Raw genomic sequence first — 72,089 nt, forward strand, 5'->3', positions numbered from 1 at the left:
CAGTAAGATTAAAAGTTAACACAAAGGGATCAGGGACCAAAGATCCTGAAATAGTAGAAGGATCAGTTCTGATAGGACATGACTCAAATTTATGTCTGTTGATTAAAGCACATAAAACAGATATAATAGCTTCGCAACCTACTGTCTTCCCAAGGAAATAAGGTGTACTTTCCTCCTGTGTGATACAAATATCTGGATTTTTAATCGGATTTCTAATACCTCGAATTCTATAAAGAGTTCCTGTAGACGCACACGTTAAATTAGTCTCACTAGAAAATCTACTAACATTTATTGCTTTGCCTTACAATATAATTCCTCACCCAAGGAAAAATGACCTCCACCAGCTGGTTATGTTGCCTATCTGGAAAGAAAGTAGTATTAATAAGAACAGGTACTAAAAATGGTTGATCATTAATAAGACGTGAAATCAAACAACAAACATAGCAACTGTCATTTCTTATCTTCCTCACAGTTTGATGCATCAGTTGCCACAAACATTATCAGCATGATCATAGTAGTCAGAAAAGTGATGAATCTCTCTTCGAATCCGCTGATGAGTATTATTAGACAGATTAACCACACATTGTCTTTACTGTACCTTTCCCAAAATGAACACAAGAGTTATAAAAATACTTGCAATACCAATCATTAGCATCAGAACAGACCATCTTCCATTTAACTGCATCATGACCTTGAAGTGGAATGTCCTTTCTTCTGGTATTGAAAGCAAACAGCTTTTTCCAAAGAAAACAAATTATAAACACAACTTAAAAAACAAAAAATCCTGCTGTCTCTCCTGAGTGGCTTCAAGCTGCCCTGTTACCAGTCTGGTACAGGTGGGCGGTCGTAGGAAGCTCCTCCTCACTGTCCAGGCAAAGGAGCCCCTAGCAGCCACCAAATATTAAGAAATTAAGGAGAATAAGCATCATGGCGCATGTTTGACTGTCTCTCTGTTGCAGACGTCGCCAGTCCATCATCCAGAGAAAGGTTATGTGCAATGTGTAGAGGTCTTCCCTGTATGTTTCCTATGTGTCTCTCATTGTGGTGTGTGTGCAGTGAGGCAAATGACCTTATGATTTCTAACTTTCAGGCAATGCGATGACCTTAAGTAGATTCTGAAATAACGTACTGCCCAAGAGATTATTGTGCCCTTGTAAGAACAGTGTTCTTCAACCACCTCTTCAATCACTCGCCAGTGATCAGCTTACAGTTCTTTGTCTTGTGGCGGTCCGCTGTCCTCACACCTTTCAAGCTGTGGATGATCCAGTTGGAAGATGACTTGTCCTGGAAGGCAGATGAAGCTGGAGGAGCTAGAGCTTTCCTGCAGCTTTCCTGGGTGTCTAGTAGGATCTGATATGGGCCATTCCAGCCCTGGACTTCCTGTGTTTTCTTCTAAATTCTCTGACCAGAATCCAGTCGCCAGGAATAAAGGACTGGAGGGTGGAAGTGGCTGTTTCTGGTAATGCAGCCTTCACCATCTGTGAAACTTGAGAAAACACAGTGGACAGGTTTTGACAGTAAAACAACATCCTATCTTCACACAAAGATGTGGAAGAAAATGATCTTGGCAATATCCCCATATCCAAATTAGGAGACCTGCCACACAGCACTTCAAAAGGACTGAGATTTGCCTATGTCCTTTGTCTCAATCTCATATAAGTGAGAACAATAGGTAGAGCCTTCACAACACTTGGCTAACTTTCAATTCAAAGTCCCATTCTCAAACCTAAGTGCTTAACTACATGAACTTCATCAAAACATCCAACAAAATCCAAAGAATTGATCTTCAGACTTGACCTGATATACTAGCAGTGACCATCAGCTAAATATTCTGAATATCAAAAATGTGACCTGATGTTTGAGGAAGGTCTGATTACAGGTCATTATTTCATAGTTTCAGAAAACCCAAAAATTATTTTAAAAATGGTCTAATCTGTAGAGATGTAAAATTTCACAAAAGAATCAACACCATAATTTCAGAGAGGTTTTCAGAATGTGGTCTTAGGGAGCTATGCACCATTTATATAAACAAAGTACAACGTCTCTCTCGCATTGTCACTAAGTCCTCACTGGAGGTATGAGCTACCCTTTTTCCCATGAGTGCTAAAACGTTTGGAACCCCATGTTACTTTATTCTGACATTCCCCTCTTCTGGCGCAGGGTCCAACCCATGCGACAATTCAGCAAAAAGTTTGTACCAAAATGTTCTAGTAACCAAGATCACATAACCTAGAACCAAAGAGATGAATTCTGACATAACTATGTGTCACTATGAATTTAACGAAAGCAACATAAAGAAAATCCAGATGTTTTTAACTGCAATTCAGTTCCATTAACAACTAAACACAAACTTTAATTATTCAGTTCATCAATGTCTCACTTAGAAATTAGTCATATATCATCCTGATTTGTCTTGTATGAAGATGAGTATTAGATTAATGGACATCTAATGTAATTCAGATGCATAAACCCTACAAATTGAATCTAATAAATAATTCCCACCAAGTATAAAGTCATGACTCAGATTCTTTATCAAAAATATATTCCTTACTCTTGCATATCTTGAACTGTCAGCTAGTTTAATGGTACCAGGGAAACTTTCAATCTAATAAATTACCAATGATTCTGTATGCAAAACTAATTCTTCAAACTAGTTTAAACTATTTCATTAACCTTTTAGTGATAAAACACATAAATCTAAAAGTCATGCTACATCCTTAATTATTATACCAAAAAAATATGTTTTTAAGGCAACAATCACTACAAGCATTTTGATTCTATTGTCTCTTAAACAGTGTTAAAACTCAGGAAGGGAGGTGCTGAGCGTTACCATGACAGCAAAGGCATGAACCAACCTGGTAGGTGGGCGGAGTCAAGCAGAACTAACCTCTGATTGACAGCCTATGGGCGGACCCACAGTTTCTTCATCCCATCCCATCTTAATGAACCTTAAACTGCAAAACTGTTAACATGCACCTACCTCAGAAACAAGCTGCTTCTTAACTCTCCTGAAAACTCAAAGTTTTAATCAATCTAGGATTTAGAAACATTATTCTAAACATGGATTATTGTTTCATGCAACATATAATCAAACATTCAGTCCAACAAAACAAAGACAAAACATCAAAGACAGACAAATGGCCAAATTTGAAGCTTCAAGAATTAAAATAAATTTTTAACAATCTCTTTTCAGAATATGTTTTCTCAGCCATATCTTTTAATGCTATAATTGATCAATTTTGTTATGACAATCTTCAGGATCCTTTTTTTAAAAATGAGTGCACATAGTCCAAAGAGATCTCAAAGTATTTAGAAGCACAGCAACAGTTTTCTCTTAAATGCATCCACATTTACTGATGCTGAAACCTTTTGCTAATTCTTTGTACTGTAACTCTATAATAATAACTACAATCCTGAGAGTTATTGTTATAGTTCTCTTTTTGTTTGGCTCAATTTGATCGCAGCTGTATTGCAGAATTTCAAGTTAAGAAGTATTTTTAATTTAATTCAATTCAAATTCAAAGATACTTTATTGATCCCCGAGGGGAAATTAGAAAAGTCAGCATTGACATTTTTATGTTATACCCAAACTAAACAAAACTGCAGTGTTTGACTTAATCAGAAATTAAGATAAGAAGCTTGACTCCAAACTGGATTTTTCCCACATAGTGTTTTAAAAAAGAACAAACATAATTTTCTTTAATTTGGGCTATTTAAATTTTGAGAGTTGGGGAAAACTTATTATTAGAACACCTCTTTAATAATCCAAATGCTGATAAATGTTCCAATATTTTATCTCTTAGTAATCTGAAATCACCTTGTGTACCTTTGTACTCATATGTATTCCTTTAATCTTTAAACCATAAGAAATCAAACAAGGAGACTGGAGTTTAAGCCGACCATCGGAGAGCCTTTATTTCTTTTCTTTTCCTAAAATAAAGGATTTTACTTGTCTTGATTCTGTTATAAAAATCCTAACCTTGGTTCCAAAACTAAACTCTTCAACCCCAATCTGTGTTCCCCAGAGTAGAAATTTTGAGTATTATTGCATTTCAAAGCCACCAAATGACTGGAACTCATCATTGGCTTAGATCTATTTTAATAGGTAATCGGTCTACCTTTAATTAAATATTATAATTTTATGGACCCAAAATCTATGGCTCATGGGCTTCAGGAGTCCAGGAACCACAAGTTGAGTACTACTGCATTGAACAATGGTGTTAACTTTCTGCAGAGATTGAAGGATTGGCTAAATATATTATTTCTGCTTGGACAATAATCAGATTTAAAATTATTAGTTCACAGCTCCTAATTTACCTCAGATCATATTTGCTCCTATCCCAGTTCATAAGAAGCTTCAGACAAACATTATGCTAAAAAGCCAAAAACAAAACAAAGCAAAAACCAGATCTGTTTTAAAATAAAGGAAAAGCATGCTTAAAAAAACTTGGTACTGTGGTGGAAAATAACTCCATGGTTCTGAAGGCTTTTTCTATGCAGAGTCTTTTAGGAAACATGAGATTAGTTTAATTTTTGTGTGGTACCACTGTCCAATCAGATTCTTTCTAAATAACCCCATTTTTCATTCTCATTTTAAAGGTTTGTTTTACCAAGGGAAATGTGTTTAACAAAACCAATTATTCTCAAAGTTTTAAAAGTTTTTAGCTGGTGATATCTTAGAAAACAACAAGTGTTTTAAGATTCCTATGCAACACAGAACTGATTAAGTTTCTCTTTCCTTCCCCAAAGGGAGAAAAAAGGAAACTGCAGAACCAAACCTTTCATAGTTTTTGTCAGGACCTGATATAAGGTACAGTGTAAATCAACACGCTGCATGAATCAGAAGAGGGAAGAAAAACCTAATATAACCTCTTCCCAGCAGCTGCTGTGAAAAACAATGAATTTGTACTTTCCATAAGCGTCAGTTAGAACTTGTGGACAAAAACTGCACCAAACTGTAAATACTGTGTCAGAAACTGTATGAAGACCATCTGCAGTAAAACTAAGCCTGTTTTAATGAGGTCTCTACCCATTAGATTTATGGGATACAAACTCTGACAACAGAAAATAATACCTGAAGGAGAAACCCATCAGGTTTTACGCATGCGCTGGGTTTTAAAAATACTCCTTTATGAGATCTGTCCTGAGAATAACATAGAAACACATGGTTACTACTGAGTTTTGGAGATGTTGTAACTTCCTCTGCTTTTAATAACTTTTAATAACTAGAATAATTGACCCTGAATATTCCATGACGAAAGAGAACTTGTTTCTCTAAAAGAATTAACTGGAAAGTATCAAATGAGCTAAGTTATCACCCTTTTAAAGATACTTTTCTAACCCTAAAATAATATTTTAACCCGCTATATCTGTCAACATCGAGCCAGCGTCACATGAGCAGCGGTTAATGAGCGTTCTTCGTTGCAGAAAATAGGAAAAGATTTATGCAAATGTGTGTGTGTTTGTACGTTACCCCCATCAGTTTCTAAATCGCTCCAGAGTCAGACTGTCATGGCACACAGTCCTCTATCAGTCCAAAAAACAACCAGGCCCTTCCCAGGTCTGTTGGTGAGACATTCAATCATTCTTTGTCCACTTTAACTTCTCCAGGAGGGAGAAAGAAGAAACTTTGCTCCGGTTTCTCTTCTGCCCGCATAAGATGCTTTCAATATAAATCCATTGTATCGCTCTTCTGGCTCTTGCAAACAGCATGGATCGTTGTCCATCTCAGCGGGTTCGGGCCAGACTTCTTCTGAGTTTCGTTTTTGGTGGAAACTCACATTGCGATTTATAACAAGCAGGCAGACAGGAAGGCAGATCTCTCTCTTTCGGGCCGTGCTGGAGAAGCGTCTCTGGTGGAGTAGACATGGAGAAGGGCAGGTTTCTAAAATCCAGACTCAAAAACGCAGATGTTGAACTCAAATCCCATATATGTGTGTATTTGTGTGTGAGAGAGGCAGAAGAAAAGTTTAGTATAGGTTCAGATTTTGCACAAAGAAATATTATCAGTCAGTCAGTCAGTTGTCCCCCTGCCTGTCACTTCCTTCCACAACATGAACTATAATCCTTTCTAAAACAACTTTCTTTTCGCATCTCTAATGTCCCTTTCACTTTTACCTTCTTTTCCGACTGATTGCAATATTTAAGACAAACAAAACTTCCTTCAGGAAAGTTTTAACTCTTTAACCCCTTAATTGATGCACTTTGTGCTTTTTAATCTTTTCCTTATGTTTTTTTATTTTTCCATCAACTGTTTTACTTGAAACTATTTAAACTATTTAACTTATTTACACTCAAACTTCCTTGCTGTGAAAAACCAAACTTATCTTCCAAATTAAAGCACATTTCACACAATCATCCCCACTTTTTCCTTTCATTATTTTATAAATCAGAGTATGAAGAAGGAGGCACCCCTGATGCCTCAAGGTTCCGGAACCATTTTGTTTTACCTGTTCAGCGGCACGTCTGCCGACTGGCTTTTCTCCTTTATGAGGTGTAGAAAATTGCTAAAAACCACCCGCAAAACCCTGTGTTCTGGTTTATCCCATTGTTACCAATGAGAACCTCCCTGCCATTCCTTTGCAGGGTAACCGGGCCCTCAGCTGATGTCCTCCCTCTTGCAACTCTGGAACCTAATTAATTAGTTAGGAGATGATGGTTAATGTGTAATGAAAATAATAATATACATTATATCATACAGAGCAACTTCTCACCCAGATATATTTGAAGACAAATAGTTTGCATCCAATCGGCCAGAAGCCGCAGGCGGGCACCAGAACTCCCCTCCGTAAAATGGAAGTGGACTGAGAACAACTCTCAGGCTGGCCAGGCGTCCGTGTCCCCTCCTGCGGTCTCCTCTGGCACGTTAGATCCTGTTCGTGACGCTAAATTTGTTGTGGAATTTTCTTATCAAAGTGGAGAGAAGTTGACTCATGACAAGAGAAAATCCGGACTTTGTCTTTTTTCAAAGTTTTATTCAAAGGCATTCAGCGTTTGAATGACTCTGTCACTGAGGTTAGTCAGTGAAACAGAGCCCCGATCAACATTTACACACAGTATTTATACCAGAACATGACAGTGTTATTTCAACTTCAAAGAGTCTGTGTTTTACAACCCCAGACCCTTCTCGGGTTCAGAGGTGACTAGGTTACCTAGGAACAACCATCTACTCTCCCCGAGGCATCACCCTAACAAATGGCCTTAACCATTAAACTTCTGATAATGGCTTTTACAGCTTACTCCCTAACACAGATGTTCACAGAAGTGAGGTAACCCAAAGGTCACACACTTTGGAACACTTAATAAAAGAATTTCCATCACAGTGTAAAAACTGGACTCTATAATACTAGAGGCTACTGTTATGTTTTTTCTAACTATCATAACTAAAAATTCCTAATAATAATAAATCTATAAGCAGCAAAGTCCCAAATATATCTTAGTCTTAGCTACTAATAATAATGCATTTATATTTCCACACTACTAATAATAAGGCATTTATATTTCCACACTACACAGAACAGAGTTTTGGCCAGCATGCTGCAATTATAAAATACTATGTTTGTTTCCATTTCCAACACTTTATTGTGAGAGTTACTAGACATTCAGAAATATGGTTGTGGCCATGCTTTTCCTTTCATTCTTCAGACTTTAACATCAAAATAATTAAAGGAAATTGTCTAATTTGTCTGTTTGGTTGTATATCTCTTTCTCTTTTCATTAAACCTGACAAACATCAGTCAACAGCTGGACAAGGCTTTGAAATTATGGATTTTATGAATACAAAATGTGTAGGCAATGCGATATGCAGTCATGCATAGATGCTCATTGGGCAGAAAATGCAAGCGTTTTTCAACAGGTCTTAGTCGCGTGTACTTGACTGCGCGGACATGTCCGTACAAAGCTCAATTTTTATGAACGCGTAAACAAACGCAGTGTCACATAAACTGCCCGGCAGAAAGAAGTCTTGACATCGAACTATTTTATGTGACACACTGCTCCGAGCAGCCGGTTGCAAGTATGTGCAGCGTGATGGCCACTCTCTGCCTCGCATTGACAAGTCTATTCCTCTTATTCGTCCCTAGTCTGGTTTGATGGCCTTTAAGACCACCTTTTTTTTTTTTGCGTTTTTCCAAAGCTACATGGTGAATTAGTTCTGCCTCCCTGTATAATGACGCCGTGGCAGAAAGTGTCTCACATCCTGGAGACAAACTGTTCAGACATTTCCCTTCAGGCTACATAGCATTAGTGACAAAGATGAGCCGACAGTTTTTTGTCCCAGGCTGTCTCTCTGTCGAACACAGTGAACATCTCACATCCAGGGTAGTTGGCTACTCTGCTGTGAAACAAATAAGCATTTTGCACTGCCACAACCTGCAATGTGTATGGGTTTTATTTTATGTCTATACATGTATAAACTCAAGGTCAACAAAGTCAAATTCCTTGTTTGCTCTCACAAACCTGGCCTTTAAAGTGGATTCTGAATCTAATTTTGGATCGATCCGCCCAACTGTACCATGTAGGCCCTGCTGGTTATTATTTACTCAGAGTTCCTACGACCATAATATTGAATGCAGCTTTCTCTCAATTATCTTACTTTTCTTGTAAAGCATTTTGAATTATTTTGACTTGCCATCTTTTACTACATGTAGGAAAAAGACTGCATTGACTATAGTACATTTTTAAACGCTACACATTACCAGTTCCTTTACCTATGACCAAAGAGCGAGAAGGTAACAATCTGTATATTTCACACCTTATTAACAAGAATGTAGGCAAAATGGAGCTGCCATTGGGAAAACATCACCTGCCTAAATTCTAGCAATTAAAATGGGGGACAAGGTCAGATTGGTGAGCGGACAATTGGTTGATCTAAACCAGAACAATTGCTAAAAGATTATGTAAAAACAGAGCTGATCAATCCCTGTACTTACATGATGTCAATTTCCTGGCTTCTTTGATGTGGACAGTAGAATAAAGTATTAGGCATCTAGTGTTGATGACTTTGAAAGCTTTTCACTGATATATCATTGAACATGAAGGCTATTGTGTATATAAGATTTTTCTTACTGCACACGATTTTTTTTTTTATAATAGTGAAACTTTTCAGACAGAAAAAAATGCAGACAGTAACAGGCTGAAAAGCCACACATTGGAGTCAACGTCATAAACTTGCAGAAATAAACAAAAAGTACTTTAAGAAAAGGAGAGAATAACTGAAGAGAATTCAACGCAAATAGAAACTATGTAACAGGCTGTAGATGAATCAGTGTTTGAAAGCAATGAAGATCTAACTGGTTAAAACAAAAAACAATCTTAAATTGATAACATTGGAGAAATGAGGCAGATTAGGATTTTAAATCAGTTTATTGGATTGGGAAGGAATTTTATTGAGCTAACAGACGTTGGTGGAATGCTTTCAATGAGTACATGATGTGTCAAGTACATCAAGTCTGTAGTATCTGTAAGAGTATTAACATTTGCATCATTCTTGCTCTAAAGGAACACAGGAAGTGCATGAGATAGATTTAAGGTCTTATAATGATTCTGCAGCTTTTCTTGATGTCTCTGAAAGAGGCACAGTCAAAGTCGACCAAAAAAGTCCTCTCTCCACTCCTATAGGGAACGAAATCAAACTTGACACGAACTCTGTTGTTTGGCAGCAGATCTGGAAGTCTGTAAGCAGCACAAAAGAACATTTAAAAAATATATATTATTTTAGTAGATTATAAATTGCTCCCTGGTTCCTGTATTTTCTTTGTGTCCTGTAAGTTCATTATTTTATTAAAATATTTCCATTTACTGTATGCCTGCGATGTCCTGTTGCCACTTGGGTCCTTTGCCACTACAAACCATGACGGTGTGACCCGACCCCCAGAAGGGCCCAAGCAGCAACAGGCCATCACAGGTGTACAGTGGATGTATATATTTTAATAAAAGGATGAACTTACAGGACATGAAGGAAATACAGGAGCCAGGGAGTGAGGACAGCAGCGATTGCAACCGAGGACAAAGAGTTAAATACAACAGATATTCACAGAACATGGAAAACAGGTGGGTGCAATTAAGAGAAACTCAAAGAGGTGCAGATCATGATAAACTTTACAGAGTCTATCTCCTTTATTTGCCAAATTATGGCTCCTTTTTTAAATTTCGTGGAAACCTTCAGCCTAAATGTAACTCAGTGGTGAAGTGACTTGCAGACGTACCTGCAGAAATTTTTTTTTTTTTTTAAGAAACCTCTTAAATGTCTTGTTTACACACACACACACATATACACACACACACACACAAACACACACATTAAAAACTTTTCAACATTCCCAAGTATTTACATAAAAAAAAAAAAACACTTGCCTGGTAATTATCTCACTATTAAAGAGACCACTTCCAGACAGAGTCAGACTGCAGTCTTTCAGTATCTCCTTGACAGGATTCATGAACAGCACTTCAGCAGTCATTTCCTTGTTCAATCTGCCCTCACCAGGGACCTAGAATCCAAAGACAAAATACATTTATACAACCAGTTAGTGAAAGAAACTGAAACACTAATTGTGAAAAGATTTTGCAACCTGCAGGAAAAAAAAGAATGTGAATTGATACAAGACTGTCATAATTTGGTGCTTTTTCTTTTCAGATGTGCTTCATGCATAAATAATTAAAAGCTTGGCCACTGCAAAAAAATAAATGATAAATAGGCAAATTAATAAAAATAAATAAATGAATAAAGTGTCCTTGTCACGTTCTGAGTTTGGGTCGGACCAAAGCGAAGACAAGAGCTTGGCAGCAGCATGTTGAATAAGTCTTCAGCTTTATTCAAATGTTTTCAAAAAAACGAAGCAAAAGCACTGCAGGTACAAAACATAGACGAAATCCAAAAAACTTACATAAGTTGACACTGCAGGAAACATGGTAATACTTAGACAAGGGTAGAGAACGGAGTGTGAACGAAGGAATCAGCAATGAACACATAAACCAGACTAACTAATATACTAAGGGAATGCAAAGAACAGGTAATAAAAGGAACAGGTGTGACAAGGAGGCAGGGAGGCTGAAGGAACAGGTGAAACTAATGCATAGACTAAAACATGGGCGAAGGGACTAATTAACAATAACCCCCCCAAACCTCAAAATTGTGAACTTCAGACTGACTGGATATGGCCTTTTATTTCACAGGTTACAAGGAGGCAGGGAGGCTGAAGGAACAGGTGAAACTAATGCATAGACTAAAACATGGGCGAAGGGACTAATTAACAATAACCCCCCCAAACCTCAAAATTGTGAACTTCAGACTGACTGGATATGGCCTTTTATTTCACAGGTTGATGGGCAACAGCAACTGCTCTCAATACCAAAGCTCAAAACCTCCCCCTCTTCCGCTTTGTGAAGAACACACATCCACATGCTCCAAAGCAGTAGACTACCAAAACTGAGAGCTACTTTCCTTCTTAAATCCAATGGAAGAATCAAATATGAACTTTCCTGATCTTTCCATCAGTGTACATTAAAGCATCCAAGTTATTAAATCCCATTAAGAGTGATGGGAACATTGTTACACAAGAAAAAAGAACAGAAGTGTGAGGAATATGTGTGTTTATAGTCACTGATATTGCAATATTCAACAATTAGAATATCACAATTTCTTGAATTAATGATTATTTTGGCCATTATAAACAACATACATACCCTTCTTAATAAAGTACTTTGTACTTACGGTAATGGATATTGGGGGGTTCATCAGCACAATGCGGTTCTCTGCCAGGAACACATGATCACTCTTCTGTTGGTCGGTAATCATAGCTGATATGTTTATGCTTTCACATTCAGTCATGAGTTTGTTGTAAGTTAAGAACGGGATCAGGATAGGGATGGTGAGATCTGAAGGGAACAAAAGGAAGTAAGTGTCTACACAAAATCTGAGATGTCAGGTACGGCAATAACAGTTTTATCCAATGAAAAGTCTCCAGAGAAAGACTCACCTTTCCCAGGCAGCAGCTTCGTCTTCATTGGCTTAGTGAAGATGTTTCCAGCTGGTTGTCCAGTGTACTTCATGGCCTGTGCATTGATGTTGATGGACAGCTCCCTGGTAACACTGCTCGTGCTGCTTAGAATCATATTCAGATTCACGTCCTCACCGTTCACTGGCTTAGACACCTTCAGTATGACCAAATTAGAAGAATGGGATCATTTGGAATCTGTTACTCAATGTGTCTTTAATTTATTGAAATCCAACAAGTTTGTTTCTCCAAAACCTGTTTGAACATTTCTAGCTTCTAGCTAACATTTCTAGTTTTGTTTTTGTTTTTTTTCAGAAAGTCACCCCAAATGTTGTCCCAGTACTAAATTGCCACAGTTCAGATGAGAAACAATGTAATTTGGTAAAAACTATGATCAGCAGACCCACCAACAGAGGGGTGCTTATGGATTTGTTGTCCCAGGCCCTGAATAGGGGAGGGGGGTGCAGTTGCAGTGTAAAAGCTGTCAGTGGGCCTGATGGTCAGTTACACATCAATTATGAGTATGAAGCAAATTAATCTTAATTTGTACCCGAATGTGTTCATAAAACTCTTGGAGTTTAAGCTTTACTAAAAAAACAACAATAAAGAAGGAAATTAAAGACTGATTGATGGTAAATGGCAAATATCTAATTTATAAGGCCTACCAGCTCCTTACTCAACACTAGTAAACGCTTTCTGTGGAGAGCCGTTTAATTCAAAATGAAATACATCAATAAATCTTGAAGTAAATAATTAAATCAATTACTAAAGCACAATTTTTGTTTTAAAGATTTATTTTGTTTTATTTCATGGGAACATTTACTTATTTGATGGAATATTTAATAATAAATTATTAACAGTATTAACAGTATGAAATAATTTTTTTAATTTTGAATGAAACAGCTCTCCATACCTTGCAGGCTAGACATTTTACAGGAGCAAAAATGGACAGCTGGGTATTTCTCGAGGATCTACATTACTTTGCAGTGTAGCGTTAATGATAAAAAACGTAACCATTTAGTACAGGATATGTTTAGCAGCTCCCACTACTTAAAGATAGGTCAGGCATAAAGCAACTAAGCCTTATTGTGAACCTCTAATTCTGATCAGTCCTGCACTGTGAACGTAAACATTAGATATGCATACCATGTGAGCAAAATGCCACCATCTAATGTGAGTAAATATTTTATAGTCTGAGCTTGGCTGTCAGAGAAGAAGGTACATTTTCCTGCAGACACTACTCAAGGCCACAAAAACATTTCCTTTAACCATCTTCTCAGTACGGTGTATAATGGAATATAATTTTTATTGCATTGCTATTCTTTGGTTTTCTGGTTTTAGAGAATAATTCTAAATAAACAGTTTTAACACCAGGTAAGGCCACTTTTAGGTGTTTGAGAACCCAGACACAAAACCAAAACTCCATATACCTTCCGACAATGGAGGGAGCTGAAGGGACCTTGCTGGGAAAATGGATCTTGTTTCTAAATTTAACATGTAAAACCAAAACTATGAAAAACAGTTTTGGCATCATATGCAAATAGCAGCACCTAAAGGTCTAAACTTAGATTACTGTGTTAAAAAAGCATATAGGAAATACTTAAAGCTGTATGCAGACCATCATCCAGATGAAGATGTTTGGTGGCCAACAACAATCAAAGATGGTCAGAGGCCTTTTTAGTTACATTTTGGAAATGTTACTCAAAATTTCAACTTAATCTTAAGAACAGAGAGAGAAAACTTTAACTCTGTGTCAAAACAGGCTAAAGAGCCCCCAGCTGTTGACCTACCTCTTCAAATCGAATGAGCAGCTGAGGTGGTGGTGTTGGACTGCATATCTGATCAGCTGTTTGTGTAGTGGTTTCTGGAGAACCGTTGTTCATGCCTGTTGTCTGATTTCCAACTTTATCACCACTAAGACTTGTTCCTCCCTCACCTGCTTTTTCAGTTTCCAATCTGGCAAAGGCTAATTGGAAGATAATTCTTTCCAGTTTTGTTCCTGTGAAAATGGTAGTTCATGTAATCAGTAAAACTGAATAAAACAACGGGCTTCCTTGTAGAATTGCAGTAGAGTTTCCAGTAAATATCCACAATAAAAAGTGGGAGGTGAGCGAAGCAGAAAACAGTGACAGGACAAAAGGGTTGTTGTATTTATTGTCTGAACAGAGCAAAGAGCTGAGGCTTGTATATCAGTTTGGTCAGGGGATCCCACCTTCTGTATGCTTATAGCTGTCTGAGATGTTCATCCTCTTGGTGCTGCCGACAGACTTGGTGGAGATGTTCTGCCCAATTCTGCTTGTGCTTGAATGAATGTTCACCATAGACCCATCACGTTTCACCTGAAAGAACATGCAATAGAAACATTAAAAGGTAAGTGAGACATGAATAAATTTAAGGATTCTTCAAATCTTTTTTAAATGTCTCAGTGCCCTCCAGAAATAATTCAGATAAAAGTATGGCTCTGCTCACTGACCAACCAGGATATGCAGTCAGCATTGACCGCAGCAAAGACAAATGGAACATCGTATTTGAGGTTAGTGTCTCCATTCAGGATGGCTGAGACTGGGGCTGGACCGCAGCAGAATATACCTGTAGGAGTAAAGTAAAATTAAAGAAATACTTATTTTCCTCTTCAGTCCTGCAAGTTTTGATTTTTGATGCAAATCAAGTTAGATCCATCACACATAATTATAAATAGTGAAATAGTGCAACTTGAGTAATTTTTTTCACTAAAACAAAAGGCTCCATCATGAAAGTTAACCTGTGATCCTAAATAAACCAATATAAGAACTTTTAAGGAGAGGGTTGAGGGTTCATATAAGACACATACTCAAACATGACTGTAATTTCTTTGCATTATTTAAGATCAGAAATAACAATTTGGGCAAGAAACAATGTGATCAGAGTAGGGTCAAAAGAGACATTTGGGTCAGGATTGACTGTACCTTCACTCTTTTCCTGTGGAGTTGGATCCAAAGCCTGCCAGCCATCATATCTACGATCTTGCGCCAGGTCGGGTCGCCTCATCCACCCTTCGACCCAGACGTGATAGTTCCTTTAAAACACCATTAACAGAATTAATTAACTCAGCTTCCTGAAAAAAAAAAAAAAAACACTCAAAGGCTAAAATGCAAAGACTAAAGCAAACTGTAGCACTTGGCGCCTTCGTCACATTTTGTTTCTCTGTCATTGTGAAACAAATGTTGGGCATTTCATATTAGACTGTTTGTTTTACTGTTTCACAAAACCCTGCACGTTTAGAACTTCTCACCAGATGCTGTCTTTGGACTCTTTCTCTTTAACTCCGTAGTCAGCATAGTAGGTGTCAATGGTCAGATTGCTGTTGGTGTCATGAGCCGACTGGTAGTTGGTGACAACACGGCACGGAATGCCCAGCAGACGCATTACTGAAACCAAACATACAAAACAGTATTTGTTAGTTAGTTGCATGATTATGATGTTTCGATAGTTACATTTTGTCTTTATTTGTAGAAGTTGAATTGGAGTCCAATAGAGGAAAATAGAGCATCATTTAGTTTGTTGTATTAAGCAGCACTACTGTTACAATGATTATAGTTTTGTATATAGATACAAACACTCATCATGGGCACAAACTATTCAACTATTGTGTTTTTTTCATTTGAAAAGATTTTATAACATATAACTGCAGAACGTTTTGAGAGGGGATTTCTGGTGTTTTTTCTCCAAACTACGCAAGGTCACAATTATAAAGACAGGCTCAACTCCATGCATATACAGTATAATTAGTCAATACACGTCTCTTAGTAAGTTGCATTTCAACCATTCTATTTTTTGTTGCTATAAACTTCCTAGAATCATTCTGGCTGGATATGTAATAACTGTTGGCAGGATTTGGTCAATTTGACTTAGTCCAACATTTAAACCATGAGTATAAAATGTCTGCAGAGTTGGCTAGTTTTTAAGCTCAACAAAAAATGTTCTGCTGCCTACACCGGATTTATGGTCATACCTTAAATGACTACCAATTTTCCCAAGAAGAATGGTCAAAGATCCAGCTAGAATTGAGCTTGATGATGGTAAGAAAAAGAAAGTGGTACAGACCAAAGTTTGGACACACCTTCTCATTCAAAGAGTTTTCTTTATTTTCATGACTATAAATATTGTAGCTTCACACTGAAGGCATCAAAACTATGAATTAACACATGTGGAATTAAATATTGAACAAAAAAGTGTGAAACAACTGAAAATATGTCTTGTATTCTAGGTTCTTGAAAGTAACCACCTTTTGCTTTGATTACTGCTCCGCACACTCTTGGCATTCTGTTGATGAGCTTCAAGAAATAGTCACCTGAAATGGTTTTCACTTCACATGTGTGCCCTGTCAGGTTTAATAAGTGGGATTTCAAGCCTTATAAATGGGGTTGGGACCATCAGTTGTGTTGTGCAGGAGGTGGATACAGTACACAGGTGATAGTCCTACTGAATAGACTGTTAGAATTTGTACTATGGCAAGAAAAAAGCAGCTAAGTAAATTAAAACGAATGGCCATCATTACTTTAAGAAATGAAGGCAGAGTGAAGGCAAAAGGGCCAACAAGTGCTAAGCATCTCTGGGAACTCCTTCAAGACTGTTGGAAAACCATTTCAGGTGACTACCTCTTGAAGCTCATCAACAGAATGCCAAGAGTGTGCGGAGCAGTAATCAAAGCAAAAAGTGGCTACTTTCAAAAACCTAGAATATAAGACATATTTTCAGTTGTTTCACACTTTTTTGTTCAGTATATAATTCCACATGTGTTAATTCATAGTTTTGATGGCTTCAGCGTCAAGCTACAATATTCATAGTCATGAAAATAAAGACAACTCTTTGAATGAGAAGGTGTGTCCAAACCTTTGGTCTGTACTGTACATCCTGCTAATGGACATGTAACCATATATTAGTGGTTGTATGTATATATTTGTGTCTGTATATGTGTAATTTTGACCATGTACAGATAGGTAGAAAATCAACCACAAATTCAAAACTGTGCATCCAGTTCTTGTCTTCTGATTCATTTAAGTTGTGTGTAGTATTAGCTCAACAAACATTTCTCAACCCAGAAATATTATTTAAAACGCCTAGAAGTGTAATGATGTTCATCCCCATGATGATTGCATGTAAACTTCTCACCGGCATTGTAACATTCAAGAGATATTTGTTACTAATGCTGAAGTGAAGTTGTAATGTGAGAATACTTTGTATTTTAGGTCTGGTTGAATAACTGTAAATATCTGGCTCATCTTGATCAGAGGCCTATGTTATTCTAATATTGATCAAATATGTCTTTCTCGCTAAGTTTCAGCTGTTCTTAAAAAATAAAGGACTTTTGCCTAAAGAGCTAAAGCCCTATCAAGTTTTAAGTATCTATTAAAATACAGCTGCTAAATAGGACTTAAAGAACTAAATATTACCTGAACACATGACGCCAGCAAACACCCAACACTGTCCAAATTTCACTGAGGAGAAACAGGAGTTATACCAATTTTTTAGAATGGCATAGCTGCTGCTCCAGTGAGTGGGTGGGAGCCCACCTCTAAAATTATTTCCCCAGTTTCCCTGCAGGATGCCACCAGAGTTTGCAGTGTTAATCTGGAAGAAACAATGAAAAGCAAAGTTTTAAGTTTTTAATCATACAAATACATTGAAAAAGGTATTTTGGACATAACATAATGGCTTCTGTGGAGACAGCTAAAATAAGGAAGATGGCAAGGTGGTATTTTATGTCAAAGACTTGCAAAAGATAAATGTGCAAAAATCCCAGTGGACACATCCAAAAAGACCCCCCCAAATGATATGTCTTGCCGTACTATAACAGTTCTCCATTAAATCAAGATAATTTGAAAACTAAATTTGCTGAAGATATGAATTATCTTGGGCTTTACTGTAAATACAAATGCAGTTCATAGCAGTTTATAACAAAACAATATATGCAGTCGAAAAAGTTATTATGCATAAGTATTGGGTCTGAAACGGTTTAAATGTATATGAATGATTCATGCAAAGTGTAAAACACATTTACGTTTGTACAGTTTGTGGATTATTTAATATTTCATTCTGGGGATAATTAAATTAACAGTACTTTTGCACATGAAAAATGCATAAACTGAAAACCTGCTTTCACAGAAATAATCAGTTAATTAACCTGGGTTTACTTGGAAAGAAAATTAATGGTATTTGGCAATAAAATAAAAATTCAATCTAACATTCAAACAGGTAAAGATATTATTGAAAATATTGACAAAAGAACTAAAAGCAATGTTGTGTGTATATTGCACCGTCTGTTCAAAGGCCCTAGATAAAATTATTCTGAAATGCAACATGACAGCATTGTGCAAGTTTACAAAATAAAAATTTTTTATATATAACGTAAAGAGTTACCTACCATGGATGTGATGACGCGGCTGACATAGATGGGATTACAACGAGCAGAAACGTCATCAGCTGGGTCACGCTTGTGTTTAAAGTTGAGGTCGAGTATCTTCATGCAAATTTTCACCATATCCTCTTCAAACTGGACAGGTAGTGAGAGACAGACTCCTATTAAACTAGTATACAAGAAAAAATCTATTTTACACTAGCTGTTCCGATTAAGTGTTATATTAAATTTACAAGACGTAGTCATTAATATCACGAACTCTGTAATTGAATGATATACGTTCTTATATGAAATTTACAAGACGTAGTCATTAATATCACGAACTCTGTAATTGAATGATATACGTTCTTATATGAAATTTACAAGACGTAGTCATTAATATCACGAACTCTGTAATTGAATGATATACGTTCTTAGTAACATAAAGGTAGGATTCTACCTGTCCGTAGTCCCAGGTAATTGGAAATATGTAATTATCAGCTCCTTTATAGATTATCCCATGTTCATTCATCACATACTCATTTCTCTCTTCCTCATCAGACAGAAACACCCAGTCCCCTGTAGAAAAATGAACAATTGTGGAATTACACAAACAGCATAAATAAACAGCAGGAAAACTTACCAGAACAACAACAGATTCGAGGTTCAGCCTTTTCTGTTGTGGGGTTCTTGTTAACAGTCAACATCTATACTTTAGTACAGCGCAGTTATAACAATCTCAGTTTGGAAAATTTCAGACCAGGGAGCACATAAAAGTAAATTTCCGCATTTTGACCAACTTGATCTAAAAAATGATGCGGTCATTTCAGCAAACTCTACATTAAATATTTTCAGACCCTTCCACTTTTCTATAAGACACATTTTTTATTTTTTTCACTAGTTTTTCAACTAAACCACATCTACTGTATGTTTGCATTTAGCCGTAAAATATCTTGACCCGTTTTCCAGCTGAAAGAAGATGGTCCATCTTTCTCATCATGAGTTTTTCTCTACTGTTTGCTTCACATAAATAGCTTTTTTATCTTACTAGATAAAGTCATGTTGTCTTCACTTTGGTAATTTTCAGTATTCGATATCTTTTATTTGGGATAAGAACTTGAAAAATGTCATGGCAGACTTGCAGTGGGATTATTAAAGTAGTCTGAGTCCAACCACCTATACATACAACACTGATATTAGCTGCTGCAACGATTTATCTAGAAGTAATAAAACAAAAACATAGTGTTCACCTTCAATGGATACAAAATGGAATATAATGTCATGCTTATTAAAAGAGTTAGAGTTTTGTTCTTTAGTTTCTTGTTATTACCAGAATCATTTTCACCTGAATAAACACCGGAAGCCTCTCAAATTACTACCTGATGAGACCTCACCTTATGTTACTCTGCACAAATCTGTCATGGCTTGTGTAGCTGAGGACCCCGGAATGCAGACGGACAGGCAGCATGACGTTAAGTACAATTTAATCATAAGAAAAACACAAACTCACTCGTAAGAGGAGGCAGGAACAAAACAATAAACAGGCAGGTAAGACAGGCATAGCATGATCCGTAACTACCAGCTGAAAACAGGGTGATATGATCCGAAATGTGTCCACGAGGAATGAACAGAACAGAGGTGTATATATAGAGCAAGAACCAGGTGAAACAAGGAGACTCAATGCTAGGTGCAGGTGAACTGAATAAAGTTAATTGACAGACAGGTGAGAACAAAACCTGGCTGGAGCAAAACAGAGACTCTTGAATACAAACTTAAAACACAACTAGTAAACCATGAAACTAAAGCATAACCAGATCCAACAAACCTAAGTTGACAAAACATGAACTAGAAGACAAAAACTAAAGCATGACCAGGAAAATAACAGAAGCATGATTCAAAATCTATCAAGAATAATAATAAGAACCCAAAAACACCCACAAATCATGACAAAACCCTTATTTAAAAAAATTAAAACCCAACTGAAAACGACTGAGTCTATTCTCCCTTTTTGATTACCCACTAGTTCAAACCTACAGGGGTTGGACAATGAAACTGAAACACCTGTCATTTTAGTGTGGGAGGTTTCATGGCTAAATTGGACCAGCCTGGTAACCAGTCTTCATTGATTGCATATTGCACCAGTAAGAGCAGAGTGTGAAGGTTCAATTAGCAGGGTAAGAGTACAGTTTTGCTCAAAATATTGAAATGCACACAACATTATGGGTGACATACCAGAGTTCAAAAGAGGACACAATGTTGGTGCACGTCTTGCTGGCGCACCTCAACTCTCCTGTTTCCACCAGAACTGTCCGTCGGGAGCTCCACAGGGTCAATATACACGGCCGGGCTACTATAGCCAAACCTTTGGTCAATCATGCCAATGCCAAACGTCGGTTTCAATGGTGCAAGGAGCGCAAATCTTGGGCTGTGGACAATGTGAAACATGTATTGTTCTCTGATGAGTCCACCTTTACTGTTTTCCCCACATCCGGGAGAGTTACGTTGTGGAGAAGCCCCAAAGAAGCGTACCACCTAGACTGTTGCATGCCCAGAATGAAACATGGGGCTGGATCAGTGATGGTTTGGGCTGCCATATCATGGCATTCCCTTGGCCCAATACTTGTGCTAGATGAGCGCGTCACTGCCAAGGACTACCGAACCATTCTTGAGGACCATGTGCATCCAATGGTTCAAACATTGTATCTTGAAGGCGGTGCCGTGTATCAGGATGACAATGCAACAATAAACACAGCAAGACTGGTGAAAGATTGGTTTGATGAACTTGTATATGTCATTCCCAAGACGAATTGACGCTGTATTGGCCGCAAAAGGAGGCCCTACACCATACTAATAAATTATTGTGGTCTAAAACCAGGTGTTTCAGTTTCATTGTCCAACCCCTGTATGTTCCCTGCTACTTCCATTTTTGGCCTAGGAACAAGCTTGGCTTCTTAACCATTGGTATGAGTTTATCTCTCTTTTTAGTTGGGTGTTTTTAATGAGTTTTGGAGGTAAATAATCATAAAGGTTTATAATATAATTAAATTAAACTATATTACAAGACTTTTTAGTGCATTTTTATTAATTCTGATCCTGTTTGGACCAGTTGACCATATTAGGTTATGACCCTAGGTTAAGTGAAAATAACTTTATCTTTACCTTATGGTAAACTATGAGCAGATTATAGAAAATATAAAAAAATATCTTTTATCAAAAGGGGTGCAAAATGTCTGCCAGGCAGATACCTACTGACTAATGGTCAGTAGGAAATCTCCAGTAAAAGATAGGTTTTTAGTTTTTTTACCTGAGAAAGTTGGGTATGAAAGGATCAAAATCTCAAAAGTACAAAATGGCAAAGGGGTGAAATGACCAGGACTCACAAAACATAATAAAAAAAAGCTTTATCAACAAAGCTGTAACTTGGATTGACGTATAGATGTTGTTGGATGGAGACCACAAACCTACCTGGACACCAGGGGTTGAAAAGCACCGAAAGGTTTGCCAATTCCCTTTCCTCCTCCCTGAGTGTTGCAGACATCTTGTATTCCCCTACTGGAGAGTCAGCTGGGGGTGTAATGGTCAGAGTCAAGATTCCAGTTTCAGGAGAAGAGCTTTGCTGGAGTTCAGCTCTCCATACCGCCTTAGCAGAAGCTGAACGCCGCACTTTGTCTGGGACACCAAAGCGCGACATTGTCCCTCGCTCTTCAGAAGGAAAGTCTCCTACAAAGAGGATCCGTCAAAGGAGTCAGGCAATAACACTCTTCATGTTAGATCTGTTTCTAAGAATTATGCAGCTACACATTGCAGCTGTAAAGTCACACATTTCACTTTTGTAAATGTATTTTTTTTGGTTTGAACAGCAGCAGGTATGGTAATTTAAAAATATATATTTTCACATAATCAAATTAAAAACCAACCGGTCGCAACAGTCATGGTGAGCTGATCAAAGGCGGGCTTGAAAGGTTGTGCCAGTTTGAGGGTTAATTTGAAAGGCTGGCCTCGTCTCACAATCAACTTCTTCACTGATACTTTGCTGGTGCGGTGATCATTGTTGTTGGTGTCACTGTGCAGGTCTACTCCAGTAAAAACTGAAATGAAAATGAAGAGACACAAAAAATGTTAGAATTGCACTGCAATTGTAAGCTATTTGTTTAGGCCATAGCTTCCAGGACCACATCCTTAAGGTGGGAGATCTTAGTCAGGAATATACAGTTTACATACAGTTTCGTCAGAAGATATCTTGATGATCCCCAAGACTTTTGGGAAAATACTCTCTGGACTGACGAAACAAAAGCTTAACTTTTTGGAAGGTGTGTGTCTCATTCCATGTTGCATAAAAGTTACACAACATTTTAGAAAAGGAACATCAAAAAACCTTTACAGTGCTGTAAAAGACTGATTGGGTGGCCCAACCAGTTATCGGTTTTTCCCACAGGACCATGCAGGTTTGAATTTTTTTTACCTTCATAATAAACACATTCATTTAAACTTTGCATTTTGTGTTTACTTGTGTTATCTAATATTTAAGTTTGTTTGATGTTCTGAAACATTTCTGTGTGACAAACATACAAACAAGAAATCACAAAGGGGCCAAACATCTTTTTCTCACCTTGGTATGTGAGCCTGTTTATTCATATATAGATGCTGATAATGTGGTGGTTACATGATACTTTTTAAAACTTGAACTTCCCAACATGATAGTAACCGATCCTCTTATCCAGGGTCAGGCTGGGGGGGGCAGCAGCCTAAGTAGAGAGACCCAGACTTCCCTCTTCCCAGCCACTTGGGCCAGCTCGTCCGGGGGACTTCCAAGGCGTTGTGGTTGGGAGGGCCATTCCTCCCAACCACAACCCTCCAGGTCTCACTGTCATTGCCAACGTGAGCGTTGAAGTCCCCCAGCAGAACAAGGGAGTCCCCCAGAGGGGCGCTCTCCAACATCCCCTCCAAGGACTCCAAAAAGGGTGGGTTGTCTAAACTGCTGTTTGGTGCATAAGCACAAACAACAGTCAGAACCCGTCCCTCCAGCCGTAGGCAGAGGGAGGCTACCCTCTCGTTCACCGGGATGAATCCCAACATACAGGCGCCGAGATGGGGGGCAACAAGTATGCCCACCCCAGCTTGGCGCCTCTCACAAAGGGCAACTCCAGAGTGAAAGTGTCCAACCCCTCTCAAGGAGACTGGTTCTAGAGTCAGAGCCGTGCGTCGAGGCGAGTCTGACTATTTCTCTCTACCTCGCACACCAACTCAGGCTCCTTTTTTGTATTAACTGTCCTTATTCTCTTCATTTTTGCTTGGTAGTTTTAGTTCAGTGTTACTAGCCTAGATAAAGAGTTTGTTGACTGACATATTTTAACTTGGAGTTGGATTTTTTGTAAATAAAGTCTTATATTTGTGTTTATTCTGTATACACTATACTGTCAAAAGTATTGAGTCCCACCATGAAATCAATGAAATCCGGTGTTCCAATCACTTCCATGGCTGCAGGTGTATAAAGTTTGGTGTGGAGAAACTTAACTGGCCTGCAGAGAGTCCTGACCTCACCTTCTTGAACACCTTTGGTATGAATTAGAGCAGAGGCTTCAGTTCTGGTTTTCTTATCTAACTATGAACAGAATAGTTAATGTTGCTATTGCTGGGTCCATCAACAAATTGGAGCTTATAGAATGTCATCAAAGTTCATGTAAAAGTTGACAGACACATACACTATATTGCCAAAGTATTTGTCTGTCTACATTTACATAAACTTTTATGAGATCCTATTCTGATTTTTTAGGATTTGGGTTGCAGCGCTAGTGGACTTTATTTTGTCTGTTTTTGAAAGTAGGCTGACAGGTAGCACAGGTCACCGGGGCTGGGACCTGAACCAGGGAAGAGCTACGTTGAAAGCTGAAGAGTCTATGGTCACGCTACCACTGCACCAGCGCTGCACCCAGATGACATCCTATTATTAACCTGGCTGTTTGTGACTGATCTCTGGGTGTGTTCTTGGCATCTGTATGTGGGATAGGCAAAAACAACATCTTTGTGCTGTAGTTATATGTCATCTGTGTTTATCTGTAAATGGAATTTGCACAATTAAAGACATACAGTCTTAAAATAACTTTTTTACAAACTATAGAAAACAAGTTGGGACGGTTTATGTCTTTAAAATAAGAGCTACATTGGAGTTTTATAAGATAAGTTTATAAGATTAAGACAAAAACATGTTCAGGTACTTTATCAACCTCTGTAATTTAGCTACAATCAATATCTGTATTCTGACCTTAATTATGTCTGTTATATCAGTTATTACTGCCACTTGCCTGTATTTATTGATTTATATATTGATTCAGACCTTTCCAGGGTTTCCAATTATTCAAAAATAAAATAAAGTATTGCTGTAGTTTCTAAACTTGTGGCCAGGATCCTAACTCTTGAAAAATAGAGGTCAAATTTAGGTTAGAAATATATCTTTAAAACATACAGGTCCTTCTCAAAATATTAGCATATTGTGATAAAGTTCATTATTTGCCATAATGTCATGATGAAAATTTAACATTCATATATTTTAGATTCATTGCACACTAACTGAAATATTTCAGGTCTTTTATTGTCTTAATATGGATGATTTTGGCATACAGCTCATGAAAACCCAAAATTCCTATCTCACAAAATTAGCATATTTCATCCCACCAATAAAAGAAAAGTGTTTTTAATACAAAAAACGTCAACCTTCAAATAATCATGTACAGTTATGCACTCAATACTAGGTCGGGAATCCTTTTGCAGAAATGACTGCTTCAATGCGGCGTGGCATGGAGGCAATCAGCCTGTGGCACTGCTGAGGTCTTATGGAGGCCCAGGATGCTTCGATAGCGGCCTTTAGCTCATCCAGAGTGTTGGGTCTTGAGTCTCTCAACGTTCTCTTCACAATATCCCACAGATTCTCTATGGGGTTCAGGTCAGGAGAGTTGGCAGGCCAATTGAGCACAGTGATACCATGGTCAGTAAACCATTTACCAGTGGTTTTGGCACTGTGAGCAGGTGCCAGGTCGTGCTGAAAAATGAAATCTTCATCTCCATAAAGCTTTTCAGCAGATAGAAGCATGAAGTGCTCCAAAATCTCCTGATAGCTAGCTGCATTGACCCTGCCCTTGATAAAACACAGTGGACCAACACCAGCAGCTGACACGGCACCCCAGACCATCACTGACTGTGGGTACTTGACACTGGACTTCTGGCATTTTGGCATTTCCTTCTCCCCAGTCTTCCTCCGGACTCTGGCACCTTGATTTCTGAATGACATGCAGAATTTGCTTTCATCCGAAAAAAGTACTTTGGACCACTGAGCAACAGTCCAGTGCTGCTTCTCTGTAGCCCAGGTCAGGCGCTTCTGCTGCTGTTTCTGGTTCAAAAGTGGCTTGACCTGGGGAATGCGGCACCTGTAGCCCATTTCCTGCACAAGCCTGTGCACGGTGGCTCTGGATGTTTCTACTCCAGACTCAGTCCACTGCTTCCGCAGGTCCCCCAAGGTCTGGAATCGGCCCTTCTCCACAATCTTCCTCAGGGTCCGGTCACCTCTTCTCGTTGTGCAGCGTTTTCTGCCACACTTTTTCCTTCCCACAGACTTCCCACTGAGGTGCCTTGATACAGCACTCTGGGAACATCCTGTTCGTTCAGAAATTTCTTTCTGTGTCTTACCCTCTTGCTTGAGGGTGTCAATAGTGGCCTTCTGGACAGCAGTCAGGTCGGCAGTCTTACCCATGATTGGGGTTTTGAGTGATGAACCAGGCTGGGAGTTTTAAAGGCCTCAGGAATCTTTTGCAGGTGTTTAGAGTTAACTCGTTGATTCAGATGATTAGGTTCATAGTTTGTTTAGAGACCCTTTTAATGATATGCTAATTTTGTGAGATAGGAATTTGGGGTTTTCATGAGCTGTATGCCAAAATCATCCGTATTAAGACAATAAAAGACCTGAAATATTTCAGTTAGTGTGCAATGAATCTAAAATATATGAATGTTAAATTTTCATCATGACATTATGGAAAATAATGAACTTTATCACAATATGCTAATATTTTGAGAAGGACCTGTATGTAGAGCATAGAGAGAGAAATAAAAATAGTAGTGGTAAGTGGTTAAAAACAGTACTACAGACCTGTTTGGTTGTCTTGTCAGCACATACTTTCGAAAGCATTGCGTTTAACAGATCCTGACACAAATAATAAAGGTTTTTGGTGTTTATTATATGTAAATTCTTAAACATTTTAAGCATATCATCTCTGGGGTTTGTCCTTTAAGTTTACAGTCTCACAGAAAAAAGATAAACAATAAGGTTTTAACACAATACCTTTGTTCTGATTGCTGTAGTCTTTAGACCCGTCAAGCTTCATTGTTCTTTCTCTGCAGGACTTTTCCTCTTACAAAAAGAAACACTAGAATTCCCTCTAGCAGGCACACAACCACAAACTGAGAGATGCACAAGTGGATTTTTAAACCCTTGCTACACCCAACCACATGTCAAGTTCCCAAAGGATTGCATGTCACAACCTGATTACAAATTTCCTGAAAGCATGCCAAGCAAACTATAATTGTGACGTTGGTTTTGAGGTTTACTCTGCTTCTGAGTCAGAACCTTTTTGTTTTTAACACTCATGCACCTGTAGTGTCACTACAGCAATCTTCATAAAAAGCCATCACTTAACAATATACATTTGAAGATATGAAGCAGATTTCTGTTAATACTTATTTTTTGGACTTTCATGAATACACAGATAGCTCAAATATAGAAAATACAAGTAAAGATGGATGATAATGTTTCTTCTGACAGTATCTTTCATGGTTAGGAATGTTAAATTATTAATTATGATTGTTACATATACGTTTTAATAAATATTCATAATTAAATAAACATAATTGCACAACAGGGACATGCAGGTTTGGATTTCTTTCTCCTTCATAATAAACACCTTGATTACTGCATTTTGTGTTTAATGGTGTCATATTTGTCTGATTTAAGCTTTTCTGATGTTCTGAAACATTTCTACATGACAAACATACAAACAAGAAATCACGAAGGGGGCAAGCACTTTTTCCCATCAGTGCACAGATGTACATGTCAATAATGTGTTGGTTACATGTTACCTTTATGAACTTGAGAATTATTTCTACTTTTTAAAGCCTAGCCTTATATCTTTTGATTACTTTAACTTTTACTTGATAACTTAAAAGAGGGATTCACATGTTATGCAATCAGTGATGTATAATTTATCACAGGTGTGTGTTGATTTAGACAGACAACGGAAAGTTCTGGATTTATTTCAATGAGCCGCATGTCAAAAGCCAACTCACATGTTGCAGTATTCTGCCAGAAACCAGGGTGTGTTGGTTAATTATCATCATGGTTGCATGCAAATAAGGTATGGCCAAGCAGGAAAGAATACGTCGAAAGACACCAACACACCTTGTGTTTAAGCGCTTGAGTAATAGCATGGAGAGGTTTGCAGATCCTTAAATGCATGTGTGCAAGCTGCACACAACTCTCATGCAAGGAGAGTTTGTGTGAAAACTGCGGTTGGGACTTTAACATATGATTTTGGTTGATTTATTACAGTAAAAAAATAATGTGTTTAAATAAGTTAACCCATTTAACCGCACTGTGGATTCTAAACACAAATAGCATCTGAACTAGTGTGGCAGGGAGCGAATCCTAACCCATGTTAAGAAAATTACATTTTATTTACAGGATTTAAAGTCACATTTGCACTAAAATACTGTAATGACTAAGTGCTTAGTTTAATGGATTTTTATGTAATTGTTGTAATTTAAATTAGGAACTTGAAGGATTTCTTCCTTGACACGAACACTGAAATACAACCAGAACCAAGTATTGTCAGGTACAGGAGGATGGAGCAGTAGCATCACTGTCCAGAGTTCTGAAGTACATATACAAGACATTTTAATGTATCTGTCTGGATCTGTAAAGGTGGATAAACCACATCATGAAAGTAAAGTCACAACATTGCAGTTTCCAGTGAACAAAGGTAGAAATTTCTGTGCAACATCATAATACAAAACATATGTCTATTTAATGATACAGTCGAAGACCAAAATATTTTAAATATTTTTTAAATCAAAAAATAGAGCAACTAAATCCAACTACACAATGAGCATTCACACGATCTCTGCATGTGGTTTGTGTCTGTGTAAAGGACTTTATTTCACAGGAAAAGAGCTGGTTATACCTGGTCCACCTTTACTGTTTTCCCCACATCCGGGAGAGTTACGGTGTGGAAAAGACCCAAAGAAGCGTACCGCACAGACTGTTGCATGCCCAGAGTGAAGCATGGGGGTGGATCAGTGATGGTTTGGGCTGCCATATCATGGCATTCCCTTGACCCAATACTTCTGCTAGATGGGCGTGTCACTGCACCCATCTAGCTGTTATTTTTTGTTTCCACAGATACTTTACGAAATCACCCGGCTGTTTTATGGGTGTGTTCTCCAGTTCTTGGTTTCTGTATGTGGAAAGGGCAAAAACACAAATGTTTCTGTTGTAGTTACAGTATATACTCACTGGCCACTTTATTAGGTACACCTGTACAACTGCTTGTTAACGCAAATTTCAAATCAGCCAATCACATGGCAGCAACTCAATGCATTTAGGCATGTAGACATGGTCAAGACAATCTGCTGCAGTTCAAACTGAGCATCAGAATGGGGAAGAAAGGTGATTTAAGTGACTTTGAATGTGGCATGGTTGTTGGTGCCAGACGGGCTGGTCTGAGTATTTCAGAAACTGCTGATCTACTGGGATTTTCACGCACTACCATCTAGGGTTTACAGAGAATGTTCTGAAAAAGAGAAAATATCCAGTGAGCAGCAGTTCTGTGGGCACAAATGACTTGTTGATGCCAGAGGTCAGAAGAGAATGGCCAGACTGGTTTGAGCTGATAGAAAGGCAACAGTAACTCAAATAACCACTCGTTACAACCAAGGCATGCAGAAGAGCATTTCTGAACGCACAACCTGTCGAACCTTGAGGCGGATGGGCTACAGCAGCAGAAGACCACACCGGGTGCCACTCCTGTCAGCTAAGAACAGGAAACTGAGGCTACAATTCACACAGACTCACCAAAATTGGACAATAGAAGACTGGAAAAATGTTGCCTGGTCTGATGAGTCTCAATTTCTGTTGCGACATTCGGATGGTAGGGTCAGAATTTGGCGTCAACAACATGAAAGCATGGATCCATCCTGCCTTGTATCAACGGTTCAGGCTGGTGGTGGTGGTGTAATGGTGTGGGGGATATTTTCTTGCCACACTTTGAGCCCCTTAGTACCAATTGAGCATCGTGTCAATGCCACTGCCTCCCTGAGTATTGTTGCTAACCATGTCCATCCCTTTATGATCACAGTGTACCCATCTTCTGATGGTTACTTCCAGCAGGATAACCCACCATGTCATAAAGCACGAATCATCTCAGACTGGTTTCTTGAACATGACAATGACTTCACTGTACTCAAATGGCCTCCAGTCACCAGATTTCAATCCAATAGAGCACCTTTGGGATGTGGTGGAACGGGAGATTCTCATCATGGATGCAGCCGACAAATCTGCAGCATCTGTGTGATGCTATCATGTCAATATGGACCAAATTCTAAGGAATGTTTCCAGTACCTTGTTGAATCTATGCCACGAAGGATTAAGGCAGTTCTGAGGGCAAAAGGGGGTCAATTAAATTCAATTCAATTGAGTTTATTTATATAGCGCCAATTCACAACACATGTCGTCTCAAGGCACTTCACAAAAGTCAGGTACATACAGTCCAATTAATCCTAATCATTGAGCAGTGCAGTCAGATTCAGTTATTTATTCAAATTGGATAAAAAGTTTTTCTGTCTAAGGAAACCCAGCATATTGCATCCAGTCAGTGACTTGCAGCATTCACTCCTCCCGGATGAGCATGTAGAGACAGTGGACAGTCACTGGCGTTGACTTTGCAGCAATCCCTCATACTGAGGTTTCCACTGGTTGCCGCCTAAAGTTTTATGACCTTTTGTGTTTCATTGAGCTCCAACTTTGGGAGTTTTATGACTGTAGTCTGGTGGAGGCCGCTCCCAAAGCTTCGCTCAGTACCATATTTTCTATTGTTTTGCCATAACTGCTGGTTTGACTTTCATACACATTCAATGTTGTTTTATCTTGTTTAGTTAGTTAGTTTACCCCTTTTGTGTATAACTTTTGCATGCTTGATTAGGTGAAGATTATTGAATCAGAATAGCGAGGTGTATTAGGGCTGTTGATTTAATCAATATTCACGTAGATAAAGAGAAAGCGTTTGTGTTTAGTTTGAGCAAGAGTGATTTGTCAGTCAAAATAAGGTCAAAGTTCCCCCACCTTCGGTGAAGCGGTTGATTAAACAGTGACATCTAGTAATAGTTATCAATTATTACTGAGAATTTACAAATTGTAATTATCAAAGACCTTGAGCCATAATCACAACACCATAGGTCATCTCTGATTTCGATTCGTAAGTAATGATTTTTGGTTAAGAAATTAATTTTTTTCAAATTATGATTTTAAATTATAATTCTTGATAAATATTAATTAATCAATAATCATAATTGTTACGTAAGATTTATTGTCTTCCCTCTGTAGAACCTTCCCTCCTACAATGAAGAAACTGTTGAATTCGCTCTAACAGGCACACAACAGCAAACAGTGATGCTCAAGTGGATTTCAAAACCCTTGTTACACCCAACCACATTTTACTTTCCCAAGAGAATTGCATGTCACAACCTCATTACAAATTTCCTGAAAGCATGCCAAGTGAGACATAAGTGAGACATCTGTTTCGAGAGTTGCTCTGCTTCTGAGTCTGAACTTTTTTTTTTTTATTACACTGATGCACCAGTAGTGTCACTACATGTTCTGAAGCAGAACAGAAAATAATTAAACAGTTTTATTCCGAAAACAAAATCAGGTGTAACATCCAGTTGAGGTGAAAAAAATAATCAAACAAATACAGCCCCATCCAGACTTACTGTCACCCTGGTAAAGATGTATAAACTCATCTATCTTACATTCCATATCAGAATTCATTTCTTAGGTGTGCATGAATGTACTTTCCATTTCCCTCTATTGGTGAGATGGGATTGCTCCATAAATTAATTTTTCAATGAAGTTCATCTTGTAAAGTTTCCAATAATCTGAAATATTTTCCATTAGTGGAACTAATGGAGGTAGCCAGCAGATGTGATGGGCAGGGAACAATGCCAAGCAAGGAAATGGTTGAGAATATAATGCAAAACTTAAGCTACACAAAAATCTGACAAAACTAAAACACAACTTGACTGAAAACGCAAAGACTAACAAAACCCTTACCACCATGACCAAAGCACAATTCAATGGTTTAGACAGTAAAGGCTACTTAAAAAGGCAAAGCTTGCATTGGCAAAAAGTATCCTTGAAACATCAACCTTTTTACTATGAACTTGATTTCGTAAAGGCCACAGAAATTAATTTAGCTTGTCTTCTACCAGCTTTCTGGTAAAAGCTTAGAGTGGACTGAAAATACTTTTTAATTCTTCATAATTAGTTGTAATAATTAAAAGTTGTCATACCTTTAGAGAGTAGAAACTGTTTTGTGATGTTTGTTAGCTTTATTCCCGAAAGTTGTTAGGTGACTTCTCTTTGTAACTAAAAGAAACAGGCCTAAGTCACAAAATAAAGACAAGACACAACCAAGTGTGTAGCTGACCATGATTTGTGCTGGTTTGCTGCTTAGATATTTACTTGTAATTCAAATAATAGGCTTTAAACTTGTATTTTGTAGTGTATAAACACTAGAAAAGGTGATGTATAGGCGCAGTTCATTTCCTAGACTTTAAATAGCAAAAAGGCCAGTTTTGTGCACACTTTTAGCCCTTTAAGTCATGCAAAATACCGACTGGTTTAAGAATAAGTTTGGAAATGTACAAAAGTTGGAGCAGGGCCTGGTTTCATGGTCATGATTTTCAAAATTATTTTTATAGTTTTATTGACACTAAATACTTGCCAGTTTAAGAAAAGCTCATACAGAGGCATTGTGCACTCTAGCACAAATACAACAGAAAGTCATGTTTAAAATTAAACTCCTAGTCCTTGTGGGGACATATGGCTTGACCTGTGGAGGGACTCTTTATATCAGGTGTTATGATTTGTGGGTGTTTTTGGGTTTTGTTGGCCTGTTTCACAGTTCAAGTTTTGAATCATGTTTCTGTTTATTTTTCTGGTCATGTTTTAGTCTTGTTCATGTTTTGTCAAGTTTGGTTTTTGGATCTGGTTATGCTTTTGTTTCATGTTTTTCTAGTTCTGCTTCTATTAGTTTGTGTTCTTGAATTCCTGTTTTGCTCCAGTCACGTTTGTTCTCTCCTGTCAATTAAGTTTATTCGGTTCACCTGCACCTAGTTAATCTGTCTTGCTTCACCTGGTTCACCCTCCATAAATACACACCTGTTCAGTCACACATCGGGGAAACATTTCTCATATCATGTCTTGTTTTTTGATCATGCCATGCCTGTCTTGCCTGCCCGTTTGTTGTTTTGTTCCTGCCTCTTGTTGTAAGTGAGTTTTTGTTATTAAACCTTTTTCACTTACCATCACGCTGCCTGCTCGTCTGCATTCTGGGGTCCTATATCTCGCAAGCCGTAACATCAGGTTTGTGACGTTCCCCATAGAAATCCCAGTTTTAAAGTTAAAAGCAAAGAAACAACCAGAAAACAATGCTTTATCCATACTGCCATTTAACAATATCCCCTGCTTTCAATGATCTCTCAGCCTAAAAAAAAAGTTTTCGGTAGACATAAATGCATCAATATTTGCATTAAACATATTCGAAGGAAAAGTAGATGAGAAGAGGTTTAAGGTTTGACATTAACAATGCAGCTGGTCTTGATGTGTTTGAAAGAGGCCCGGTCAAAGCTGACCAGGAGAGTCCTTTCTCCACTCTTGTGGGGAACATTGATCAGTTTGACACACACCCTGTTGTTTGGCATCAGATCTGGAAGTCTGTAGGCAACACAAAACATGTTGCAAGTCAGGGTTTTAACTTTGTAAAGGACTGTTATGTCCTTAAAGCTGAGAACCTGCACCAAAGTATGTACACTTTTCAACATTCGTCTTGCACTTAAATCAGGACACATACTTGGTTAATTCCTCCCAATGAAGCAAGCCCGTTCCAGATGGAGTCAAACTGCAGTCTCTCAGTATTTCGCTGACTGGATTCACAAAAGCCACTTCCACTGTCATTTTGTGGTTCACTCTAGCTTCATCAAAAACCTGAACAAAGAAGACATTTTTCAGAAAGACATCTTTTTACGGATTTTCTTTGGGTAAAACCCGCAGAAAAGCACATTTTTTTAATGAGAAGGAAGCGGAGAGACTTCTTGATAAATGGTCTCAAAAATTTGGAAAGTTTTAGGTGAGAGGTGAGTTTAAAAAGCATCTTACATTGACAGTGATCGGGGGGTCTTTCAGCACAACGTGGTCAGTTGCCAGGTATATATTTATTCTGCTGGTCAGTGATCATGGCTGAAATATTCATGTTGTGACAATCTACCATGTGTTTATTGTAGGTTTAGTACGGGACCTGGATTGGGATGGTCAGATCTGAAGGACACAATAAAAGAAACTCCGATTTAAAGTCATTTTGAAACACTTGATAGCCACAACACTTCCACAAGAAGAAAAAAAATCCTTAGAGGAAGAATTACCTTTCCCAGGGAGCAGTTCTTTCTTGATAACCTGATTCTGGATGTTTCCTGCTGGTGTGCCAGTGTACATCATGGCCTGGACACTGATGTTAAAGGACAGCATCATGGCCTTGCTGCTGTCACTGCTCAGCACCAGTTTCAGGTTTACATCATGACCATTCACTGGTGTGGACTCCTGCATTTCAACATAATTAGAGGAAGGACCCACAGATTATGTTTCCAACATTTCCAAGACAAATGCTATCTTTCTTCTGACTTGCCACAGCCCAGGTAAGATGATCTGAGATAATCAAAATACTAGGACTGTAAATTCAAATTAAGAAGACCGATGAAAAAATTTATTTCTTGTTCACTTTGGGTTTTACTTCTCAGGGTCAGCAAGTTAGTTCACCCATTTGCCAATGTATAATCCCATTTCTGTCCCTCACATTGAAATTTGTCCCTAGCTAATTCCATTTCCTACCTGGAAACAACCCATTTCACAATACAATCACAAAGAAAATAAACACAGATACAGACACAGAAAAACAAATCAAATGATAAAATCAAACAACAGAGGGAATTTTAAAAAACATAAAATAAAATAAAGAGAATAGAATGATAGACAAAATGAAAGAACAATTGGACTGAAAACGCAACTAATCATGCCTAGATGGCACAATGAAAGGCCACTCTAAACAAATAAGTTTTTAATCTTGATTTAAAGCAACTTAGGGTTTCAGTTTAGGAGAAGACTGTTTAGAATGAAGGTTGTTCTCAAACCTTTTATTGTTCTCAGAAGATGGATAGTTTTCCTGGTTTTCGTTCTGTAGTGGGGAAAATGTGTTTTGGAGGGGAATTCCATTATTTCCAGCTGTCTCACTCCTATCAGTTGTTGTGACAGCAGCTCGCTGTCGAAGTCTCCTTTTCCCTGGGGAAACAGGGGCATTTCTCTGTAATTCTGGCCATTCTAATTTATTTAATTGCTGAGATCTTCCGGTGAGTCGCCCACCTTGATTTTTTGGGCATGCCCCTAAAACATACCAGGGGGGTCTGCCGGTAGGTTTATTCTCAGTGTTCTGATTGCCGGCTGAGTCGTTGAGCTGGCTGTCACTGTTTGGGATCACAGGCAGAGTTGAATCATCGTTGTACCCCATATTCACCTCCACATTCACTTCTAGTCAGTGGATTTTCATCTCCAAAACAGCCAATTTCTGTAAACGTTTGTTGAAGTCCTCTGTGGTGAAGTGAGGCATTTTGTGCTGATAAGCTGGCGTGAACTTGTCCTGCTTTTGAGTTCGATTATAAAACATCAAAGTCCTTTAGAAAAATAAAAAAAATAATAATAATAATCCTTGGGAGTCGCTGGTAAGAAGTTGTTTTAGTCCAATATTTCCATAATTTTGGCTAAGAGATAAAAAGTTAGGAGTAAAAGAATGCAAGCAAGCAGGGAGCTTAGGAGAAAAGCGTCTGAGCAGGCAGAGAGGCGGAAGCAAGATGGATCAATGTCTTTGAATAAAGTATAATGTTTACTCATCTAGGTAGGTAGGTAGGTAGGTAGGTAGGTAGGTAGGTAGGTATTCGATCTTTACCTTGGATCCATCTTCGTTGATCTGAAAGGACGTGCAAGCATGCATGTAAAACCAATGCCTGCAGGAAGGTCAGCAGTTTGATTCTAGCTTTGCCCATGAATGTTGAATGTTATTGGACAGACAGTGAACTCCAGCCTCTCTCTGTTCTGATCATCAGTGTGTTTGTCTAAATCCATCCATCCATCCATTGTCTTCCGTTTATCCAGGGTCGGGTTGCGGGAGAAGCAGCCTAAGCAAAGAGACCCAGACTTCCCTCTCTCCAGCCACTTGGGCCAGCTTGTCCGGGGAATCCCAAGGCATTCCCAATCCAGCCGAGAAACATAGTCCCTCCAGCGTGTCCTGGGTCTTCCTCTCGGCCTCCTCCCAGTGGGACGTGCCCAGAACACCTCACCAGGGAGTAGTCCCGGAGGCATCCTAACCAGATGCCCAAGCCACCTCAACTGGTTCCTCTCAACGTGTAGAAGCAGCGGCTCTACTCCGAGTCCTTCCCAGATGACTGAGCTTCTCACCCTATCTCTAAGGGAAAGCCCAGAAACCCTGCGGAGGACACTCATTTCGGTTGCTTGTATCCGGGATCTCATTCTTTTGGTCATGACCCAAAGCTCATGACCACAGATGAGGGTAGAAACGTAGACTGACCGGTAAATCGAGAGCTTCGCTTTTTGACTCAACTCTCTCTTCACCAAGACAGATGGGTACAGTGCCCGCATCACTGCTGATGCAGCACCAATCCGTCTATCAATCTCCCGCTCCATTTTTCCCTCATTCGTGAACAAGACCCCAAGATATTTGAACTCCTCCACTTGAGGCAGGACATCCCCCCCCCGACCCAGAGAAGGCACTCTACCCTTTTCCGGCTCAAGACCATGGCTTCGGACTTGGAGGCACTGAATCTCATCCTGGCTGCTTCACACTCGGCTGCAAACTGCTCCAGTGAGAGCTGTAGATCATGAGCTGATGAAGCCAATAGGACCACATCATCCGCAAAAAGCAGAGACGCAATCCTACAGCCACCAAAACGGATCCCCCTCAACACCTTGGCTGCGTCCTTGGCAGAGTCCAACTCTCACCAGAAACGAGTCCGACTTACTGCCGGTACTGCAGACCAAGCCCTAACACCGGTCATACACCGACCTAACAGCCCGTATCAAAGGGCCTGGTACCCCAGGAGTACCCCCCACAAGTTTTTACCTCATCAACCACCCGAGCCGCATGCTGCTTGGACTGCCGGTCCCCATCAGCTTCTACCGGAGTCCCACAGGCCAAAAAGACCCTATAGGACTCCTTCTTCAGCCTGACAGCATTACTCACTGCCGGTGTCCACCAGCGGGTTCGAGGTTGCCACTGCGACAGGCACCAACAACTTTGCGACCACAGCTCCGGTAAGCTGCCTTGGCCATGGAGGTGCGGAACATGGCCCACTCGGACTCAATGTCTCCCACCTCCCCCGGGACGTATTTGAAGCTCTCCTGGAGGTGGGAGTTGAAGCTCCGCCTCACAGGAGATTCCGCCAGGTGTTCCCAGCAGATTTGTCTAAACGTATCTTGTAGAAACACTTTTATATTTAATTAAAGGAAAAAGACAGCTTTATAAATTCAGTCATTTTATGCTTCTATTTTTAATCTCCAAATGTTCTGATAACGTAGATGATCTGCCAACTGACCAGCCAGGTATCTCGGTCAGCCTTGACCTCAGCGAAGACAAACGGTACATCATATTTCAAGTCAGTGTCCCCGTTCAGTATGGCTTTAACCGGGGCTGGACCACAGCAAAACATACCTACAGGACAAATGACAATTTTACATCCCAGTTACAGTTCTAATTTTAATTCTGATTTATGAGGCAAAATGTAAAGGTAATATTGAAATTTGAGTGTTTTCATTTTATGGTGCATGCGTAATCTTCTGAACAATAAAAAAATCTACACTGGCTTCTGATTTTGCATAAAATGTATTTTTTTAAAATAAGTTCACAGGACTATTAGTTACGAAAAGATGGATTTGTTTTAGGTTTACTTTCAGAATAAAATGGTTCAAAGATATAAATATCTAACTTTGAATGAGAAATACAAATTTTAGGAAAAGGTTCCATACCTTCACTCTTCCTGTGGAGTTGCATCCAGAGCCTGCCAGCCATCATATCTATCATCACCTGCCAGATCTGGTCGCCTCATCCATCCCTCTACCCAGACGTGAAAGTTCCTTTAAACGCAACCCAACATGGACACTGGTAAGCACTTAATGTGCCCAAGAGAGGCACTGAAGAATGCATCAGTGTTCTGCTGAACTGGAACATCTCTATCCTCTCGCTCTAAATCTTGTTAGATAATGTAGCTCCAGAGATTTCCTCAAAAATAGAAGAATGAGACTGAAATATATCTCTGAGTTGGTTTTGTGTAATACACTACTTGCATGTATCGTGACTGCTGGAAAGGGGGAGTACCTGAAGAAACCCACGCATGTACAGGGAGAATATTCGAACTTCACGCAGATTTCAGAATCCAACAAATGCAAAACAGAAAAAAATTTGCCACGAGGCAAATGACAGATCTGATTTACACGTTACTTCAGAAATGTATATGTCTGATGGTTAATGGACACAGTTTCTTCTACTGTAGTTAGAAGATGGGGTTAAGTGTAGAGAGGAACAATGTGAATGTTTCTTTCTTTCTTTCTTTCTTTCTTTCTTTCTTTGTTTGTTTGTTTGTTTGTTTGTTTGTTTGTTTGCTTGTTTGTTTGTTTGTTTGTTTGTTTGTTTGCTTGTTTGTTTGTTTGTTTGTTTGTTTGCTTGTTTGTTTGCGGGGCTACCTGAACACAAAACGCCAGCAAACACCCAGCACTGTCCATACTTCACTGTTTTGTAGAAGGAGGAGTACCACTGTTTAAGGATGGCATAGCTGCCATTCCAGTGAGTTGGTGGGAAACCATATTTATAATCACTGGACCAGTTTCCTTTAGGACACCATAGGTGGTGTCACTGTTAATCTGAAAGAAAAGAGCAAAAAGAAAACTTCTCATTTTACAAATAACTGCAAAAAAAAGAAAAGGCTCATTTATGTATTTTGATTCTGGTAAAATGAGTATGATGCTCAGAACCAAATTTGAAGTTTATAGGTGACTCTTTTATTATTATTTAGTAAACATCACTCTAAATTTAAAAACACACAAGGTGTTGCATTAAATCTAAAATGTTTCATTCCTGTTATTTCTCAAAAATATAATTATCTTAGAAGGAATCGTGCATACCAAATGCAAAATCTGTAAGCTTTTCGTTGATCAGTGGGAGATGATCACACTGAGGCTATTGTGAAATACAGTATAATGATTCACGTTATGAGCTGCTGCTCACACATGCTCCTAAATATTATGTCTAGAATTCACTTTGACAGTGTGAGCTGTATTATCATAGTGCTGTTGGTCCAGTGTGATGAGGACCTCATAAGCAATATAACATAATTACATTTGTTGTCTGCTTCTAATAGAGCAACAACCAGTGCTTGGGCATTGATAACAAAGGAAATTTAAGATAATGATATGATGCCTAACAGTAATTCCCCTGAAAATCCCACTTTCACCAATATTTTGCAAAATCTGTTTATTGCTCAAAAGTTTGTCATTGTGGTGCACAACATGGATTTGTGAATGTAATCTTAATTCCTATAAAATTTTATATGAAACATAAAAAGCATTACCTACCATATTGTTAATCACATGGCTGACATAGATAGGATTACAGCGAGCAGAGACATCCTCTGCTGGGTCCTGCTTGTGTTTGAAGTTGAGGTCAAGTATCTTCATACATATTTGCACCATGTCCTCTTCAAACTGAATGGAAACTGAAACTAGTATGCATCAAGCCTTGATTATGTTTATATTTTTGGTGTGTGTTTGGTGTTTTTGTACCTGTCCAAAGTCCCAGGAGAGTACAGAGATGCCTGAAACAGCTCCCCTGTAGATCACTCTACATTGGTTCATTACATTCTCTCTGCCTCATTGGGCATAAACACCCAGTCATCTTCACAAAGAAAAAAAAGAAAAATATATAGATAGAGCAATCATAAAACATTAAACAATCGCAACATATTGATAATATTAAGATTTTGTTGTAGTGGAGTTGTGTGCGGTTCTTATATGCAGTCAGTATCTTATCTGCAGTAGACAGCATTTAAAACATTCTAAAACTAAATTGTTAACAATGTTGAATGCTGTTCACCACAAGTAGAATACTACCTATGCATAAGAACCCCATTTAACCCTGCCTACAAGAAAATAAGCTATCATTTCAGCTATTCATAAAAAGTGTTGGATATAGAGAGTGACAGAAAACCCACCAGAACACCATGGGTTAAAAAGCACCAAAAGTGCTTCTATCTCCTTTTCTTCAGCCCCAAGCCTTGCAGACAACTTGTACTCCCCTTTGGGAGCATCAGCAGGGGGGGTTATTATAAGAGCCAAACCTCTTGTTTCAGGATGACCATTTTTCTGAAGCTCTGCCTTCCATACTGCCTTAGCAGAAGATAAATGTTCCACTCTGTCTGGAACACCAAAACATGACATGGTCCCTTGCTCCTCAGATGGATACTTTCCTGCAAAAAAGAAAAGGTAGCAACACTCTGTGTGCTTAGACCATTTTCATTATTATTCATTTATTAATTTATGTGCCAAATATTTCCTAAAGGACCAACCAGCTTACGCATTTCAGACAGAAAACTGTCAAAAACCATTTAAAACAAACCATTTAAAAAGACACCAACCTGTCACAGCTTTCATGGTGAATTGATCAAAGTCAGAGTTGAAAGGTTTCGCCATTTTAAGGGTTATGTTGAACGGTTGGCCTCATCTCACAATCAGCTGATTCACTGAGATTTCACTAGTGTGGTGGTCAAAGTTGGTCTTACAGTGGAGGTCCACTTCCTTAAAAGCTGAAATAAAAATGTAAACACGTAATTTCACTGACAACAAAAGTCTTTTAATAACCTGGGAACAGCAAAAGTTGAGGATGGAAAACACTGGGGAAAAAAACAGAGAAACAAAAAATCCTAATCTCCATTCTGACATTGTTTCCTGTTTTAATTTGTTTTCAGATTTTGTCCACTTTTTTGTTCTTGTGACATGTTTTTAAATATTTAATGAGCTATTTATTTTTAACTTGATGCTATGAGAAAACATTCATTTACAGGAATAATAAAATTGTAATTTGTACTCATTATAAAGCAAATATATTAAGAACTGATTTATGTTAAAATGGGTGTGCATTATCTAAGTGAAATAGGCAAAGTGTTCCGGTTTTCTGAAAAAAGGAAATGTCTACAAGGTTGCTCTAGCTTGGGTTGCCCTTAATTTACATCTTAATGAGCTGTCAGGAGACTAGATGTTTAGATTTTGTCCCACATTTCTTCCCTTTTCGCATCACACTTAAAATCTGCATCCTGGTGCTCTAAACTGGAAAACTATTTACAGTTAATCCATTTTGATAACTTCAAATTTTCCAATTTTGTAAATTTGACACTAAAACCATGTAAAGAAGAAAATCATTATTTATATTTATCCGAGACCATAATTTAACCCTTTTCTCCTACTTTAAAGAATTTGACATATGTCCTCTCAGCCGTGGAAAGAAAAGAACGATAACTCAAGCGGCCTTAGGGACCACTACGGTACAAAACCTGATTCAGAGGATGGTCAAATGAATAATGAACATTGAACTGATATAAAGCGCGTCAATTTAAATGTTTTAGAATAAAATGGGCTGATTAGGCCAATTGCACATGACACAAAACAGTGCTGCATGTTGTTGGAAGCAAAAGCACAAACCCACATCCTATACAATATGTGACGTAAAAGATATGTTTAAACAGTAGTTACTGGTTCTGACCTCTGTTTTTCTTCAGTCTTCAATGAAATAATTTATATTGACAATATACGTGCTTTGCTTTCATTGATCATTATCATTGACACAACTATAAATCAGGTTCTCATCAGTGTGTAATTTGGTTCCAGTGAAATGTTCTCACTTTGAATTTCTCAATGGTTTTTAAACCAAAATAAATTTTCTGTTTTCTGCATTGTTGAGAGACTGTTCAGAATGGATCAGCTCTTCTTATAACTGCCATGAAAAAACACTAGAAAATCATTCTGGTGTGGGCATATATTTGGAGAAATTATTTTGTCTCTGGGATTGAATGCAATTCTTTTATTGTTTTTAATTAAACGACAATCGTCTTCATTGATAAAACTAAAGATCCACACACTCACAGTGTACTAGTAAGATCATGATAATTAGCCAGTTTCTCTTAGATTTCCTTTCCACTGCTGCACTAATGATATGCTCAGGATGACTAACAGTTTGTTGTGGGAAACCATCCGTGACCTACTCCATCAAAACCATTTGTATGTAGGTAAGTGGCAAAGTCAGGATTCTTCTTCTGGATTTTAAGGGTTTTGTATACCATCTAGCTGCTTAAACCTTGTGAGGAATGAACCCAAATGCATATGGCCAACTGCTTGGTCTAAGTGCTGGTCATAGACTTCAAAAAGTCCAAACCTAGCCCATGACCAGAGGAGGAGGTTGGGGGTTGTAGACCCAAGTGCCTTGGGCAAGAGCAGTACATCAAGTTGGACTGGTCTAACACAAGGCAGACTGTGAAGAAAAAAGAAAAGGAGGTGGTAAATAAGGCAACTAAACCAGACTAGGGACGAAGAAGGTGAATACACTTGTAGGTGCTGTGCAGAGAGTGGCAGTGATGGTGCTCGTCCTCATGAGCGGTTGCTCAGTGTGTCACATATAAATCAGTCCAATGTGGAGACTTTTTCCAGACAAGCATTTTTTTTTTTTTTTTTTTACCATGCCCTGTCCGGCAGAGTAGCGCTCACAATTGTTGTCTGAGTGCCAAGAAAAAGCCCAACAGATTTACTTTCACAAGTGGAGCATTCCAGCTAATGCTTTAAAGCTCTGCTTGATATTTATAAAATAAACTTTATTAGAAACTGCTTAGGGATTATTTCAATTGTCACAGACAGGGAGAAAGAAATGAAAAGGAAAAAATTAAGAAGCACAAAAGAGAGAGAGGTGGGACAGAAAGGAAAAGGATCGAGAAGGAGAAAAGAATGGAGGAAAGAAAGAAGGATGAAGAGAATACAAGATAACACCTTGCTTGCTTCAACACCTGCAGAAACGTTCATATTAACAACTTTTTTACCAAAAAGTGCACAGCACTTATCAATACAAGATGTATTTAGTGGTTAATGCGGGTCAATATAGAATATTTGTGTATCTGTTAACACCTGAATCTGAACACCAGTGGGTCTGAGTGTGAGCCCGCTTGTGTATACAAGGTTTCTCCATAAAAATATGCCATAGAGAGTGTGAGGAGCCACAGATCTGACCCCCTGGACCCGAGACAGATACGGAGGAGATCTGAACCACAGACATCCAAAGGCCCCCCAGAGCACAGAAACCCCAGGAGAACCACCGCCGGGACTACCACAACCTCCCCAGAGAAGAGCAGGGGAGAATCCCAGAGGATCCACCCAGCAGCCACAGTGCAGAAGCCCCAGGGAGCTGCAGCAACGAGCCCACAGGCCCAGCCGGCAGCGGTCTAGGCCTGAGCCGATCCAGCCATGGACCCAGAGACATATCACTCCCCGAGCAGAGGCCCGACGGAGCCCAGGGGTCCAGGCCCTGGCAAGCAGCCACCGGGAGTGAGCCAGCACACACCAAAGCACCCACCCCCAGACACCTAGAACCACAAGTACACCAGCGGGCGGAGAAACCAACCACCGGCAGGTAGTGTGGCGGAGAGGAAATAGGCTGCACATTTGATTGGGGGCCTAAACTGATCCAGGAGAGGGAGTAGTCCAAGACCCAACCTGACACAAAAAACAGGCGCACACAGTCACAATCACACATCTCCAACCTCATGTGTACACATAAAAACACACAACCATGCACCCAACGTAAACACAAACAACAATGGACGTTGTACACTCACAGTGTACTAGTAAGATCATGATAATTAGCCAGTTTCTCTTAGATTTCCTTTCCACTGCTGCACTAATGATATGCTCAGGATGACTAACAGTTTGTTGTGGGAAACCATCCGTGACCTACTCCATCAAAACCATTTGTATGTAGGTAAGTGGCAAAGTCAGGATTCTTCTTCTGGATTTTAAGGGTTTTGTATACCATCTAGCTGCTTAAACCTTGTGAGGAATGAACCCAAATGCATATGGCCAACTGCTTGGTCTAAGTGCTGGTCATAGACTTCAAAAAGTCCAAACCTAGCCCATGACCAGAGGAGGAGGTTGGGGGTTGTAGACCCAAGTGCCTTGGGCAAGAGCAGTACATCAAGTTGGACTGGTCTAACACAAGGCAGACTGTAATGCTTCCTGTGAAAAAAACTGTTTGGCTCCTTACAGACTTCCTCCATTTTTTTGCTTTTCTGTCACATTAAAATTATTAGATCATCAAATAAATTATAATTTTGGATAATGATAAGTAAGTAAACACAAAAAAGTAGTTTTCAAATAATGATTTCCTTCATTAACGCAAAAAAGGCTATCCAAACCAACCTGGACCTCTGGGAGACAGTAATTGTCCTCCATATTATATTATAAATAACTGTGAATAAATGCATTTTCTTAGAAAGCTGAGCTCAATTTCACAAGCCAAACCCAGGCTTCATCTAAAGTAATTCAAAAACAGTAGAAAAACAGTCACTGATAAATGTATCTACCAGTATGGAAAGGGTTACCAAGCCATTTCTAAACCTTGGGATGCCAGTGAATTAAAGTGAGAGCCATAATCCACAACTTGCTGAGCAGTGGTGAACCTCACCAAGAAAGACCGGTCAACCAAATTTACTCCAAGAGCATATAAACGATTCAACCAGGTCACAAAACAACCCACAACAACATCTAAAGCTCTGCAGGCTTCACTTGTCTTAGGTAACTACTAACACATTTATCACTGCATAATAAGAAGATAAGTTGGTGTAAAATAGCTGTCTCTGAATAGACTTTTCAAAATGCAGATCAATGTCTTTTAACTGTCACAAAAAAGCATAACCTATTTTTGGCATATATATGATAGGTTTTTTAAAAATTACATTCACTTTTATTTTAATCAGCACCTTAATTAGAGAGTTAATTTATGTAATATTTAAATTGGGTACTTTCAAGTACTTATTAATATTTGGTTCCTCGCCCACCATTGACAGATGTTAAATCAATGTAAGTGCAAAGAAGACTTCATCCTAGTCCTTAGGTCAAAAACTATTTAGAGTAAAACAATAACCCGCCTTCATAAAAATACCCATAGTTACCATCATTCTAAAAACAAACTGTACCACATTTCCCTTTAGATTGTTAAAACGTATTTGTAATCCATAAAACTAAATTTAAGGATTCCCACCATGCTGACCTCTAAATCCAAGATGGTCACCGTTAAATAAAGTTTCAGCAAAAGATTTAGCAAGGCTGATATCTGGTATCTTATTGAATCATTGGCAAACGAGGTACAGTATGATATCTGTTTATGAACATTGTCCTGTGCTAGACAAATGCATACATAAATTACATTCTTTAGCCATTTGGTGAGAACCTGATCACACTCATGTTAAACTGTGCTAAATACTCTTGGGTGCCACTATACACCAGCTAATCACAAATGGACAGAAATTATAAAATCAGTATTCAAAGAAAACAAAACTTTTTATTTTAGAAATATTTACTTTTTGTTATCTTCTTTCTGTAAAGTGACAAAATGTCTCTGCTTTCACTGATCGTTATCAGTTTCCAGTGAAATGCTGTCATTCTGTATTTGACACCTGGTATGAAAATGATGCTTCTGTTGAAGACAAAAGAGGTGTTTACAGGGAATTCTTACATGCATAAAAGCCTCTGTGAAAGTTTTTTTCTCTCTACACTGAAGAACATTTTTGTTGTGCAACCTCTCTCACTCTATGTTTAGCACTCAGCTAATAATTTTAAAGACACTGCGTTAATTTTTTTCTCACCCATTTTTGCACTTCAAGTGCTGTGCCTGCACCTCTGCAACCTTTTCCAATTTTCGGATTACCAAAACTTTAAACATATTTTTGGGGATTTGTCATGAAACACTGCACAGTTGTGCATAACTGTAGAAGGAAAAGGATACATGGATTTAGAATTTCTTCACAAATAAAATCTGAAAAGTGTGACATTACTTTGCATTCAGCCCAGAGTCAACACTGTGTAGGACCACACATTGTTGCAATTAGATCAGCACTCTGTTGGGGTGTTGCACATCTAAATTGTCATTGTTACATGTACAACAGCTCAAGATTTGTTAGACTAGATGCAGACAATCTGTGAACTTTCATCTTCAGGTCTTGCAACAATTTCTCTGTCAAATTTATGAATGGGCTTTGACTAGGCCATTAAAAAATTTAAATAAGAGACATCTATAAGATATAATAAAACAATGTAAAAGGAGTATCATTGTTGGAAAAAAAAGTTTTTAATCTATATTTTCTTTAAAATGGCATGCCAAAATTATATCATTATTGGCAATAGAACCATTTTCATAAATGCTCACCAGCTTTTTTAATGTATTCACGGATATTTTGATGATTTACCTTCCGTGATGAGGTCCAAGGCTATCACGTTGGAAAGCTTCCTTATCATCCTAATGGAATAGATTCTCTCGAAATAATGTTTGCCAATTCTATTTTTCTAATTATCTTAATGAGTACTAAACTACTGTTCCTAATCTGTATAATCTGTTCAAATAGTTGTCTATAACCCCATGTTTGGTTTCCTCTGAAAAATCTAGGCGTCACTTTCATCAGCTCTGTTGGACTTTATAGTTTAGTGGTATTGTTAAAAGTTTTGAATTTGAAGCTGTCAAAGTGTCGGCAGGCTGAAGACAAATCTTGCTGTAAGGAAGACTGAGTTTGCTTTCATGTCCCGTCAACGAACATGCATGACAGGTCGGTCTGGATCCGTATGTTCAGAACATAGATAACATGTTTTTAGGCTGTTCTGAAATAACATGACACCAGTTCTAGGACCTACAGCATTCACAGACTTGCCCTCCAGAATGGGAAAACGTTTTTAACTCACCTGTAGCAAAAATAAAATACACACGTAAATCAAGCAAATCATCTAGTTTTATTTAATATACAGATATAACAAAAATATTTTACTTCTGTAACATGCAAAGTCCAACAAAACAATTAGCTGAGGTGAAAAAATCATAAACTGGAAATTATGCTAACAAAATGGATGTCCAAATTTTCTGTCTTGTTTTTCTCAGAGTTTAAGTACTTTTCAACATTCCCTTTTCTTGCTGTTCAGTTAATTTATACTAACCAACAATAAAAAAAAATATCCGATCTTTAAATGTGGCTATCTGTCATGTCTTAAAATCATAACAGGAAAATGTGTCTTTTAATAAAAAATCCAAAAAAAAATCAGCTGTCCAGCTCAATAAGTACTTTTGCTTTCTGTAGGTTGTGGTCGACGGCTCCCTCTAAGAACTGAACCCAAGTCAGCTCTGATTCTCCACACAAGTGGCTGCATCTGGAGATGTCAGAAAAAGTGGAAGCTGTGATCACTAAAACGGCAACATTTATCACAAACAAACCATTTTAATTCCAGATTAAAAGCGATATAATGAAAACCAAACATTACACTAATAACATGACTCCCATCAGCCCAGCATGGAGGTGACCAGTAGCAAAATGGAGGGTTTAGTATATTTACAAACTGTGTCAGTATTGCCTCTTTTCCATTCATGGTTCCAGCACCGCACGTCCTCACTCTACTCCGTATGAAACCTGTTGTGTTTCCATTGATGTACTGACGGCTGGAGCTATGGCTTGAAACCCCACCTTCAGTGTCATGCGCTGTGCTGCTATTAACTGTAAAGGACAGAACATAGTCGGGCGTAGTTTTCAGTGCAGACTCCGAGCGCACTGTCCACCGATGTTTGAGGTTTCATAGTCGGGCGTACCAATTTCCTACATTCTTGGTGACAAATTCCTACATTTACCACACTTTTCGCCATGCCGTCATCAGATGAGAAGGACGAGCTAATTTGCCTTGTAGCTTTGGAAAAAAGAAAAGGAGGTGGTAAATAAGGCAACTAAACCAGACTAGGGACGAAGAAGGTGAATACACTTGTAGGTGCTGTGCAGAGAGTGGCAGTGATGGTGCTCGTCCTCATGAGCGGTTGCTCAGTGTGTCACATATAAATCAGTCCAATGTGGAGACTTTTTCCAGACAAACATTTTTTTTTTTTTTTTTACCATGCCCTGTCCGGCAGAGTAGCGCTCACAATTGTTGTCTGAGTGCCAAGAAAAAGCCCAACAGATTTACTTTCACAAGTGGAGCATTCCAGCTAATGCTTTAAAGCTCTGCTTGATATTTATAAAATAAACTTTATTAGAAACTGCTTAGGGATTATTTCAATTGTCACAGACAGGGAGAAAGAAATGAAAAGGAAAAAATTAAGAAGCACAAAAGAGAGAGAGGTGGGACAGAAAGGAAAAGGATCGAGAAGGAGAAAAGAATGGAGGAAAGAAAGAAGGATGAAGAGAATACAAGATAACACCTTGCTTGCTTCAACACCTGCAGAAACGTTCATATTAACAACTTTTTTACCAAAAAGTGCACAGCACTTATCAATACAAGATGTATTTAGTGGTTAATGCGGGTCAATATAGAATATTTGTGTATCTGTTAACACCTGAATCTGAACACCAGTGGGTCTGAGTGTGAGCCCGCTTGTGTATACAAGGTTTCTCCATAAAAATATGCCATAGAGAGTGTGAGGAGCCACAGATCTGACCCCCTGGACCCGAGACAGATACGGAGGAGATCTGAACCACAGACATCCAAAGGCCCCCCAGAGCACAGAAACCCCAGGAGAACCACCGCCGGGACTACCACAACCTCCCCAGAGAAGAGCAGGGGAGAATCCCAGAGGATCCACCCAGCAGCCACAGTGCAGAAGCCCCAGGGAGCTGCAGCAACGAGCCCACAGGCCCAGCCGGCAGCGGTCTAGGCCTGAGCCGATCCAGCCATGGACCCAGAGACATATCACTCCCCGAGCAGAGGCCCGACGGAGCCCAGGGGTCCAGGCCCTGGCAAGCAGCCACCGGGAGTGAGCCAGCACACACCAAAGCACCCAGCCCCAGACACCTAGAACCACAAGTACACCAGCGGGCGGAGAAACCAACCACCGGCAGGTAGTGTGGCGGAGAGGAAATAGGCTGCACATTTGATTGAGGGCCTAAACTGATCCAGGAGAGGGAGTAGTCCAAGACCCAACCTGACACAAAAAACAGGCGCACACAGTCACAATCACACATCTCCAACCTCATGTGTACACATAAAAACACACACCCATGCACCCAACGTAAACACAAACAACAATGGACGTTGTACACTCATTCACACTCCCCATACATATTCTATACTCCCAGGTCCAGTTGCCAACACCCCATAGGTGCAACCAGCCCCTGGACCCAGAAGGTGGTCCCCTTCCCTCCGGGGGTGGAGACAGGCAGACCGCCATAGCACCTGAACCCGGGCTTGGCTAGCCCTGGCTGGTGTGAGAACCTGAGCAATGACGGGCCTCCCTCCCAACCCCAGTCCCCAACAACATTCACATCCGGAGAGGGGGGCATCTACAAAAGAGGGGTCTACATGGTCCAAACTAGCCTGCCAACCAGAGCCGCCACAGGATGGGGGTCCCAGCCCCCCACTGAATTACGATTCTAACCCTATGAGACCCCCACCCCCAAGAACTGCACAATGAATTTAATCACAGGGCCAACCCCAACCAGGACACAGATATCCAAAGGCCACGAATTCCCTCCCCACAGCACAGGGGCACATCCCCACAGGTGAGCTTCATCCCCGAAAAGCAGACGAAGCCACACCCAAACAGCACAAGCTCCATTCACAGCCCCGCTCCAAGCACCGCTGCTGCATCCCACCCCTACCACACAGCGAGCGACGACAGCAAGGCAAGAGCCCCACTCAACGCTACCCAAGCCCCCCCAAAACGGAACTACCGACCCCACACCAAGATGAGACAAACTCACCCAGCAAGAGGTCCCCAGCCAGTGGCAAGCACTCGGGTCCGGCATCCCCCACCACACCCCCGCAACCACACCCCCACATCACTGCCACTGCAACGATAGTCCAGCAAAAAAACATTATCCAGGTCAGCTTTACCACCGCTGCTCAGCCGATCCAAATGCCGGTGATTCATCCAAGAAGAGGACAGAACTCCCCACCCCATGCACTGCAGCCCTTTCACGTCATCCGCTAGCCCGCCGCCTCAACCCCCCCCAGAGCATGCATACCCACCCGGACCCAAGCCCCCCAGGCCCAGCAAGGACGCCAGCCCGGGGGCGACACACCCTAGGAACCCCCAAGCGCACCCCAGACCTGCCCAGGAGCAGCACGGCCTCCAGGCCAGTAACCTATGTGCACCGGCACAGGCTCAGCCAAGCAGTTTGTTGTTTGACACCGCGTACGCAGTTGTAAAAATTGAGCTTTGCGTAGACATGTCCGTGGAGTCAAGTACGACCGACTATGTTCTGCCCTTTGCAGGTCATTGTTAGCCTTTTCCTATCATTTCAGTGGTGGACTGGTGCTGGAGACACAGTTATATGAAGACAATTCTGGACCATAAGTTAAGTGTGTATTCTGTTCAGTGAATACACCCTCCAATGTTGATTCTATGCTTGAAGTAAGAAAGCGGCATTCTTGTGGTTCTACTTTGAGCAGCAGCTTAAGTGCAAGTTAAGCTGAAGTGTATCTTCACTCAGTCTCACCCACATGACTCACAACAATATTTCACTCTCTCTAGTTTTTTGAGCTCAACCCAGCAATGCTATGTGGCGTGTCATAATATAAACTCTCCGCTACCTCGGCGAACACCTTCTGATGCTGCTGATATACAGCGGAGCATGCCCATGGCCATTCAGTAACCAGCAGTCTGTTAACGTCACATTTTGGCCCTGCTCAGCCCTGATGAGACCTGCTGATGACCAGGCACCAGTACCAGGTCCGAAAAGCCAGTAATGGAAACAGTGCAGAACTGGATGAGTGGAGATGGCTAAAGTAGAATCCAAGGAAAAAGTGCACATCATATCAGAACCAGATTAATCTTCCTTTCATTGAGGATGTTTACGCAAATAAAAACTTTCTATGACAGGAAAACCATTTTTTAACATGGTCTACAAATCCAGATAGAAATATCAGGATGTACAGCAACTAAACTAAAACCAACTTTAGATTAAAGCATCTTTTCCTTGCAATTTTTATGCAGTTTGTAAAAATATGCATGTTAAAACTAGGGCAAAAACAATTCATCGGATGAATCATTATTAGTAAATTATTGAATTAACCGTCAACTAGTTTAGTAATTGAATAATCATTAACTGGAGCATACAGACAAACATGGCATTTGCTGAAAGAACCCATTTCCTGCAAAAGTGTCGCAATTGCCTATTTTCTTGATAGTATGCAGCCCTGATTTTCACAGACAAAAACTACTGTGGATCAATCAATTCTTACCTGATAATTTCCAAAAATTTCTTTAAAAGTGCTGACAATTTAGACACCTGTGGAGAACAAGAATACGTTCACAGCAACTTAAAAAGGTTAGATTAGTCTGACTTTTCTGAGCAGCAGCAAAACAGCAGAAGCAAAAATAGGATCTTTAACAAATCTTCAACATAACAGGTTTGATTTCTGGAAAACTGAAGTCCACCAGTCGTTACTGGACCTTACTGAGCCAGATTGTTGGTATTTTTTATGTAAAAGCATCCAAAGCTCTGACAGTTCTTTGTGTTCACAAACTTTTGTCTCTGGCGCTGCTACAGACAACGACATCTTCAGTGTTCAGTGTTGTTGATGTGACATGTTCTCCCTCTGCATTTTTGTGTGATAAATGTTTGATTTGTCACACAAATCCACTGTAGTCAAATAAGTGAGAAGAGGAACACAGCTGACAGTCAAATTCCCATCATGATCTGGAAAACGTGATTATCGAAATTCATTCTTGTTTTATGAATGTCCTCACATAATTTGCCTCTCAAAGAAAGTTACATCTAATTCCTGGAAGATGTATCAAGATGGATCTAGGTAGCAGTTCGTTTCGAAAGAAAATTAAATATTGGGACTATTTTAACAAGTATCTAGAAATGTTAAGATAGCAAAGTTTTGTCTTGGGTATCGGGACTCATACAAACGTGCATTCATGCATGCACAATATGTATCCATGTAATTCCACTTCATCTGAATCGTAATTCTTGTGTTTACGAAAACATGCGGCAGCACAGCACTTAATATGAAGAGCCGAAGAGGGTCGAGATAACAGCGGTGACTGCACTTCAGTGCAGGAATTTAGCTTAACCTGCTATAAGATATTAATACATGGTGGAAATTTGGCAGAACTAATTTAAACCGTTGCAAAATAACTTCTAGATTAAAGGGAGATTATAAAAAATACTGGCTTTGTAAAGATCTGCAGATTGCTAAAGGTTGTCTAGCTTCCCTAATCCTAATCTTAAAAGCATTTTTTTCTGATCAGAAATGATGCTGGTTTGTCTTACGTTGTTTTCAACTCCACTGTAGTCCATGGGTGGGTAGAGACAGAGGGCCAGATCATCAACGCTAAAAAGGAAAACATCAGCGTCAGAGAGCTATCTTCATGGGATTAAACAGATGAGGTCATATGAAGAAAAGTTAACAAAAAGAACAATAAGTAAAAAAAATCTAGCAAATTACTTAACCTGCAAGTAAAACAAACACGTTTTAGTTTACATTTTTGATTTAAAGATCAGGAGTCCGTTTAATCAAGACCAGTGCACTGTCAATGAGTTTTTGCAGTTTAGTTGTGTTTATTTTTTTGCATTTATAAACTATGTAAAGTACAGCAGAAACAACATTGTCTGTTTACCTGGGGCTAATTTCCCTGCTGATGTCTGCCAGATCATCAAGCTGGGCAACGTTCTGAGGTACAGCAGAGTCACCGTTGGCTTTGACGGCTGCCGTGAGTTTCCTCAGACATGCTGCAGCTGCTTTCGTTAACCCCTGACATGGACCTATAACCTGCCGGTCCTTCTCTGACCAGTACATGTCCTGGTTGCCTCGAGGATTGCCTTCGTTCGGGTCGTCATCGAGTACGTCGTTGAACGGGTCCTGGGCTTCAGATAATGCCTGTGTGTGTTCATTAAAATATATAAGGAACTAACTAATCTGGTTTAGTGCATAAAACAATACGTGGTGGCACAGCCCCACAAAGATGAGAATCTACAACATACTGGTTCTATAACTAAACGGGACTAACAGAGGAAGAAAAGTTCTCTTTGTAATAGTCATGAAAAAGGAGTCATCAACAATAAAAAGTGTGCAAGCGCTTACCTGTTCCATTTCCTCAACGGCATCTTTTACAACTCCAGTCTGAGAGGACAGAACCACCAGCAGAGCTTCCTTATTTTCTGTTGAATAAACAATGTTCCACAAAAAACCCGTTAAAACCTTAACGAACTTTGAGTGTCAATAAGAAAAACAGGCAGCTGATCATTTGTAATACAAGCAAAATCCAATCTGGACAGTTAGTCATCTCTTTAGGATCAAAAACTTAATTTTAACCAAATAAAAACTAATAATGTGTACAGTGGGTGTAAAGTAAGGGGTCACCCCTGTTCAAATACGCAAAAGAAAATATGAGAAAACCTTTTAAGACATGTTCCAACATTATTGAGACAAATACTCTGGCAAATTCAACTAGTAAACAGATAAAGCTGTAGGGAAAATATGAGTGCGATAAGATGTTACATAATTGAGTTGACTCTAAACTAATAAGTTTGTTGCATCTCCTGTGGTTCTATTAAGGCATTCTCCTAACCAAGAAGCATTCTTTTTTCTCATGTAGGAGTCAACAGCAGCTTCAACACCTGACTGGCAGTATTTGCCAACACTTCTTTGCAGAACTATCAGATGGTGAGTACATCTCTTGAGCACAGCCCTGCTCAGGTGACTCCACAGCTTTTCTGTCTGGTTCGGTTCTAGACTCTGGCTTGTTCTAAAGTTTTAGGTTTCTTTTCTGGTAAACACATTCCTTTTTTCTTTCGGTGATGAGCAGTGTTGTTTTTGTCCGAACCTTACCTACTGACAATGGGGGACAAAATGTTTAACTTTGGTTTCAGTGGTTCTCCTAGGGTTTTGAAAAACCTTGGGTTTGGTGGAAAATCCCTAATGAAGACCACAACCAGCACTTGTTAGAAATTCCTGCAGTGTTGCTGCTGGCCTCATGGCAAACCACTTTCACCCAAATGTATTTACGCCAAAGGCAGATCTAGGTTTAAGGTAATGTTTTAATTTGACCAACATGTTGTGATATTAAGGTTTTGGAGTGGCCCACACAAGCCAAAGAGACGGATAATACGAACGGTAACAAAAGAGCCCAGAAAAACTTCTAAAGAGATTAAAGGTGAACTTCAAGCTCAAGGAACATCGGTGTCAGATCGTACCATCCGACGTTGTTTGAGGCAAAGTGGACTTAATGGGAAACGACCAAGGAGACCATTGTTGAAAATAAATCATAAAAAAGCCAGACTGGAGTTTGCCAAACTACATGTTGACAACCACAAAGCTTCTGGGAGAATGTCCTATGGACAGATGAGACAAAAATGTAACTTTTTGGCAAGGAACATGAAGCATATGAAGAGAAGAACGCTGTCCCTTCAGTGAAACATGGAGGAGGCTCTGTTATGTTCTGGGCTGCTTTGCTGCATCTGGTACAGGGTGTCTTGAATCGGTGCAGGGAATAATGAAATCTCAAGACTATCAAGGGATTCTAGAGAAAAATGTGCTGCCCAGTGTCAGAAAGCTTGGTCTCAGTCGCAGGTCATGGGTCTTGCAACAGGATAATGACCCAAAACACACAGCTAAAAACACCCAAGAATGGCTAAGAGGAAAACATTGGACTATTCTGAAGTGGCCTTCTATGAGCCCTGAGCTAAATCCTATTGAGCATCTTTGGAAGGAGCAGAAACATGCCGTCTGGAAAAGGCACCCCTCAAACCTGAGACAACTGGAGCAGTTTGCTCATGAGGAGTGGGCCAAGATACCTGCTGAGAGGTGAAGAAGTCTCACTGACAGTTATAGGAATCGTTTGATTGCAGTGATTACCTCAAAAGGTTGTGCAACAAAATATTAAGTTAAGGGTACCGTCATTTTGTCCAGGCCTGTTTCATGAGTGTATTTTTAAAAAATAAATCTGTTGAAGCATGTTTGAAAAGCAATGCCTGACTTTCATTTGTTCATTTTCATAGGATCTTTATTCATTATTACCTTTGTCAGATTCAAGTTATTTCTGTGACCATTGTGTGTTTTTCTTTCATTAAGCGAGGGGTACCAACAATTTTGCCCTCGTGTGTATAACCTTAACCTGACTCACACACTAGTCTTTCATGTCAATGCCAACACACCAGTGCTATTTTAGTGGTGTTCAGCTATTGTACTGCCATGAGGCAAGAGAGCAAGGTCTCCACTGAAACATTATGTGATGAAGCTCTGCTGCTTCTGGTGCTTTAGGGTGGGTGGTGATCTCTGTTTTCCTTTCTTTTGAAGGTGGGGCTTGAATTATTTCAGTATTCAGTGGAAAGGTATTATAATTTGTGAAGACCACAGAATATCAAATATATGCGGGTATAATAAGAGTCAACGGGACCAAGTTGCTTTTGAGGGTAAATAGTGTAGGCATATATGCTAATCTCCTATTTAATGGAGTACAATTAAGGAATAATGGATTTTCAAAATAAAAATGGCCAATATATTGAGAATCAAAAATAAAGTTTACACATTTGGGCTTCAAGTGTTAAAGGTGTGAACACTTATGTGACCAGCAGTTTTTCTATTTTGTAGTTTTTTTCCCTCTGATGTTTTTTAGTTGATTTGTACAAGGTGTTTAAGTCACAGAAAGGTGAAAACGTTTCTAAAATGACTTACCACAGTCCCATTTTTTATCGCAAAAACTCCGACGTTTAAACAGGAGTTTGAACACTTCTACATGTCCTGTAGATCTGCAGATCCTGAGCAACAGTGTGCTTCTAAGATCATGTGTACAGATTCAGACTAGGTTTATTTTATAGGAATGAAACAAACCAGAACTGTTTGATAAAGCCTAAATCTGTCCACCATTCTTTGCAGAATGATTTCCAGTTGTTGTAAAAGTACACTTTTCAAAAATGTCATTAGTGTCAGTAGGTTGTATTCTCTGTTTTAAACAAAATGGTATTTATCATTGACCCAAACTACGACTAATTGGTTCAATTCTATGTGGCCAACACACACATAAATGACCTTCAGTTAAAGCAGAACTTAAAGGTAAATAATTGATTTTATTCATACATCACTAAATGTGGAATACTTCATAGATACTTTTAGGGTTTATGAAACATTTTTAACCTCATAATAAAATATCAGTACCTGCAACCTAGAAGCACGATTGTGGTCAGAAAATGCAAATATTATTCCTCCCAGTAATATAAAAAAGTGGAAGCTGGTCACATTAAACAGCTGAGCTTTGCTTTGTTTATTTCAGCTTACCTTTTGGTAGCTGAGGAAACTGATCACAAGCAGACCACACTCCCCCGGTCGATGTAAGCTGTTCCTGGGTCAGACTGAATGACAGCAGAGAGAAGAGAAGTTGGAGGGAGACAAGGAAGTTGCATACAACTAAAAGGCAGATATCCTTCTTCTTTCTGTTTGTTTTCTTGGTGAAAGGAATATTACATTTTCTGTGGATCACAGTTTCAGCATGGGACAACCTAATCAAATTTTAAAAGACATGAAAATACATTTTCAATCAAGCTCAACTTTGAGAATTTCTCTGATGATCATCAGATCATATTTTACCAACAGACAACAGGGGGCTGCACTATGAATCAGAATAACTGGCTTAACCATGTAAAACATTTTAAAAGCCAACCTTGTGACATAACATGAAATCAGCGAGCTACAAAGAAAGTTATGAGTTCTTTGTTTTAGTTTAATTTGGCAGTAAGAAGCTGAAATTCTTCATCAAATCCTTTCCTGCATAGATCAGCAGAAAAATAAAGACATACTGATGTTGATGACTCATTCTAATCAGTTTTAAAGTGGTTGATTGAAAGTAAACATCAGATTATCACATAATAATAATGGTAATAATTTCTATTCATAGGTATCTTACAAAACACTCAAGGACACTGAGACAAATCAAGAAAACAGAATTAAAATTTTACATGGAAGATGCGATTACAAAGAGTCTGTCATTTTCAAAAGGTGGGTTTAAAACCTGGATCTGAACAGAGGGAGAGAGTCAATGTTTCAAATGTCCACTGGGATTGACATCCAAAGTCTGGAAGAACAGCTCCTGAAAGATTCACTCTCCATGGGATTTGAGGAGAAAGTTCTAATAGTCAATAAGGGCGGTGACGAGGCTATAGACAAGGATAGAAGTGCCACAGGGGTTAAGGGAGGGACGGAGACAATAAATGCTTTGAAGATGGAAAGCAAACAGAGTAATATGAGAAATAAGAGAATTAAATAGTAATGGTCTATCAGAGATGAGGGGAGGGGGAAACTGTTAATCAAGAGAAAAGTAAATCAACTTTACATAATATAGATTTAGTTCTAACAAGCAAGACATCTGTTTTATCACTGCTAAGTTTCACGACTGGCAACCTGTCCATGGTGAACCCCGCTTCTCGCCCAACAGCTGCTGGAGACAGGCACCAGAGAGTGCCATGTCTCGCCCAGACTTCAGCTTAAACAAATGAAGCTGGCATTGCCGAATGACAGAAGGCAGGTAGTGAGAGGCTGTTTGCACAAAGCAAACAAACAATGATTTTATTGTCAAGTTCTAGGAGTTTAACCCGTATGAGCTGCTGAGTATAAATAACCACTTCCATGTTTACTTCAGACTGAGTGGAGAGTGTGAGACACCCTGTTAAAATGTGCTTAAACAAAAATCTATGAAAAACAACCTCAGGCCTCAGAAACGTATTTTGATCAGGTTGCACAGACCGTTGCACCCTCATCACATTAGATCCTCAAGCCAATTTACCCTTGTATTAGTCGAACAATGTAAAACAGTCCCTACCTTGCTTGGCAACACAAAAGCATAACAGCAGCGGGTTGACTTTAACACTCCTTCCTGCCTCAGTTCCTTCAGAAGTCAGACTAAGATGGTTAGTTGTTCTCTAAGTGTTGGATTGAAGTGCTTTGTGAAAGGGGCAATAGAAATTTGGTTATGTTCAATAACAGGGTATATTACATATGTGCTGCAGTTCCAATAGATTAGTCTTGACTTCATTTCTAAATCGTGAAACCACCAAAACTCAGGTTTGGAAATGTGTCTCAGAGAAGCAGTCATATGTCAAAATGGACAAAGGCTAAAATATTTTTTTACCCTGACGCTGGGAAATTTCACATTGTGAGGCAAAAATAACAGACAATGTTTACAATCTTTGACATTTCTCTGGCCCTGAATAGTAAGCACTTACAAACATTTTGGGGCATTTTCTCTATCTCTTTAAATATTTCTTAAACTGCTGTGTTTGTGGGTAAGGAGGGGACAGCTACGGTGCAAATATGGGGGAAACGTCTTCCAATCTGCTGGACTTGATGGCTGAGCTATGTTCAGTGAAATGTGCATTGTGAATCCAGTGAAAACGTTAAGCAAACAGCTGCCAAAATCGAAGAGATTGCACTGCTGAGTAATTTCCCCCCCAGTGTTTGTGTGATAGTGGTGTGTGCACCTATGCAGTGGTGAGCTGAGTATGACCTCCAGAAGCTGTAGAACTCCCTCCAGGACCTCCACAGTGGCGTCTCTGACCTGCCGCCGCAGAGTCACCCCTGAGACACAAAGAGGACTTACCAAAACTTACACTGTAGAGACAAATACTAATAAATCTCTATCCATCCGTTTGAACTCAGATGTACTTTGATTTGCTAGGAAAAATCAGACAATATACAGTTTAAGAGTCACCTTGGCTTTTGGGTAGCCAGTAATACACAGCAGACAGCGTCAGGACGCTCTTTAATATGGACTGTGACAGCTTTTCTCCATCCTGCAACACATCCAAATATGCTTTTAGGACATTATGCAAAATGTATGTACCAGTTCAAGACATAAAAATTAACCATGACTCCTAAAACAACTGACATGCATGGAACAATTAGATGCACAGCATGTTAAAACCATTAGAAATAAAATGCTTTACTGTAGGTACTGCACGATATTATGTACCGTGTTCTCTGTAAGTTTGTGAGCCCTAAATGAATGTGTGTGTTTTTTAAGCAGAATTATGTGTAAGGAATATGACTATTCATGTTTAAAATAACAAACTGACTTGTACAGATGGCAGAGGGGGTCTTGAGAAGGCCAGGCTGAGTTTAGTTGCCTCCTGAGACACTGCCTTCACTGCCTGGTCTGAGGTGAAGGGAACAAAAGTTAGTGAACATTCTCAATCTCTATATTCAATAGACATGAGATAATACTTGCATGTAAAAGTGAATTAATCCTCTATTGTAATGGGTAGTGATGTGTATGGGGGGGTGGATGGGAAGAGGAGACAAATTATTTAAACGGAAGCTTATGCAAAATGAAAGGTTGCAAAAGACCACAATTCTGAATTAACTGGTAAATCTAATCAATGTTGCGTAATCATTACAGTTAGTATCTTATTATGCACAAAAACAGTTTTTGACAAAACATGGCCAGCGACAAGATGAAAGGTCACTTGAAGCTTCATGGCGTCTCGAAACAACTAGAAAATGGTAGAAATGTTAAGACAACTCAACTCAAAGTGTCCCAGAAATTGGAGAGGTTAAATGCTCCGTCTGATTCATTTGATTCTCCATCTAAAGAGAAAATAGAGAGAACAATCTTTAGTTAAAAAATCTAATATCAAAATGAAACCAAGCCAAATCTTTTTGCATCATGCATACTTGTACCTGTAAAAAAATGTCTCAGAAGCGATCATCTCACATATCAAATAATAGCAGAGACAGACCTACTCATACCATTTAAAATTTTACAGAATCACCAATCTACTTCTATTTAACAATAAAATCTGTAGTTACTATTTATAGTGACATTTTTTTACAAATCAAAGTATTTTCATGTGTTTTTGATCTCTTTAATCGATTGAATTAATTATTTCCTAGAAATCTAAACATTTAAACTGTCTGTTTCTGATTTTTAGCACCCACAAACATCTCTGACAGTAATGTAAATTGGAGGCCACTAAAAGTTTTTTATCTACGTAACTCAAATAAGCAAAAAACAAAAGCTCATTTTATTTTAAATGAAAAAGCAGTTAATACAATAAATGTCAATATATGTGGTTCTAGTATTTTCTGCTGGGATTTGATCAATTAAATAAGAAAACAACAACTTTAGGGTAATGAAAACTGACATGAATACACCAGAAACAGACAAGCAAATAAGATAATTTCCTTGAGCGAGATAATCCACGCTGCTTTCGCCGCTAGCTAAATATTAGCACACTGCGCTTCTTTGTTTCTTTATCCTTTGCCATATTTACCTCTGACTCGGTCTCTGATACACTGAATGGAGTTTAGTACGTTTCGTAAAGACACAGATAGAGTTGCATCGCAGTTTTCAGTACTCATGACGCCGAAGTGAGAGACCAGCTCCTAGCAAAACAACGCTAACACGGGTGATGTGGAACTGTTGAAAGACGAAACGTTGATCCGGGGAAGATAATAAGTGGAACAACCGGTCGTTTTTGCAAGTTTTTTTTTTTTTTTCAAACAAATACCGAATATTACCTGATTATATCACAACACATTCGTGTTCAGTAATGTTTAGTAGTAAGTATATATGAATCATACAGTAGTAAAGCAGCAGCAACTAAAGAAACACAAATGTTCGAAACAAATTAGCTAGTTTTTGTAATGCCAGAGAATTTTCGATTTTTAAACTTCAGTCAGAATTGTAGTTTTGTTTTTAGATGTAATACATTATATTTGATGAAACATTAATTTTTGTAGAAAAGTAGGTTAAAAAAAAAAAAACACAGAAGAGGGTCTAAGGAGCCACTTGCGACTCTGGAGTCTAGGTTGTTGACCCTTGCACTTGTTCATCAAAAAGTTGCCCTACTCTGGCTGAAGAGCTACTTTTTCTGCGCATATTTCCAGTATTCTAACTTGTCTTAAATAAATACGTGTCCATACAGATATGTACATATTGTTTAAATTTTTTATGTTCACGTTTTTATATTTTTTTGCTTGTAGGCTGGTAGCACTGTTGCCTTGCAGCAAGAATTGTCCTGGGTTCAGCTCCTGGCCAGGGGTCTTTCTGCATGGAGTTTGCATGTTCTCCCTGTGCATGCGTGGCTACTCCGACAATCCAAAGACATCTCTGTTAGGTTTAATTGGTCTCTTTAAATTGTCCTTAGGTATGAGAATTTAGACAAAACATTTATTTAATAGATTAATAGAAGTTTTTCATTATCTATTATTTACTATATAGATATTTTATAGATCTACAATATAGTTCCAATCTTTAAATAAAAGAGTCTTTTGCATTGAAGTTTTTTTTTTTCATTAATAAATGTTGTACATGTTTGTACTTGCTCATATAAGTCAGTTTGATTGCCATCATCGAGATAGTTGCCATGGATGTGTTAGATATACTTGTGCTTACCTCAATGCCACTGTTTACCTGCATATTTTATCCAATAAATAAAACATATTTCTCAAATTTGGTAGTTGGCTCAAGTACTGTGCATGAGTTGCTACATTAGAGACGTTCTGTGTGAACTTCCCTGCTGGAGAAACCGTTCTTGAATATGCAATACCTGTCTAGGTCCACATGGTGTCACTGCGAGTCTGTCCAACAAGGAGTTCAACACCAACATGTTCTGTTTTATTTTCCACAAGTACAAGTCTGCATTTTTTGATTTGATTTGCAGGGATTTTATATGAGAAGATTTAAGTGTTTTAAAAAAATATTTATGTTATAGTTGAAGATTCATGATTCATTGAACTGCCACCTTAACGTGGTGGAGGGGTTTGAGTGCTCAAATGATCCTAGAGGCTATGTTGTCTGGGGCCTAAATGCCCCTGGTAGGGTCTCCCATGGCAAACAGGCTCTAGGTGATGGGTCAGACAAAGAGTGGTTCAAGAATCCCTCATGAGGACCAAAATATTGAGGCACGTGATGTTGCCCGGTACGGCGGAGCCGGGTCCCACCCTGGAGCCAGGCCTGGGGTCGGGACTCGTCGGAGAGCGCCTGGTGGCCGGGTTGCTCCTCGCGGGACCCGGCCGGGCCAAGCCCGAACGAGAGACGCGAGGCCATCCCCCAGTGGGCCCACCACCTGCAGGGGGAACCGTGAGGGACCGGTGCAAAGAGGATTGGGTGGCGGACGAAGGTGGAGACCTCAGCGGCCCGATCCCCAGATGCTTAGGCTGGCTCTAGGAACGTGGAATGTCACCTCGCTGGGGGGGAAAGAGCCTGAGTTTGTGCGGGAGGTGGAGAGATATCGACTAGAAATAGTAGGGCTCGCCTCCACGCACAGCGTGGGCTCTGGAACCCATCTCCTTGAGAGGGGCTGGACTGTCTTCTACTCTGGAGTGGCCCACGGGGACAGGTGGCAGGCTGGTGTGGGTTCGCTTGTTGCCCCCCAGCTTAGCCGTCTCGTGTTGGGGTTTACCCCAGTGGATGAGAGGGTCGCATCCCTGCGCCTTCGGGTTGGGGAGAGATCTCTGACTATCATTTCAGCCTACGGGCCGAGTGGTAGTGCAGAGTACCCGGCCTTCTTGGCGTCCCTGTCGGGGTTGCTGGATAGTGCCACTCCCGGGGACTCCATTATTCTGCTGGGGGACTTCAACGCCCACGTGGGAAACGACAGTGACACCTGGAGATGCGTGATCGGGAGGAATGGCCTCCCCGATCTGAATCCGAGTGGTGTTTTGTTATTGGACTTCTGTGCTAGTCACGGATTGTCCATGACGAACACCATGTTCAAACATAAGGGTGTCCATCAGTGCACTTGGCACCAGGACACCCTAGGCAGGAGGTCGATGATCGACTTTGTAATCATATCATCAGACCTTCGGCCGCATGTTTTGGACACTCGGGTGAAGAGAGGGGCTGAGCTGTTCACTGATCACCACCTGGTGGTGAGTTGGATCCGCTGGAGGAAGAGAAAGCTGGACAGACTTGGCCAGCCCAAACACATAGTGAGGGTCTGCTGGGAACGCCTGGCGGAGCCCTTGGCCAGGGATGTATTCAACTCCCACCTCCGGGAGAGCTTCGACCAGATCCCGGGGGATGTTGGAGACATAGAGTCCGAGTGGACCATGTTCTCCGCATCTATTGTCGATGCTGCTGCCCGTAGCTGCGGCCGTAAGGTCTGCGGTGCCTGTCGCGGCGGCAATCCCAGAACCCGGTGGTGGACACCGGCAGTAAGGGATGCTGTCAAGCTGAAGAAGGAGTCCTATCGGCTGTGGTTGGCTTGTGGGACTCCTGAGGCGGCTGACGGGTACCGTGAGGCCAAGCGTGCTGCGGCCCGGGCTGTGGCAGAGGCAAAAACTCGGGCCTGGGAGGAGTTTAGTGAAGCCATGGAGAAGGACTACCGGTTGGCCTCGAGGCGATTATGGCAAACCGTCCGGCGTCTCAGGAGGGGGAAGCAGTGCTTCGCCAACACTGTTTATAGTGGGGTGGGAGACTGCTGACCTCGACTGAGGACATTATTGGGCGGTGGAAAGAGTACTTCGAGGATCTCCTCAATCCTGCCATCACGCATTCCGTGGTGGAAACAGAGGCTGGGGACTCGGGGTTGGACTCTTTCATCACCCAGGCTGAAGTCACCGAGGTGGTTAAAAAGCTCCGCGGTGGCAAGGCTTCGGGGGTGGATGAGATCCGCCCTGAGTACCTCAAGTCTCTGGATGTTGTAGGGCTGTCATGGTCGACACGCCTCTTCAACATAGCGTGGCGGTCGGGGTCAGTGCCTCTGGACTGGCAGACTGGGGTGGTGGTCCCCCTTCATAAGAAGGGGGACTGGAGGGTGTGTTCCAACTACTGGGGGATCACACTCCTCAGCCTCCCTGGTAAGGCCTATGCCAGGGTTTTGGAGAGGAGAGTCCGGCCAATAGTCGAACCTCGGCTTCAGGAGGAGCAGTGTGGTTTTCGTCCCGGCCGTGGAACACTGGACCAGCTCTATACCCTCTACAGGGTGCTCGAGGGCTCATGGGAGTTTGCCCAACCGATTCACATGTGTTTTGTGGACCTGGAGAAGGCATTCGACTGTGTCCCTCGTGATGCCCTGTGGGGGATGCTCCAGGAGTATGGAATCGGGGGCCCTTTATTAGGGGCCATCCGGTCCCTGTACGAGCGGAGCAGGAGTTTGGTCCGCATTGCCGGCACTAAGTCGGACCTGTTCCCGGTGCATGTTGGACTCCGGCAGGGCTGCCCTTTGTCACCGGTCCTGTTCATAACTTTTATGGACAGGATTTCTAGATGCAGCCAAGGGCCGGAGGGGGTCTGGTTTGGGGACCATTGGATTTCGTCTCTTCTTTTTGCGGATGACGTGGTCCTGCTGGCCCCCTCTAGCCAAGACCTACAGCATGCACTGTGGCGGTTCGCAGCCGAGTGTGAAACGGCTGGGATGAGGATCAGCTCCTCCAAGTCCGAGGCCATGGTACTCGACCGGAAAAGGGTGGCTTGTCCTCTTCAGGTTGGAGGGGAGTTCCTGCCTCAAGTGGAGGAGTTTAAGTATCTCGGGGTCTTGTTCACGAGTGAGGGAAGAATGGAGCGGGAGATCGACAGACGGATCGGTGCGGCTGCCACAGTAATGGGGGCACTGTGCCGGTCCGTTGTGTTGAAGAGAGAGCCGAAAAGCAAAGCTCTCAATTTACTGGTTGGTCTACGTACCTATGGCCATGAACTTTGGGTCATGACCGAAAGAACGAGATCCCGCATACAAGCGGCTGAAATGAGCTTCCTCCGTAGGGTGGCCGGGCACTCCCTTAGAGATAGGGTGAGGAGCTCGGCCATCCGGGAGGGGCTCGGAGTAGAGCCGCTGCTCCTCCACATCGAGAGGAGCCAGTTGAGGTGGCTCGGGCATCTATGCCTCCTGGACGCCTTCCTCGGGAGGTGTTCCAGGCACGTCCCACCAGGAGGAGGCCCAGGGGATGGCCCAGGACACGCTGGAGGGACTATGTCTCTCGGCTGGCCTGGAAACGCCTTGGGCTCCCCCTGGAGGAGCTGGAGGAGGTGTCTGGAGAGAGGGACGTCTGGGCGTCTCTGCTGAGTCTGCTGCCCCCGCGACCCGGTCCCGGATAAGCGGAAGACGACAAGACGAGACGAGATTCATGAACATAATAAAGGAGGACATGGAGATGGAGGGTGTAATAGATGAAAAGGCCAGATGGAAGCAGGTGACCCTTGGTGGCGAGCAGCCGAATAAGTTAGTTTGCCTTTTAATTGCTACTACACAGCTACTACACACTATGTTCCAAATCCATGTTCACTCCCTTACATATTTGGGGTTTTTTGGATATAATGTCAGACAATGAAACATAAATTTACAATATTTATCTATAAAATAACTTTAATGTTTACTTCCTTGGCAATCTAAGGAAGCTGTGCTTGGAGATTCATCACCTTCAGCCTTCCTATATCAATTTAAAGATTAAAGGGATTATTCAATGTTAGACTTCTCTGAGTTACAGAGACACAAGCCATTTGTTAAATACATAAGAACAACTGTAGAAATAACATCGCTGGTTGTTGGTTTGAAATAGGAGCATTAGTATTTTGACTTATGTGTTAACCTCAGCCTTCACAGTCTTCAGACGTTGGTGGTGGATGAGGCCAGTAAGCCTTTATTGGACTGGCAAACAATCCTGATCTCATTTTATTTCTGCTGCATTGCGACAAAAGTTGAACCTAGTTTAAAGTTTTTTTAGACCCTTTGTGCTGTCCCCTCTGCATTAACAGAACAGACAAACACAGAGGAGGATGAGAGCTTCTTTTTCATGAGGCTGAAGAAGTTTATCTAACAGTGGCCTAATGCACTTACCAAGAAAAATGTCAATAACAGTTCTGCTCTGGCTCGCTCTGATAAACTGTCAGCCATCAGACGTGTACATGTGCTGCAGACTGCCCAGCTCATTTAATCTGCTTTTCAAATACATCAGTAGGTTCTAATTGCAGACAAAATTAAAATGTTCTTGCACACCCACGGGAAGGTTTCTGTGAAAGTCGCAAACATCTTAACAGAGACAATTTTCTTTCATCCCAAACAGAGGAGAAAAAAAGGCCCAGTTTACAGGATGAAACTGCAGCACTGGATAAGCCTATTACTGTGTGTGTGTGTGTGTGTGTGTGTGTGTGTGTGTAACTGTGTGACTAGCTGTGTGCGTGTTGGGGAGGTTTTTTGGGTGCGCTGATTACTCATCACCAAACTAAGACACACAAACACATGAAGTGAGTAAAGCCTGTGTGACTGATAGGGTTTCCTAACACAACAGATCAGACTGGGTTTCTGTTCTGCCTCAGAGATGTTCCCTTGGTTTGTGTGACTGACTCGTTCCCTTTCATCTCTCTGCACCGTCTTTCTATTTTGAATCTTTTTTAGGTATTTTTCTCTCTCTTATTTTGTGTTTTATCCTGGTTCCTAGATTGTTCTTCATACCGTCTTCCCTCCTTATTCTTATGGTTTTTCTTCTCTTTAATCCCCCGCAGACTGCCCTCCTTTCCATTTTCCTCCCCTTACACCTCTCTCCCCCTGTCTGACACTCTCTATCCTTCACCTCCTCTTCCCTCGCCTCTTTTTAAAGCTCCTTTCGTCGCCCGCCACCCCCTCTCCCTCATTATTCGGTATAATCAGTTGTCTAGACAGTGACTCCCCACACAGATCACACCTGAGAAAAAAATGGACAGAGAGGACGAAGACAAGACACAAAAGAGGAAATGAGATAGGGAAGAGGGAGATGGAGGTAAACAACTGATTTATCTTTTATTCTTGTCCTGGAGTTCTCCAAAATGTTTGAGAATAAAGACTGACTGAACAAACATAAATGCAAGAAAACGGAAAGGAGTGGGGAAAAGAGGCAATAAAATGATTAAATTATATAACACACTCTGACCTTAAAAATGGAGATACTGCGCCTAATACCTGTCTGAGTTGTTTTTGTCAGATATTCAATGAATTAAATGAGTCCAGTCAGTGCTCCAAAAGTTCTTAATTATACTTTTAAAATCCACATACTTGGCAGACAATGAAGTTTAAGTATTCACACCAAGATTAGTGAGTGAATACTTTAAAGGCATATTGTCAAAAAAGGGTTTTTGTTTGAGGAATGACATACATTTTTTGTTTATCTGAGAGAAGATTAGAGCTCTTGGTGGCTTGGGAGTCAGGAGAAAACAACTATTGGCTTGCTCTTTGATTTTCATCCCATAGATCAAACTAAAGGCTCAGTCTTTCTGTTTTTCTCTGTACCACAACCAAAAAGCCATTTTCACATCGCTGTATTCACACTCAACGATCCTAAAAAATATTTGAAATCCTCTCAACCCGTACAGATTTAACTGTTTGCTGAATAAATAAGGTGGAAATCATGCAATACAGTGTAAGAAACTGGCAGTTTGTTTTAGTCAAAGCACAATAGGTAACCATGATAATAGCTGTGTTAGATGTACAGTTCAAAACTAATCATTCAAGCCTGAAAAGCATAAAGGAGATACAACTGGTCTTGAGCTGGGATTAATCAAATTCTGCTTCAAGTTTTGGAAAACCTTTGGGCAGCTCTGGGTTTTAAACATTTAACTCAGCAATCAGAAGGTGATTCAATTAACTAACAAAACTAAACTGAGGATTTATATCAGAACTAATGAAGTGAGTCACATGATCGGCGGGTCAGCTAAAGAGAAGTCCGACTCAGAGTTTGGATCCTAGTTTGAAGATAAATGCAAGAAGACAAAACACTGTGAGATGTAAAGTCAGTCACAAAGTAATCAAATTAGTCTGATTATACAATGACATCATTAAATCCACCCAAAGCTCGAAAACAACCTACAAGGATGTCCGTTAAATCTGTGTGCACCTAAACTCTTATACGCCCACTAAAAAATGGGTTTATGTGGAGTTTGTTTAACTAATGTGTCTGTGAATTTTATAAGCCTCCCTACTGCTTTAATTTTCAGAAGTGAAATGAAAAATATACTGTGTGTTTGTGTGGGCAGGGCGACTATAATTTGCCTTGCCTGCTTCGCCTTTGTTTACTTTGATCTTCTGCGACTGAGGAGACATTCCCTCACATAATGACGGCTTTACAGAATAAAGGTTTTTAGGTTTCACTGCTCAACCTGCACCCCCACACATATTTTGCTGTGACCTCCTACATACAGAGGATGAATTTGCAGTATTATATTCTGTAAAATAAATTCAAAACATTAATATTTTTAGAACTGCAAGGAGAAAATCCCTTGTTTCAGCAAAATTATCAGAACAAGCCAACTTTATTTAATATTTTTCAGTTTTTTTATTGGTTAAATGAATGGAACTGGTCATACTTCAGCCTTATATATTAAAAGGCTTCTCTGGATTCAAGGGGCATTTAACTACAGATGGTAGTACTGAAAAATATTACTTTAACTGTGTCAAAAACATTCTTCAAAAATACAATGCAATTTTCAGTTCAGGATATAATTATTTTGTCTCCTCTCCCATTAAATCCATTTTGTTTTGAGCCACTAAAACTATTTGACCCTTTGGAAAAAAAACAGTCCAGTCTATATGGTTGACATGTAAAATGCCTTGCATATTTGTACCCCTTCAGATGTCATGTCATGACAATTTGCTTGTTGGAACCAGAAACCCCTTGACTCCCAGGAAACAATTGGATGCAGTGAATTTTGTTCAAGAAAATGAGAGTAAAAGGAGCAGAATAAAAATGCACACACTTTATAAATTATCCTTCCATTTAATAAAGAATCTGAATAATATGCAGAGAAGTCTGCTGTTGTAATGTAATGTCAAGAGGGATGGATAATTTTGAAAAGCACTACTATAATTTAGGTTAGATTGATATTTTTGTGCAGTTATAAAAAAAAAAAAACATTGCTGAGAACGGGAAAAAAATGAATTAGAGACATGTTAAAAGACGTCCCTTTGTTGCTACTTTCCAGTGCTAAATGACTTGTCTAAATGTTTCCACTTCTTGTTTTGATGCAGAACTCCACTTTCTGTCATATTTCTAGAGAATACCCCACTGCAGGCAAGGGGGCATAAAGAGGCGATATCACAGACCTAACCCAAACCCAACCATGCCCAGGAGTCTGACTCTATGATAGCCTGCAAAGCATTTTCATCCCATTCATCCCAATGGTTCATGAACCATTTTTGGTTTGTTAGCAGCAGATATAAAGAAAGCAGTGAAGATTTACAACATTGTGTGACTCAAACTGTGCATGTCAGTTAAACCTCTTAAGCCAGGGGGGGGGGGGGGGGGGTGTTGGGGGAGTTTGTGCTTAAAATAGCACGCCCAAATCTAATCGAGCTTTCTCAGAATTACAAACTCTATTAACATAATCATTATTTTGATAATCATGTTTATCAAATGCGAGTTATAATTCTGGTACTTTCTTAAACTTATATTTTTGGAATCTGTGAGATCTCTGCTTTCAGCAGCCATGCTGTTTGTGCGTGTAGACGCTGTGTGGTAACCAGCTGAGTTTTGTGGTGACATTTTGTTTACTTTCTGATTTAACTGCTTGTAGTTTTAACTGTGTTTGGAGTTCGTAGAAATGGTTTATATCAGCTTATAGGTATGATTCTAACATTTCTGTGGATACCACACATGTTTATACTTAACTAAGGGAATTTACAGTAATGGAAGAACAAAAAAAGAAAGTTGAAATCTTCCCCCAGGACTGGGGGTTGGGGCTACACAGATTTTGCTAGCTTTGAAGAAACTTTTGGAAGAACCCCCAAATCTGTTAAAGCTATAGCAATTTCAGTGTAATATATAATGCTGCACACCTGCCACCAGAACCAAGCCAGATATTTGTCCCCTAAATAGCCAGGTTAGGATTGTGTCACCCTTTTTATAGATAACACAACAAAAGATAATCGGTCAGAATTATAGTTTTTCCTTGAGAGTGTCGAAGAGCCTACGATTTAGTCCTGACTTCTCATAACATGCTTCTGTCTTATCTTCTGGAATAATAAAGTGGACATTTCAGGACATCACTTTATTTTTATGCAGTACAGAGAGGTGTGTTTGAGGCTTCAGATGATGCAGCACTTCTATAGATATGACAGCAATAAATGCAGCAAAACGTATTATGTTGATTATGGTTCCACCCTTCTCTGGTTCTAATCTCTCCTCTTCCTTTATTATTTTCTTTTCTTTTCAGTCTTCACGACACTTCTTCACCCGCCACCTTTCTTACGACGGCTTCTCTAATCCACACTTCTTTGTTTACAACACAGTCTCCCCTCCACAGAGGACATTTTTAATACTCGACTGCGTCTAGCCTCAAACAGAACTGGGGGGGTGGGTGAGAGAGTGCAGCAAAGATGAGTACATATGGAGAGGAGGACGGGGGAGGCGGATCGTTTTACGGGGGGGGGAGGATAATATGGTAGGTAGGTTGAGAGAAGAAGGTGGATTTCGTATTCTTCCAGGGTGGTACACTGATGCAGACAGAGACAGACGTTACCTCACACAGCTGCGGCAGTGAGCAGCGAAGGGCCAAAATGTCTGTGTGTGTCTGTGTTGTGCATGTCTGTGTGTATGAACCCAGACAGGCAAATTTCTATCATATCCCGAACTGGAGATTTTAGTCAAATGTCAAGCTTTTACTATAGGGATGTTTCATAGAAGAGAAGCACATTATCACAGTGGGTTTGATTGGGTGGACGGACGGATGGATATAGTCTGTAAATGTCTTATTATTATTCAAAGCTTTGATAACAGCACCCTGAATCACACATTCTCCATATGTTGCTCAAAAAGATCAAACATGGATCTTAAACATTACTAATATGAATTTATATTATATTGTAGATATGTTTATACTGTTTAATTTGTATTGTATTGCACCAACTACGCCAAAACAAATTCCTTGTATGTCCAAAAACGTACTTGGCAATAAAGCTTTTCTGATTCTGATTCTGATTCTGATTCAGTCTTTTGCATTCAGTCAGTGTGCAGGATGTTCTCTGGCTGAACTTCATGGACTGGACCATTAAATGCAAAGGTTTTCAAGAGGGTCCGAAGCAGTAACCCTGACCCTGGTAGCTTAGTTCCTCGTGTTAATTGAATATTCTGTGGCACATGTTTGTGTAAAGTATTGTCCAACATATTCATACAGTGAAAGTAGCAGGTAAATGATGGATCAGCAACAGCTAAGTGCTTCAATAGCATGGAATGTGTTCATTCATTGTTAATGAATTCAGCTGCGTATTAACAGGTAGCACACATATTATCGTTTGAAAATTTGTAGAAACTGAACAAAACAAGCTGGTGGTCAGACAGACGGCCAGACAGACAGACAGACAGACAGACAGCATGTGTTGTATAGTAAAATGGAAGAATTCCTGAAATCTAAAAAGAAGAACACATACTCTAGTTATCATTACTTCCATCCCTCTTATTTAATCATAAGGAGCAACTGCAGGTGACACCATTGGCTCAGAAGCCTAGTTTATAATAAAAACTTGATTGTTGCTCTTCTAGTTGGGTCACATTCTCATTGTGCAACACCATTATCGTGTGACAGACTGCAGTGTAGACAACACTGCTGTTGCAGGAGGCCAAGAAGCTTTAAGAGCGTTATGTAAGTGAACAACACAGCCGGTCTAAGCTGTAAGTGAGACAATCAGCTCAACATTTTTCCTGTGTGTACTGGTGACATTACCTTACATACCCCCTCCCTCTGCACAGCTACATCCTTTAAGGGACAGCTACAAGGTGCTTTAATTTTATTTTTATAGTTTTTGCTTCATTTTGCATGGTGCATTTTTTTATGTAGCTTGATACAAAGACTAACAATGGTACAGTATCATAGTAAGTTGGGAAAATTGTGATGTCTCCTTTATAATTAATCTGTGGAACTGATGTTATTAGATATTTTTTAATATTTTAAATCAACAAATTATTTTTACCCGTCATGTTTAATCAAGAAAAATGCCAGAATCTGCAATGGCTTCTTTCAACGTGTAATAGGACTGCTGAGCTCTTTATGTAAAAAATATTGTCAACTTTAACAATATCTAGCAAAATTATGGTCAACATTAAAACAACAATGCTTTACAAGCCAGACACATAACCAGGTTTTCCCCGTTAAGGCTCCTCTGAGTTGAGGTGTTTCTCA

At 39.9% G+C, this 72,089-nt stretch overlaps 2 protein-coding genes and 1 pseudogene across 2 annotated transcripts; all 3 read right to left on the reverse strand.

Annotated features, from left to right (window-relative positions):
• Positions 1-9,344: 9,344 nt before the first annotated feature.
• LOC124856313 (protein-glutamine gamma-glutamyltransferase E-like) lies at positions 9,345-28,994 on the reverse strand. The gene is made up of 15 exons (XM_047346646.1): positions 26,699-28,994; positions 22,287-22,457; positions 21,835-22,089; positions 18,830-18,948; positions 18,397-18,525; positions 17,426-17,603; positions 15,265-15,400; positions 14,939-15,048; positions 14,467-14,582; positions 14,206-14,332; positions 13,784-13,992; positions 11,976-12,150; positions 11,711-11,874; positions 10,354-10,487; positions 9,345-9,672 (listed from the first exon to the last, which is right to left on the reverse strand). Exons 1-15 carry the CDS (start codon positions 26,739-26,741, stop codon positions 9,525-9,527), a joined length of 2,214 nt encoding a protein of 737 aa, XP_047202602.1. The 5' UTR covers positions 26,742-28,994; the 3' UTR covers positions 9,345-9,524.
• A 3,918-nt stretch (positions 28,995-32,912) lies between these two features.
• Positions 32,913-45,481, reverse strand: LOC124856314 (annotated as a pseudogene).
• Positions 45,482-46,806: 1,325 nt separating this feature from the next.
• ccndbp1 (cyclin D-type binding-protein 1) lies at positions 46,807-60,441 on the reverse strand. Its single transcript, XM_047348802.1, has 11 exons — positions 60,280-60,441; positions 59,534-59,593; positions 59,083-59,162; positions 58,719-58,800; positions 58,489-58,585; positions 56,294-56,367; positions 53,102-53,178; positions 52,638-52,897; positions 52,291-52,351; positions 51,251-51,297; positions 46,807-47,236 (listed from the first exon to the last, which is right to left on the reverse strand). The coding sequence occupies exons 1-11, from the start codon at positions 60,365-60,367 to the stop codon at positions 47,128-47,130; spliced, it is 1,035 nt and encodes a 344-aa protein (XP_047204758.1). The 5' UTR covers positions 60,368-60,441; the 3' UTR covers positions 46,807-47,127.
• Between the last annotated feature and the right edge of the window lie 11,648 nt (positions 60,442-72,089).

This window comes from Girardinichthys multiradiatus, chromosome 20, assembly GCF_021462225.1.
Source record: "Girardinichthys multiradiatus isolate DD_20200921_A chromosome 20, DD_fGirMul_XY1, whole genome shotgun sequence".
NCBI lineage: Eukaryota > Metazoa > Chordata > Actinopteri > Cyprinodontiformes > Goodeidae > Girardinichthys > Girardinichthys multiradiatus.

Excerpts from the sequence above, each read along its gene's own strand:
- ccndbp1 (XM_047348802.1), bottom strand. The coding sequence starts at position 60,367 with ATGAGTACTGAAAACTGCGATGCAACTCTATCTGTGTCTTTACGAAAC. Across the intron at positions 59,163-59,533 it reads CAATTTCTGGGACACTTTGA|ACCAGGCAGTGAAGGCAGTG; the intron begins GTTGAGTTGTCT and ends CCTTCACCTCAG. Across the intron at positions 52,898-53,101 it reads CCGTTGAGGAAATGGAACAG|GCATTATCTGAAGCCCAGGA; the intron begins GTAAGCGCTTGC and ends GAACACACACAG.
- LOC124856313 (XM_047346646.1), bottom strand. The coding sequence starts at position 26,741 with ATGAAGCTTGACGGGTCTAAAGACTACAGCAATCAGAACAAAG. Across the intron at positions 18,526-18,829 it reads TTACCTGGGACTACGGACAG|TTTGAAGAGGATATGGTGAA; the intron begins GTAGAATCCTAC and ends CTACCTGTCCAG. Across the intron at positions 14,583-14,938 it reads TCCACAGGAAAAGAGTGAAG|GTATATTCTGCTGCGGTCCA; the intron begins GTACAGTCAATC and ends TTACTCCTACAG.